Source organism: Chiloscyllium plagiosum, unplaced genomic scaffold, assembly GCF_037043375.1.
Source record: "Chiloscyllium plagiosum isolate Xiang-an unplaced genomic scaffold, Cpla_swu_hap1 HiC_scaffold_28, whole genome shotgun sequence".
Taxonomy (NCBI): domain Eukaryota; kingdom Metazoa; phylum Chordata; class Chondrichthyes; order Orectolobiformes; family Hemiscylliidae; genus Chiloscyllium; species Chiloscyllium plagiosum.
In genome coordinates this window covers 38,893,966-38,966,054 of record NW_028270166.1, presented here as the reverse complement: position 1 = coordinate 38,966,054, position 72,089 = coordinate 38,893,966, and the positions used below count along the sequence as shown (strand labels likewise).

Sequence of the window (72,089 nt, the reverse complement as noted above, 5' to 3'; positions counted from 1 at the left end):
TCTCTTCAAATATGGGGGATAAAATTGTATTCAATATTCCAGGAGTAGTCTCATTAATATCTTATGCATTTGCAGCAACATTTCTCTGCTTTTATAATGTATTTCTTTCACAATAAATGCCAAAATTCCATTTGTCTTCCTTAATATCTGCTATACCTATCACCGGAGACCCACAAACGATGTTACCTAGTAGGGTAACGAAACATCTGGAAATGAACCTTCCAGCTCAGTGAGCAAACCTACATCCAAAACCCTAACCTGAGCTACAAATCTTCTCAAAACCCGTTAATACCTGTATGCTAGTTTTGTGCACACAGACAGCTGGATCCCTCTGCATTGAAGCACTGTGGATTTTTATAGTCACCAAAGTTTCATCAAACAGGGAACACCGAGCAGGCCAATTGGTAAAAATAGGAGTGCAGAACCTTAACCCTGAAGCTTTCAATGAGTTTCAGTTGCCTTACAAGGGTGAAGTTTAACATTACCAACTCTCCAGGACTTCCCTAGAATTTGAAGATTAATGTCTAAGACAGTGTTGGAGCAACCTAGGAGAAAGATTACTGGAGCGTTAAATAAAACCCACATTCTCCTTTATTTTCTAAGCTGAGGTCTGTCTTCTTGTTGAAGACACAAGGGTCAGCAGATGGCAAAAAATATGGAGTTTGATAAATCCAAATTCATGAGCTTGAATGAAGAAAACAAACAAACTACAATACAGGAACAATATTTATAACTCAATGTTTAATTGGGATAAATACCATTAAAGCATTCAATTGCATTTTCCCATTTGACTTTATTACGTGTCTATTTTTACTTAATGATGATGATTAGCTGAGTTGGCTTGACAACTACCATATGGATCAGTTCAATTCCAACAGCACAGGATTCAATCTCTATTCTGGCTGAGATACACTGAGATTCTGGTTGCCTCTTTGTCCTTTCATTGCACTTAGCTGTGATTAGAATATCAGCAAAAAACTTCAGTGTAAAGGGTTAGTGCAAATAAGTAAATAAGATTGTCGACATGACCTGCGGTTCTCTCTAGCAGCCTCAGCAGAAAGTGAGGTGTTTGGTTAATGTTTGTATTTATCATGCTTAAATTAAAAAAAATGCTTTCTAATTTCAACAAACTATTTATCAACACCTTTCTCAGATGCAGTCACAGTAGAATAGCAGAAGTATCTTGTTGACAAGCAGAGGAATAAAGATGGTGACACCTTGCCCTGGTTATCTGAACAGGTTAGGCACCTTTGCAGAAGCTGCTACAAGCATAAATCACTGGATTACCCTTTGGGTTTCTTTACTTGTTTTTTTGTATGTTTCCAGTGGATCTGCCATCACTTTGTTCATTATTAATTTATTAGCAACTCTTTGCACAGCAGCCCTTGAAAGGCTATACTGCACCAGTTCTACAGCAAGTAGTCCCTATCATGTATAGTGGTAAAAGAAAGATTTATATTTCTACAGCAGATGGATTCCGTGTCTTGACTGGTCTTGCAGAGCTTGAAGCCTCACAGACAAACCACTGTTGCCCCAAGGAAGCATGGAACACTGCTTCTGGATAGGGTAAGGTTGGAGCAAGGCGGAACCATATGAGTGTCTCCGCCAATTGCAAAGACCTGATGTGGAGGTGCTGATGTTGGACTGGGGTGGACAAAGTTAAAAAGCACACAACACTGGGTTATAGGCCAACAGGTTTATTTGGAAGCACTAGCTTTCGGAAGGCTGCTCCTTCATCAGGTAGCTAGTGGGGCAGGATCATAGGATACAGAATTTATAATAAAAGATCAAAGTGTCATACAACTGATGCGATGTACAAACCAAACCTAAATTGACATTAAGTCTTTACACGCAAAGCCAGAGTGATTTCAGTCTGTTCAACCTGGAATTCCAATAGACACCTCCAGGTGAAGAGAACAATCAACCAAACCTGGACTGAAACTAACTTTTATATCTTGGGCAAGCACTTCATCAGCCAGCTGTCCTTCAAACTGCACTTTCCCCAGTGAAGAATCTGAATTCCTGAGACGACAAATTTTCCATCCGAGGGAGGGGAAGGTGGGTAATGACGTTGCATGGGACCCCAAGGGTAGGACACCTGATTAAAGTTTCTGTGATTAAAACCCTTGTGTTAAATTCTAACAGTGTTTAATTTAGCTAATGACATACTAATAGCATTACTGTCCTCAATATAATTGATTATGTAAATGTCACTGTTTATTGCATTCACCTTTAATTCTTGTATTATACTTAACTTTTTTATTGAATAAACGCAGAGATTCTTTTCCCCTGAAACACTGTGTCCTGCCTTCTACATTTCACATTCCCTAAATAAGTCCAATGTCAGAACCAGGGATCTGGGAGTGATTCGAACCATGTAAAAATGACTGATTGCAAACTAGAACCCGACAGCAAACTCCACGTTGGCGAAACCCCGTTTGGTTGTGGGCGGCACGGTGGCACAGTGGTTAGCACTGCTGCCTCACAGCGCCAGAGACCTGGGTTCAATTCCTGCCTCAGGCAACTGACTGTGTGGAGTTTGCACATTCTCCCCGTGTCTGCGTGGGTTTCCTCCCATAGTCCAAAGATGTGCAGGTCAGGTGAATTGGCCATGCTAAATTGCCCGTAGTGTTAGGTAAGGGGTAAATGTAGGGGTATGGGTGGGTTGCGCTTCGGTGGGTCGGTGTGGACTTGTTGGGCCGAAGGGCCTGTTTCCACAATGTAATGTAATGTTTAAGCTGCAGTATCTAATGCTGGAACTCTGCTGATAGAGATTCAGATGTGTGGAAGGACAGGTTGTGACTGGTATTGATGCACTGTTATATAATGCATAATATTTAAGTTGTGTTGGCTATAATTTGCCTGCCAATTCTTTAGAATTAGATTCCCTACAGGGAACAGGCCCTTCAGCCCAGCAAGTTCGCACTGATCCTCCAAAGAGTAACCCACCAAGACCCATTCCCCATTACTCTACATTTCCCCTAAATGATGCACCTAACCTTCACATCCATGAACACTATGGGAAATTTAGCATGGCCAATTCACCTAACCTGCACATGTTTAGACTGTGGGAGGAAACCCATGCAGACATGGGGATAATGTGTCAACTCCACACAGTCACAGAGGTTGGAATCAAACCTGGGTCTCTGGTGCTGTGAAACAGCAGTGCTAACCACTGAGCCACCTTGATGATGGTTGGGTTGATTGTGAAAATAAGGATAACTTTAACAATGTTAACGTCCTGCTCTAGGAAGCCACACTACATTGGACTGAACAAAAACAATTGCCAGTGAATGCTAGCAAAAAGCAATGATGGTCCTGAGAGTAAAAGTCTGCTCACAGCATAATCAGTCACCTCAATACCTATCTACTCCTCATAATCGATACTGTCTATTTCTGCTTTCAAGCCCTTCCCTGCACGATACACCTTGCAGCCTTCTTCTCTCCCTTGCAAATGGCCATCTCCGCCCCCACATACCAGATGCAATTTCTTACAGAAACGGTCCCTAACTGCTGCTTAAGGCTTCCCAGCTCTTGCCTGGTCAAGAAACCTCCCCAAAACTTTCTTCCTTATTTACCAATTGCTCACTTTGTTAATTCTGTCCATTCTACTTACAGGGTTGATTTTTCTCTAACTCGTCATCTCTTTTATTGAATTTTCTACTCTTTTGGGTGAATTTGCTGGCTGCCCCACGTATTTTGACCATTACATTGCACTACTTTCTATACTTTCTCCACCCCACTTTCTCTCAATTACTGATTTTTCTTCATGAGGATGGTGACAGTTGAACGTTGATGGTTGATCTGGACGTTGAGTTGGATGTTCCCCTGTGTGGGACAGTCTCAAAACAAGAGGGCGTAGGTAGAGAGTTGAGAGGAGGTCAGCTCAAAACCGAGATGCTGAGAAACCACTTCTCTCGAAGGGTGTGAATCTGTGGAACGCACTGCCCCAGACTGCAAGGGAGACAGAATCAATCAACAGATTCAAGAAATAAATACATATGTTTCCGAGGGAAAGTGGGATAAAGGGCTAAATGGTGTTGAGACCATGATCATGTTGAATAGCAGAGCCGACTGAAGGGCTAAATTGCCCACTCCCATCTGAAATTCCTATGTTCCTATATTCCTTTAGAGGGTATACACTTTGGCATCCAATGTCAACACCACCAGTTGACAGTTCTGGATTTCACAGATGCCATTACCTTGTTAATAGATGAATCACTCTTGCTCCAAGACATGACAATGAGTCTTTTCATCAGTAACGCTAAGGCTGTTAAATCATCAGCTGTAGGAAAACCAAGTTAATGAAGACTGAAGGTCATTAAGTGTATTTGAAAATGAGGTAGAAGGTTTTAATCAGTGAGGAAATCAAAGTTATAGCAAAAAGTCAGGAAAGTGGAGTTGAGGGTTATAAGATCAGCAATAGTCTCTGAATGATCAAACGGATTAGATGGGTTAAGTGGCTTACTTCTGCTCTTCAGTCTTATGGTCTAACATGACCCACGGTTTACCAGTGGGCAACAGAATACCAAGGACATTGGCCACTTCCCCAACCTTCGAAGCAACATCTCTAGCGAGGGTGTCGATGAAGGTCCGTTCAAGAATTGAGCAACATCAGTAGGCCAGTAACACCACACTATGTACAGAGCCATGCAGCTGGGACCCTACACATCGATACCAATCACAACCTATCCCAGCAATCCTTGGAAGAGCACAGCAAAGATGTCATTGCAGTTGAAACTGTTTTCCCAGTCTATGTATTTGTGTAATATACTGGGTATCACCAGAGGCAGCTCAACAACTGAAGAACTGGGCAGCGTGGTGGTTAGCACTGCTGCCTCACAGTGTCAGGGATCTGGGTTCGAATCCAGCCTCAAGCAATTATCTGTCTGGAGCGTGCCCATTCTCCCTGTGTCTGCATGGGTTTCCTCCTGCAACCTAAAGATGTGCAGGATATTTGAATTAGCCATGGTAAATTGCCCACAGAGTTCAGAGATGTATAGTTTGTGTGCATCAGTTAGGGGTAAATGTAGAGTAACAGGGTAGGGGAATGGGTCTGTATGGAATACACTTCAGAGGGTATTGTGGACTTGTTGGGTCTAATGGCCTGTATCCCCTCTACAGGGATTCAATGAAGCAGCAAAGAAAACTGGTTTCAGGTACATGCAGGGTGCTATGATGGAAAGATGACCGATGGTGGCAGGACATAGCTTTGCCTCCTCAGAGTGGAGAGTACCAGGCAGTAGAAATTGGGTGAGCCATTGACCATCTGGAAAAATACATAAATACAATACGCTTTATATGTGAGACACCACCTGTGCAGTACCAACAGAGATTGCAATGAACTGAGGCAGGTGTCAAAAATTTGCTGCCCATTTTTCCTAACCTGGGCATATGTCCTCAGTACTGTCAGTCAATGTTGGAGTTATGTCTTGTCCATTAAATTTCTCATCAAGGGTCATTCAGTAAAATCGGTTCACCCCAGGAACGATCATAAAGATAGCACTTTCCAGTACCTCAAGACATCTCAGAATGCTTCACAGCCAATGATATAGTTTTGAAACTTACAGTCTTTGTTGAAATGTGTGAAATGAACTGCCAGTTTAATCACAGCAAGGCTTCACAGACTGCAAGGCAATGCAACAATTAAAACACTATTGTTAACAAACTGCAACATAAACATTGGCCTGGACATTGGGAATAACTTCCTAGCTCTGCCATCAAAATTCCATGGAAGCTCCTATACTGACCCAAGAGGCAGATGAGGTTAAGGGTCCAAGATGGGGATGGAGTAGGGCTCCTGGACCAGAGCTTATCCCCTCTAACCGTGTTTCTTTTTCATTCTTTTCTCCCTCTCTTCTTTTTTTAATCTACTTACCTTGTCCTTGGCCTGGACAGCAACAGCAGCAGCGACAGCCTGATCTGCGGGCCTCAGGCGGGCCAGGGCATAGGTCTCAGGCAGGCTCAGGGCACAGGACTCAGAGAAGCCCAGGGCACAGACCTCAGGCGGGCCCAAGGCACAGGACTCAGAGACACCCAAAGCACAGGCCTCAGAGAGGCCCGGGGAACAGGTGTCAGGCGGGCCCAGGTCAGAGGACTCAGGCTGGCCCAGGGCACAGGACTCAGGGAGGCTCAGTCCACGGACCTCAAGCCAGGCCCAGGACACAGACCTCAGACAGACCTAGGCCTCAGACATGAGGCAGGCCCAGGGTACAGACCTTAGGCAGACCTACTGTAGATTTTAGGTGGGCCCAGGGCAGAGGACAGAGAATCCCTACTTACCTTTCTGCAGCAAGCACAGGTCCTGGAATCGACGGCTGCTACATCAGCACAGGTTACATTGGCGAGGTAGACTCAGAGGCAAAAATGGCGCCTGAGGATCAGCAACTTTATTGTCGATTGTGTCTAGTGTTGCCGGCGGCGAAGTGATGGTGCATAAGCATCACAGCGACATCAACAAGGTGGGCCCAATGGAGAGAGACACGAATCTGACATTGGTGGGTCTGGTGCAGGCAGCGGTGAGGCAATGGCAGAGGAATATCTGCCCACCGGCAACGATGGCGATTGAGGACCAACGACTATGGTGTTGGTTGGGCCTGGTGTGGACAGCAACGAAACAGCTGCGAAGGAATGGCAGAGCAGATATCGCTGACAGTGATGAGTTGGCTCAGGATTGTTGGACTCTCTTCAAGCTACATTTTTTTTCCTCATTCTTATATTATTCAACACAGCAGCGTTTCATGGCGACAAATGAAAGCTTTTCACTGTATTTTTTTTTGTATATTTACAGTCAAACACATGTAACAATAAAACCAAAATCAAAATCCAGTACATGCATGTTGCCAGAAGTGTCAGTTGTTTTTATGTGTGCAGGTTTCCAGGACTGCAGCTTGAAACCATGATGTTCTGGCGAGGGTGTGGAGGCTCATACATAAAAGGATATGTTTTCTGGATCAGAATCCAAGTGCAATTGATGGTTTCCCAGGAGGAAATAATCTGTAAAGCTTGCAAATGACGTATTGGTTCACCTCATAGTGGAGCTCCATATGGTCAGTATATCCATTTGCATGTATTATTCTTTATTTACTGTTTTAGAGTCATAGAAATGCACAGCACGGAAACAGATCCTTGGGTCCAACTCATCCATACTGACCAAATATCCCAACCTAATCTAGTCCTATTTGCCTGCACTTGGCCCATATCCGTCTAAACCCCTCCTATTCAGCCTCCACCACTTCCTCTGGCAGCTCATTCCATACATGCACCACCCTCTATACAAAAATGTTGCCCCTTAGGTCCCTTTTAAAACTTTCCCTTCACAACTATGCCCTCTAGTTTTGGACTCCCCTACCCAGAGAAAAAGACCTTGGCTATTTACCCTATCCATGCCTCTCATGATTTTATAAACTTCTATAAAGTCACCCCTCAGCCTCTGATGCTCCAGGGAAAACAGCCCCAGCCTATTCAGCCTCAAACCCTCCAATCCTGGCAACATTTTTGTAAATCTTGTCTGAGCCCTTTCAAGTTTAACCACACCTTTCCTACAGCCTTTCTTCTGGGTTGGCCAGAGCAGATATGAGCTAAGTTCAAGTGCACGTCTATAAAGGAGAAGGTTCTGACATTAGCTCTGCCCGCAGAGGCACTGTTTCAGGAAAACCTGCCTCTGAATCATTGTATCTGGTCAAGAATTCCAGTGGGAGAATGAATTCTGTTTGAATGCCAAGGCATGTTAGCATGACAGAATGTAACTCCTTTTGCAGTTCCTTAATTGGAAGCCACCCTGATTAACAGGCTTGACTCCACGTGGGTCAAGACTACAGTCTGGTAGCCAATAGCTTTCTGGAGCCTGAGGCAGAGAATGTTTGGGCTAAGCTGGGTGAACTCACGGCTTACAAAGGTTGGGATTGATCAGAGCAATTGAGGAGTGATTGAGGGAGAAATAAGGAGACAGGATTCACAAAGGAATTGGCAAGGGCTTTAGGGAGAGATTAGTCATTGGTTGGGGATGTGGGGTGGGGGGAGAATGGAAACATCCGATTGCGAAGTTGGGGTCCAATCATGATTGTGGGGAGATTCCGATGGTGGAGAGGGAAGCAGGGTATCTTGGGGGACAGGGAGGAAGTATTTCTGTTTTTCCCATTCCAAGAGCAATATTGGAAAATGGTTCCCTATTCCCATGCAGTCCTCATCTCCCTTCAGCTGCTAGAATGCCCAAGACCGAAGAAAACTAGCTGGCCAGTGATATGCCTGAAAAGGAGATAGAACCTGGAGTACGTTGCTCCAATAAAATATTTGAATAAATAGGACATCTCCTGGGAGAAACCTGGTTACCTGCCTGCAACTGGGCTTCTGCTACATACTATTCAAACCGACCTGGTTCTGGGATAAAACATATCTCGATAAAGTTTATACTGAGCAAGTGAGAGAGCGAGAAAGAGAGAGAATTCCATCTGCTGACTAATCACTGCTTGCTGTTTGACTACTTCATTAATATTTTCATAAAGAAAATGTCTATTTATGGAAACGTTTTACTTCAAGGCATGTTAATTCATTCTTTTTTAATCTACCTATTTTTATTAAAAGTGTGGCTTTTTGTAATAAACATGAGTCTCAAGTTAATCTCCAGATTCGTTAATGGTCCTTGTAATATTATGCCATCTGAGGCATGCCATAACAGCCCGTGTGATTTTCCTATTAAGGTGCCTCATTATCTCTCTGAGGACAGTATCTCTGTAGTGATGGCTTTTGGATCAATGGCAGAATTCTCACCTCTGAGTCAGAAGACTGTGGCTCCAAGCACCACTCTAGAAAGTTGAGAATTTGGCCCCAGCCTAAACATGAGTGCAGAACTGTTGGCTGAGATTGTTTCTTTTATTTGCTTGTGGGTTGTAGGTGTCAGTGGCTAGGTTAGCATTTATTACTTCGAGCATGGTTAAGATTCAACCCACATTGCTGAGGGTCTGGAATCACATGTTAGCCAAACTAAGTAAGGATGGCAAATTTCTTGTACTGAAATTACATTAGTAAACCATAGAGGTTTTCAATAATAGTTACATGACCATCATTAGGCTTTTTTTAAATTGAAAATACATTTTAACCGTCTGCCACAATCAGATTTGAACTGTGTTAGCCAGGGATTGCTATGCCAGTGACTGTACCACAGGCCAGTGACCCTACCACTAGGCCAAAGACTATACCACTAGACCAGAGACCGTAGCACTAGGCCAGAGACTGTATCACTCGGTCAGAGACTCTACCACTAGACCAGTGACCATACCACTAGGCCAAAGACTGTACCACTAGACCAGTGACCATACCACTAGGCCAGAGACTGTACCACTAGACCAGTGACCATACCACTAGGCCAGAGACTGTACCACTAAGCCAGAGACTGCACCACTAGGCCAGAGACTGTACCACTAGACCACTGCCTCCCCATGGGAGTTGTTAGGTTGAAGTCCCTCTCAGGTCAATGTAAAACACTTTTTTGTAAAAATAGAGCAGTGCTATTCCTGGACTCCTGGCCAATAGCTATCCCTCAATCAACAGGATGCATATAGATTGGTGCAGAACAACAAATAAGCATTGGAACCAATCTGTCTGGTTTTGGGGTGGTATATTGTGGTGGGTCTGAAGTTTTTAGCTGGTCCAGGGTGTGATCCAGGAATGCTATGATAGGTTAGATGCCGAGGGCATGATGTGTTACGAGAGGTCACTTTAACAGTTTCCCAGGAGTTAAAGCAGGTCTTATTTCCCCTAACTTTTCCTGAGTAACCATTAAGCTCAGTCAGTACAAACTATCTGAAGCCTCTGACTCTAGGTCAGACTTAGGGATGTTTGCAGGGAGGTCCAGGCACCAAATGATTGCCTATTTGAAGTTCTAAATTCCCTGGGCATTTTCAATGGAGTTAGCTGCACCTGAGAAGTTTATCGACATTCTCGCTCCAGTGATTGCTCCAGTATGTGAGCACATCTCCATGGAAACGGGAGATGGCCTATGACCCAGGTCCAGCAGAACACTTGACTAAAAAATATTAAAGAACTGTGGATGCTGGAAATCTGGAACAGAAACAGGAATTGCTGGAAAATCTCAGCAGGTCTGGCAGCACCTGTGGAGAGAAATCAGAGTTAACGTTGCGAGTCCAGTGACCCTTCTTCAGATCACTTCACGTCACAACTTGAACATTAACTCTGATTTCTCTCCACAGATGCTGCCAGACCTGCTAAGATTTTCCAGCAATTCCTGTTTCCATTCCAGCTGGACTTTGAGTAGCTGCCGCATATGTTAGATTAGATTCCCTACAGTATGGAAACAGGCCCTTCGGCCCAACAAGTCCACACCAACCCTACAAAGAGTAACCCACCCACACTCATTCCCCATCCTATATTTACCCCTGACAAGCGCACCTAACACGATGGGCAATTTAGCATGGCCAATTCACATGGCCTACACATCTTTGGACTGTGGGAGGAAACCAGAGCATCTGGAGGAAACCCACGCTGACATGGGGAGAACGTGCAAACTCCACACAGACAGTCGCCTGAGGAGGGAATCGAACCCGGGTCCCTGACGCTGTGAGCCAACATGCTGCCCACATATGTGTTTGGACTGAGATGCCTTAGCTTTAGCCATGGGTCCTCAACATCATTGGCAAAGTGCGAGGGGAACAAATGACCTTCACATATTTTCAGCTACCTGTAGCTTGTGCAGAAATCCCTGGCATTAAAACATACGAGCAGAACCCTGGATTTTGGACAGAACCCCGCATTTTAAATAAATGAAACTTTCACAGAACTGTGCTGGAAGGAATAAGCAAAAGCGACCTGCAGACCTGGGAACATTGTTCATCATGAGCATTCCCAATTCACATCTCCCCTCTGAAACAATTGACTGTAATCCAATAGAATTTAGCTCAGAGGTGGGTTTTACAACTCTGGCTGCACAGCTCTGACAGTGTGGGGCCTGTAGAAGATATGAAAGGCCTTGGCATGAATTGGCACCTTGTCTAACAATCAGAAAGCCAATTAACTATAAGGAGAACATCAACCCAAACAATGAGACTATAGATTTGGCAGGGAGGTAACAGGACTCATTGACAGTATAACTGTCAGCTCCAATCTCACCCAAGAGGCTTCTGAAACAAGACTCAAGAGAAGGTGAATTGAGTGGCCGAACAGAGAAGTCGAATTGAGAGGCTGAACCAAAAGCATCATTGGAACAAATGAAATCCAAGAGGGGGATGCCAACAACAGAGCAGACCTAACCAACTTTTGAACAAAGAGCTTCTGAACATGGGCCTTTCCTAACCGAGAACACCGATGGCAATAACCTCAACCAGTGACCAAAGGCCGACAATTCGAAGCAACAATCAACTCAACCAATCCCTCAAGTACTCAGGTACAACCTAGTGTGAAATCCGGGCTCCCCCAACCAGTGGAAAGTACAGAAGACCAGGTATTTATCCGACAGATCCGATATGTTCCTAACCACCTCAGCGGACACAACCCAAACTGAAAGGGTTGCGCAGTTTGAAGTCCTCAACCATGCTCTGGGTATGGCAAGCCAGTAGAGCCAGGCACACTTCAAAATCACATTCTGAGCAGTAAGCTGATACTCCCAAAGTTTCAACACAGTCAGCAGTGGGAGGTAGGTGGTATCAGTGCATTGGGAATCTGCTGGTTGGAATTCTGATTAATGTTGCTTTTAAATACTGGTGTCTTTTTTGTATAAAGGTACTTCTGGGATAATCTGGTGGTTCAGTCTGCTGCCTCACAGCACCAGGGACCCAGGTTCAATTCCAGCCTCAGGTGACTGTTTGTGTAGAGTTTGCAGATTTCCCCCATGTCTGCATGGGTTTCCTCCCACAGTCCAAAGGTAAATTGACCAAGCTGAATTGCCCATAGTGTTCAGGGATATTAGGTGCATTAGTCAGGGGAAACGTAGAGTAATAGGGGAGGAGAATGTTTCTTGATGCGTTACTCTTCGGAGAGCCAGTGTGGACTTGTTGGGCCTAATGGCCTGTTTCCACACTGTAAGGATTCTATGAAATTGGTGTTTCAGCAGTGCGATTTGGCTATAACATCGCTGAAGAATTAGGCAAGTTTATTTTGGATCACGCTTACGTCTGTTGGCAATAGCTCAAATCCCATGGGAATCGATTCACACGCATGTGTGACATCAGTGCTGGTCTTTGTGCTGTTCTGCGCATGTGTGGTGGCTCAGCAGTTAGCACTGCTACTGCTCCATGTCAGGGACCTGGGTTCAAATCTTACCTGGGGTGACTGTCTGTGTGGAGTTTGCACATTCTCCCCGTGTCTGTGTGGGCTTCCTCTGGGTGCTCCAATTGCCCATAGTGTTAAGTTTCTTAGTCTGAGGTAAGTGTAGGGAAATGCATCTGGGTGGGTTATTTTTCGGAGGACTTGTTGGGCTGAAGGGCCTGTTTCCACACTGTAGGGTATCTAATGTCAGCTGCCGACAGAGCAGCTTTCTTACATTTTTTAAATGTACTGTTACATTTACTTTTTTTATTAATAAATATGATTTCAGCCTTCATTCAGGCTGTGCGAGACTTTGTGTTAAGACTTTTAGGTGATGCTGTGGTTCTGTTCGCCGAGCTGGAAGTTTTTGTTGCAAACGTTTCGTCCCCTGGCTAGGCAACATCATCAGTGCTTGGGAGCCTCCTGCGAAGCGCTTCTTTGATGTTTCCTCCGGTGTTTATAGTGGTCTGTCCCTGCCGCTTCCGGTTGTCAGTTTCAGCTGTCCGCTGTAGTGGTTGGTATATTGGGTCCAGGTTGATGTGTTTGTTGATGGAGTTTGTGGATGAATGCCATGCCTCTAGGAATTCCCTGGCTGTTCTCTGTCTGGCTTGCCCTATGATAGTAGTGTTGTCCCAGTCGAATTCATGTTGCTTGTTGTCTGCGTGTGTGGCTACTAAGGATAGCTGGTCGTGTTGTTTCATGGCTAGTTGATGTTCATGTATGCGGATTGTTAGCTGTCTTCCTGTTTGTCCTATATAGTGTTTTGTGCAGTCCTTGCATGGTATTTTGTACACTACATTAGTTTTGCTCATGTTGGGTATCGGGTCCTTCGTTCTGGTGAGTTGTTGTCTGAGCGTGGCTGTTGGTTTGTGTGCCGTTATGAGTCCTAGGGGTCGCAGTAGTCTGGCTGTCAGCGTCCATACATCAGGAGCATCTCGGAACTGACAGCAAGACTACTGCGACCCCTAGGCCATTCGACTGGGACAACACTACTATCATAGGGCAAGCCAGACAGAAAACAGTCAGGGAATTCCTAGAGGCATGGCATTCATCCACAAACTCCATCAACAAACACATCGACCTGGACCCAATATACCAACCACTACAGCGGACAGCTGAAACTGACAACCGGAACCACAGCAACGAGCACCCGAGCTACAAATCTTCGTACAAACTTTGAACTTTTGGGTGATATTTGATCGTGAGTGATCTTTATTGCTGGTCTGCCCCAACCCCACTTTCCCCACAGGCCCATTATTTCTATTTAGTGAGTTTCTATTAAATGATGTTTCACTGTAACACAATTATGGTGTTAAAGGAGACCTACCTGTAATAGTTAACAGCTGGGACTCTATTGGTGGTAATCTAATTAATAGCATATTTTAAAGTACTACTGTTTCCTGTATTTCAATTAGAGTCATAGAGATGTATAGCACAGAAACAGACCCTTCGGTCCAACCCGTCCATGCCGACCAGATATCCCAACCCAATCTAGTCCCACCTGCCAGCGCCCGGCCCATATCCCTCCAAACCCTTCCTATTCATATACCCATCCAAATGCCTCTTAAATGTTGCAATTGTACCAGCCTCCACCACATCCTCTGGCAGCTCATTCCATACACGTACCACACTCTGTGTGAAAAAGTTGTCCCTTAGGTCTCTTTTATATCTTTCACCTCTCACACTAAACCTATGCCCTCTAGTTCTGGACTCCCCGACCCCAGGGAAAAGACTTTGTCTATCTATCATATCCATGCCCCTCAATTTTGTAAACCTATATAAGGTCACCCCTTAGCCTCCGACGCTCCAGGGAAAACAGCCCAAGCCTGTTCAGCCTCTCCCTGTAGCTCAAATCCTCCAACCCTGGCAACATCCTTGTAAATCTTTTCTGAACTCTTTCAAGTTTCACAACATCTTTCTGATAGGAAGGAGACCAGAATTGTACGCAATACTCCAACCGTGGCCTAACCAATGTCCTGTACAGCCGCAACATGACCTCCCAACTCCTGTACTCAATACTTTGACCAATAAAGGAAAGCATACCAAACACCTTCTTCACGATCCTATCTACCTGCGACTCAACTTTCAAGGAGCTATGAACCTGCACTCCAACGTCTCTTTGTTCAGAAACACTCCCTAGGACCTTACCATTAAGTGTATAGGTCCTGCTAAGATTTGCTTTCCCAAAATGCAGCACCTCGCATTTATCTGAATTAAACTCCATCTGCCAGTCCTCAGCCCATTGGCCCATCTGGTCCATATCCTGTTGTAATCTGAGGTAACCCTCTTCGCTGTCCACTACACCTCCAATTTTGGTGTCATCTGCAAACTTACTAACTGTACCTCTTATGCTTGCATCCAAATCATTTATGTAAATGACAAAAAGTAGAGGACCCAGCACCGATCCTTGTGGCACTGTACTGGTCACAGACTTCCAGTCTGAAAAACAACCTTCCACCACCACCTTCTACCTTTGAGCCAGTTCTGTATCCAAATGGCTAGTTCTCCCTGTATTCCATGAGATCTAACCTTGCTAATCAGTCTCCCATGGGGAACCTTGTCGAGTGCCTTACTGAAGTTCATATAGATCACATCTACTGCTCTGCCCTCATCAATCTTCTTTGTTACTTCTTTAAAAAACTCAATCAAGTTTGTGAGACATGATTTCCCACACAAAAAGCAATGTTGACTATCCCTAATCAGTCCTTGCCTTTCCAAATACATATACATCCTGTCTCTCAGGGTTCCCTCCAACAACTTGCCCACCACCGAAGTCAGGCTCACCGGTCTATAATTCCCTGGCTTGTCCTTACCACCCTTCTTAAACAGTGGCACCATGTTTGCCAACCTCCAAAGTTCCGGCACCTCACCTGTGACTATCGATGATACAAATATCTCAGCAAGAGGCCCAGTAATCACTTCTCTAGCTTCCCACAGAGTTCTCAGGTACACCTGATCAGGTCCTGGGGATTTATCCATCTTTAACCATTTCAAGACATCCAGCACTTCCTCCTCTGTAATCTGGACATTTTGCAAGATGTCACCATCTATTTCCCTACATTCTATATCTTCCATATCCTTTTCCACAGTAAATACTGATGCAAAATATTCATTTAGTATCTCCCCCATTTTCTGTGGCTCCACACAAAGGCCGCCTCGCTGATCTTTGAGGGGCCCTATTCTCTCCCTAGTTACCCTTTGTGTTCATTTGTTGGAATTATTGAATTACCTACTTCATGTATGGTTGTTACTTTCTTGTACACAAATAAATGCAGAGGTTCTTTTTCCCCTAAACATTACATCCTAAGTAATGAGTACAGTGTTCGATTTGAATTGCTTGAAGGTCAGAAAGATAACTGACTATAAACCAAGACCCTACATGCCCTGTCTCAAAGAGATAGGGCTGCCATCCCCCTCCCCCATTCCCCCACCTCCCACCCCAGGATTTGGAGAGGCAGACAGGAGCCCTGCTCTAGAGGACATTCCAGAGGGAACCTGCCTCTCCATTCCACCTCACACCACTATACCTCAGCTCTCTGTGTGTTCCCAAAGCCTGCAGCAGTTCAAGCCAAAGACGGTGAAGCTGCATCTGTGCTGAAGAATCACAGCAAGTCTTGACCCTTCAGACCCAAAGGTGTTACAGGAGGACACCCTAAGTCTTCAAAGTCACCAGGACATCCAACACTTCAGGTGCTCTCTCGCCCAACAGTGGATGTCGGGCCTGCACTGTGATGCAGTGGGAGAGGGTGCAAGAGAAAATCTACTCAGGGCACGTCAATAGCGTTCAATTAATTTGTAGCACCTTCCAAACCCATAAGCACTACCATCTAGATAGACAAGGGCAGCAGATACATAGGGACATCATTAACTGCTATTTCTCTTTCAAGCAACTCAGCATCCACTCTTACAAATATGTGCTCCAAAGCTGCTGGTTCAAATCCTGGAACTCTCACCCTGACGGCATTATGGGTTTACCTACATCAAATGGACTGCAGTGGTTCACAAAAGCAGCTCGCCAACACCTTCTCAAGGGCAACTAGGGCCAGGCTATAAATGCCAAGGGCCTGTGAGTGAATAATTTAAAAAAACACTTTTTAAAATGCATGTGTTATAACCTCTTCTGTAATCATATTGTATTGACGGGACTGATGTAATTTTCAGCACTGGAAAGGCTATGATGTTTTACAAGCAGCAAACATTGGTTTTTCTCTCACACTCACCTCCAGAACAGATTTCAGTATGTGTAATGCTTCTATACATTTCCCAAGGGCAAGCTCTATCCCACGCCTTCCTTTCTCAAAGGAACACTAACATTCATGTTGGTGATAGCTAACACACAACTCCCACGTGCTTGTTTATCCAATTTGCAACGTTCATTAGTGAATAGCTAATCAAATCACAGCTGAGTGCTGGCTGATTGAATCCTGCAACACTGAGATGTCCCATTGCTCCCTCTGAGCTGAACCAGGATCCATAGTTGCTCCCTAACTCCTTGTGTGAAAGCAATAGATAACAGGTGGGAAAACTGAAAGAACTGCAGATGTTGTAAATCAGAGACAAAAATAGAAAATGCTGGAAAAGCTCAGCAGCCTTGCACATCTGTGGAGAGAAATCAGAGTTAACATTTTAGGTTGAGTGACCCTTCCTCATAAACCAGCTAGGAGTCGGCTGCCCGGTAATGCTGCCCCTGTAATACCTGAGCATGGCCAATGACAAGAAAACCGTTGTTGCGAGGTTACTGTGTTGCCGTTGTCCAGTTGAATGGATGGAGAGTCTCAGGTGACCGTTGCCATTGACTGTACAGGCACCTGCTGGAGGTGTAGTGGGTCTAAGCAAAGAAAAAGAATATGGTTGGCAAAGCTGTGAACTTGCCCAGCCTTAACTCTGAGGATTGAACTCGACAGAAGCCAACTCAGTTTAGTTTTTGAGTGATTGTGGGAGAAGATAATCAAGAAGGGGAAGTGACCAGGGTGAGTTGCACAATTGGCTTCTCACCACCAGCCAGAAGTTGAGCTTTCCACCAAAGAAGGAACCAACTGAAGCTGTTGTGGCACATTAATGGTGTTCCTGCCTGTGGGTCAGGTCCAGATTCAGGTCCTGCTTGCTATGAAGGTGTATCATTGGATGTCTGAGCAGGTTGATTTAGAAAAAGGAAAATCTAACCGTGGAAACTTTGCTCAATGATGAGAATCTGCTTTGTGTACTGTTGGCCAATTAAGTCATCGTCAATCGTCATCAAATCCCCATAGTGTGGAAGCAGACCATTCAGCTCACACTGACTCTCCAAAGATCATCCTACCCAGAGCCGACCTGCTACTCTATCCCCACATTTCCCATGGCTAAACCACCTAGCCTGGACAATATGGGCAATTTAGCCTGGCCAGTCCACCCAACCTGTACATCTTTGCACTGTGGGAGGAATCCGAGGCACCTGGAGGAAACCCACACAGACACTGGGAGAATGTGCTCCTGGTGCTGTGAGGCAGCAGTACTAACCACTCAACCACCATGCCACCCTATTGTTCTCACCAATACTCTTACCCCAGGCAGGGGAAAACTTTGCCTTTTTTTTAATTTATTCACTGTTTTGAACAAGAAATCCCTCTCCTGTCTGGTATCCTTTCCTCGAAGACAAATTGTGTGGGGGGACTTGCTCTGCACCATTAGTTAGCTTCCTAATGCTTTATTTGCTGACAGGAGTTGATGGAGCAGCACTTTCCTCCTATCTCCCTACTGATAATCTTAAAATGTAGCCTACAGTTCGATGTCAGTCAGATTGCTCTGTCGTGCTCAATGCAATGTCTGGCTATCTTATAAGATTTTTTATATAATTGCAGGCATTTATAATTATAACTTCAGTTATTCTATTAGTAAAATGTGAATTTTGGAAGATGCAGCTAGGTTTGTATATGCATAACTGTATATATGTAACAGGAAGGCATAGCACTGCTGCTTTACAGCACCAGGGACCTGGTTTTGAATCCCATCTTAGGGATGACCTCTTTCCGCACCTTGTGGATTCTATGATAATCTGAACTCTGCAACAACCTAGAAAAAAACTAGGTGCTCAGTATACGATTGAATCATTTGGAATGTGATGTTTCCAGGCTCTGTTGCTGGTTCATGTTAAATTTAAGGTCGTCAGCAGAAGTGCTAAGATGAGCCTCAGAGTTAAGGATGAGATAAAATCCACCTTAGTTGTCATTTTCTTTGTCTCTTAACGTCTGGAGAAAAAGCACGGATGAAGAGGTTCAGTGAGGATAGGATCAATAGTTTGGGCTGTGTAGACAGCAATGATAAACAATCAGGAACAGGTTACCCTACCTGTTCCACATATTTGTAATGCGCCATGCATTGTAGCATTACATCTCCAGGGAAAGGTATAAATCAGCTGCCTACCATCACTGACACGTTCAAATGTGAATAGTGATCTCTTGGGTGAGATACTGGACAGGTCTTAAATTTGCTGGAATGGTAAAGGAAGAAGGACTTAGCTCCTTCAGCAGAGAAAAGAAACAAAGAAAAGGGGGAACTGTCTATTGGAAAATACCATGTTCACAATTCTTGGACATTATCACAAAATTGCCTTTACACCATCATAATTTGTGTCAGTAAAAATCTGTATTAGTACTGCAATTACAAACAAGAAACCAATATTACAAAATGCACAAGCATGAAGATTTTAAGATATTGTTGGTTCCTGAAAGTTGAGGTTAAAAGCTACTAAAAATGGGAGAGAATTCCTGTATAAGTAGCTGGCATTATAGATGTGATCTATTGTATTCAATACAGTGAAACGCTTTGCCAGCAGGACGTACAGATCATGGGGTGCTTAGACAGAGAGCATGCAGGTTACACTACACTGGAGGTGCACAAAGTAAGATCAACACTAACACGATCAACATTATTTGTGGGCGTCACGGTGGCACAGTGGTTAGCACTGCTGCCTCACAGCACCAGAGACCTGGGTTCAATTCCCGCCTCAGGCGACTGACTGTGTGGAGTTTGCACGTTCTCCCCGTGTCTGCGTGGGTTTCCTCCGGGTGCTCCGGTTTCCTCCCACAGTCCAAAGATGTGCAGGTCAGGTGAATTGGCCATGCTAAATTGCCCGTAGTGTTAGGTAAGGGGTAAATGTAGGGGTATGGGTGGGTTGCGCTTCGGCGGGGCGGTGTGGACTTGTTGGGCCGAAGGGCCTGTTTCCACACTGTATGTAATCTAATCTAATCTAATTATTTGAAGTAAGGGAGTCCATTCAGCAGTCTTATAACGGCAGGAAGAAGCTGTTCTTGAACCTGTTGGTACTTGTGTTCAAGCTTCTGTATCATCTGCCTGATGGAAGAGGCTGTAGGAGAGCATTATCAGGGTGGGAGGGGTCTTTGATGACGTTGGCAACCTTTCCACAGCAACGAGAGGTATAAGTGGCGTCCATGGATGAGAGGTTGGTTTCTGTAATGGTCTGGGCTGTGCACACCACCTTCTGTAGTTTCTGCAGCAGTTGCCATACCAGGCTATTATACACCCAGATAATACGCTTTCTATGGTGCATCTGTAAAAGTTGGTGAGGATCCTACTGGACATGCCAAATTTCCTGAGCCACCTGAGGAAGAGGAGGTGTTGTTGTGCCTTCTTGACTGTCACATCTACATGGAATGTCCAGGACAGGTTTTTGGCTATCGTCATGCCCAGAAACTTGACACTCTCGACCCTCTGCTGTGTTGATGGAGATAGGAGCATGTCCTCCTCCTTTCTTTCTGAAGCCAATGATCGTTTTTTTTCATTTTGCTGACGTTGAGAGAGAGACGTTGTTCTCATTGCACAAGCCCTTTAGCTCCTTCCTGTATTTAGACTCATCATTGTTTAATACCCATCCTACCACGGTGGTACTGCCAGCAAACTTACAATTGACGTTCAGTTTAAATTTGGCGACACAGTCGTGGGTGCATGGGGATACAAAAGAGGGCTGAGGATGCATCGTTTTCGGGAGCTCCAGTGTTGAGTGCTATCGTGGAGGAGGTGCAATTACCTACCTTCACTGATTGCCGTCTGTGGGTCAGAAGGCTGAGGATCCAGTTGCAGAGGGCAGAGCCGAGACCTAGATCTCGGAGTATTGAAATCAGTCTGGAGGGGATTATGGTGTAGAAGGTGGAGCTGTAGGTGATGAGTGGGAGTGAATGTTAACACGAGGAATGTGAAAACATGATATTCCTGAAAATACATAGGGCAGAAACTTATAAGGGTTTGAGTGATGTGGGTCATGGTGAAATATTTGACAGAATTGGGCGTAAAGTGCAGTGAGGCAAATTTTAATGCTGGGAGTAACTTACACCGTCTTTTATGCTTTGATTTTTTCTAAACAGCCTGCTCAGAGATCTTATTACACACCTGGGACTGCTAGCACAAAGTCAGAGAAGAACTATCGTTCATATTGCTCACTATCAGAATAGCAAGGTACAAGTTGACAAGGATGTTAAACACTTCATGATGGCCCAACTTGACTCATTAATATCCAGCTTCTTATCTTACTAAACTTGTCAAACAACGAGACATTGAGAAAACTCAACATGGAAAAGAGAGCGGGTATGTGAATGATTCACTCACTGATTGCTCCAAATGAGCCTCATGTTGTGTCTCATCTCATCGTCATGACTGTTTTATGTTGGCACTTCAGCCTCAGCCAAAGGCTGTCACTACTGCCACTAGGAGGCACTCTTTTGCACAGACACAGAGACAGGCTGTTTGTGTAATGCTTCTCAGTAGGGATCTATTTGGGAGGTGGTTGGGGGCATTGCTACTGCCAAGGCGCAGTGGGGAAAGACCACTATCTGAGGTCTTCCTGCTGGAGTTAATTGGTGGTCAGACCCTCCTGGTCCCTGAAATGTATGTAAGTATAGTCTTGAACAAGTAAGAGATGCCTTGATTTGTTTAGATAGAGTCAAACTCCAGTGTTTGTTTATTTCCTTGATATGCTAATGTACAAAACTGAACTACGCTTGTGACTATGTATATATGCAAAGATAGTTTTTATGAGTAAAGTATATTTTGAAAATAAATCTTGCACATCAAGTCATTAAACTAACAGACACAACATATACCAGCTATCCATGTGGCAAGCACAGTGCACATTTATGTAACCCAAAGGCCAACTCAGAAACTAATGGGGGGCCCTCTAGTCAGCAGTGGGTACTGTTTGTCAGTGAAATAACTCTACAGAGGCTGGTAGAAATGACCTGAAACGTTAATTCTGATTTCTCTCCACAGATGCTGCCAGGCCTGCAGAGCTTTTCCAGCAATTTCTGTTTCTGTTTCTGATTTACAGCACCCACAGTTTTTACTGATTTTCCCTCATATTGTATGAGGTCCACTTCATTACAATCACTCCAGTCAGGGGGCCATGGCGCCATCAGTCATGGGCTACGTGCACACACAGTTCAAGTCCACATTCATGGGACGTCTGAGTACAGTCCAGAGAGTGAGCAGTGTCAGTCCTTTAGGGTCAGCACCAGCGATCAGGGGAGTTTTTGTATCGTCATTCAAAGAGCTGGAAACACCACAGTCAGGGGTCTGGTCAGACGTATGATGTGAACATGTTCCCTGCTATCCATCTATTAATCATTCAGGGGAGTCAAGGGGAGTCTGTAGTGGCAGTGACGGGGAAATCACTGAAAGAATGAGACAGTGAAGCGAAGGTTAAGATTTGGGAGTAGCTGAGGCATTTTTAGAGATGGGGATAAGGACAGTGATGGGGTGAAACATAAGGATAATGGTGGGGCAGATATGCAGAATGGTATTCTAAATCATAACAACTAGTTGCAAAAAATCTGTCAGTCTCCAAGTTTCTCCTCAGTCCCTGTGTACTCACCTTGTTCTTTTGATAATATCTTATATCCATGTCCCCTGCTTACCAATCCATGCACCAGTAGAAACCATTTCTCCCTGTTAAATCTTCTAAAACCTTCATGATTTGAGAATCCCCATTAACACTATTTACCTGGACGAGTGCTACTGTAACAACAGTCAAGAAACACTATATCATTCAAGAACAAAACAGCTCTCTGGTTGGCTCATCATCATCTTCTCAAGGGAAATTAATAAATACTGGCCAAACCAGTCATGTCCCATTCCTTCATCTTTCACTCTTCCCACCATTAATGCTCAGTTGCTTAGTGTGTACCATCCATAAAATGTAACGCAGCAACTCAGCAAGGCTCCTCAGACAACACTTTCAGAGATTGCGATATCTGCCATTTTAATGGGCAAATGTGTGGGAACACCATCGCGAACTGAAAATTCCCCTCCAAGACATTCGCCAGCCTGATTTGGAAATATATCATTATTGCTACAATGCCTCAGCTACTCCCAACTCTTAACCTTCACTTCACTTCTCATTCTTTCAGTGATTTCCCCATCACTGCCACTACAGACTCCAAAATGTGAAATTCCCTTTCCTAGTAGCACTGTGGAAGGAGCTACAGTCCCAGAAAGCATTGTCAAGGACAATTATGGGCGCCATGTGTCTTAGCAGTTAGCACTGCTACCCTCACAGCGACAGTCACACGGTTCAATTCCAGCCTCGGGTCACTGTCTGTGTGGAGTGTGCACATTTTCCCTGTGTCTATGGGGAGTTTCCTCTGGATGTTCCATGTTCCTCCCACAGTCCAAAGATGTGCGCATCAACTGGATTGGACATGCTAAATTGCACGCAGTGTAGAAGGATGTGCAGTCTAGGTGGATTAACCATGGAGAATGCAGGGTTATCGGGTAGAGGATGGGTCTGGGTGGGATGCTGTTCGGAGGGACGGGTTGGACTTGATTGGCTAAACGTTTCCACACTGCAGGGATTCTATGAAGTAATAAATGCCGGCCCAGCCAGTGACATACACATTCTGCGGGCAACAGAAATAAAACTCCCCTTAGCTCCTCTGTTTAAGAATACTAGCATTCTTAACTTCTTCTGTCTCAGCCGGAATGATAAATGAAGGAGAGGGTCCGGATAGGAAGGTGGTGGTTAAGAAATAAGGGAAATGGGTGGGGAAAAGGCAACAATTCAGATCCTCTTGTTGCACCCTGGTCTTGATGGTTTGCTTGTCCAATTTTCCGAAGTGCATATTTTTTGACTTCGCTCATTACCTCCCACACAGTGTGTCAGCCTCATGGGTCCACGTTCTCCCTGTGGTTTTAGCGGAGGACCCTCTTCGAGTTAGAACTCTTCATTTCTGAAAAAGAATGCACTTGACAGACCTCAGAGTCTGAAACAAAGCTCAGGGCTGGGAACTGTAAACTTCTTCTCTCGTTGTTTACAGAAATGAACGCATTGAAAATGAATTTGCATCTAACCTTGACAGACAACAGGGCACAATATATATCTACATTGATGCTTAAATGCAGACATTTTGCAAAGGTTCTACAACCTGAAGCCTCTAAAGGTCTAAATTAATGGTGTTTACTGAAAGGCTGACAGTTAGATTCTTTCCAATTTGCATAGCATGCCAGCATTTAACTATGGGCAGCTTCATGTTGGCTGCTATAATAGCTGCACAGTTAACTATAATTGGCCTTTCCTTCCTTCGCCTGGCTGCCTACCACCTTCTTTTAACACATTTAATAGGACAGCAAGGTCAAAGCTAAAGTTACATGGCAGGGGTGGGGATGGTGGATAGCAAGAGGTAGAAAGGTTTATTTCAAACCAAATTTTTATTGAGTTCCTTGAAGATTCCAGTCTTTGTTTATACTATCCTGCTCACCAAATTGAGGTTAACATTGGAGAATGAAACATTTCCTCATTTCAGGCATGTCTGCATCAGACACTCCCAAGTCATGTACAGCACAACCTCGGGTATCTGAACATCAATTATCCAAACAAAATACTCCCAGCCTGTTACATTCAGATAATTAAGGTTCTACTGTATACCAGCTTAGAAACCAGAGTAACCACTTTTTAACAATGTATTCACGGGAGTGGGCATTGCTAGATCAGGATCTATTACCTCATCCCAAATTGGTCCTGGAAGAGATGGGAGTGAACAGCCTGAATTGCGGATGTCCTTTGGGCGTGCACCCACTGCGCTGGTCGAGAGGGAGTTCCAGGAATTTGCCCAGAGGCAGGGAAGGATGTTTGATACAATTCCAAGTCAGGAAATGGTTTGGCTTTAAGAGGAGATTGTTGCTGTTTGTGCCCTTGTAGGCGATAGGATTCACAGGTTTGGAAAGTGCTGTCAGAGGAGACTTTGCAAGTCTCTATAGTCTATCTTGCAGATGGTACAAACACTGTTGATACTGTGCATCAGTGATGGAGGGAGTGAATATTCAAGGTATTAGATGTGGTGCCAATCAAATGGGCGGATTTGCTCTCGATGGTGTCGAGCTTTTTGGGTGTTGTTGGGGTTGCAGACAAGTGGGGAGAATTCCATTGCACTCCTGACCTGTGGCTTGTAGATGTGGACAGGCACTGGAGAGACAGGAGGTGATGTACTTGTTGCAGAATTCCCAGCCTGTAACATGCTTCATCAGCACAATATTTGCAGGGCTGGACCAGTTCAATTTTCCAGTCAATGGTAACATTATCCAGGATGTTGATATTGAAGCATTTTGAGATGGCGATACTGTTGAATGTGAAGAGGGCATGGTTGTTTTCTCTCTTATTGGAAATAGTCATTGCTTGGCACTTATACGTTGTAAATCTGACTTGATATTTATCAGCCTAAGCCTGAATGTTGTCCAAGTCTTGCAGCATTTGGACACAGACTCATTCAGTATCTAATGAGTCACAAATGACACTTGAATATTATTCAATCATCAGTGAACATTAACATCTCCGATTTTAAGGACTAAGTATAAACTCAGCTATCAGAGAGTTTTCCTTCAATTGCCATTAGCTCCAGTTTTTCCAAGGCTTCTTAATGTCACATTCAGTTAGATAATGTTTTACTGTTAAGGGGAGTCACTCTCACCTCAAATATGGGGCTCAGTTCTATCGTTGTTCTTTGAACCGAGGCTATAATGAGGGTAGGAGCTGAGTTACCCTGACAGAACCCAAACTGAGCATCAGTGAGCAGGTTACTGTTGAGTAACTGATGCTTGATCATACTGTTGATGATACATTCCATCACTTTGCTGATAGTTGAGAGTACACTTTTGATGTGGCAATTGGGCAGGGTGGGTTTATCCTGTTTTTGTTTTGGACAGGAAATAAATAGATAATTTTTTTAAGCTGTCAGATAGATGCTAGTGCTGTAGCTATAATAGAATAGCCTAGCGAGGGGTAGGGTCAGCTGTGGAGAAGAAGTCTTCAGTTCCAATACAGAATATTGCGGGACCCATGGGCATTGTAGAATTCAGTGCCTTCAGCTATTTCTTCATATCATATGGAGTAAATTATAGTGGCTGAAGACTAGCATCTGCAATATATTCTCACTCAGAAGGAGGTCTCGATGAACCGTCCACGCCACACACCCTGCTGAAGTTTCTTATAAATACTTCAGCTTTATCTTTTGCACTGATGTGCTGAGCATATTGTCTCTTTTAGAATAAGAATGTTGTGGATCCTCATCTTCCAATGAGCATTTAAATGTCTACCACCATTCATGATGGGATGTGGTGGTCTGCAGAACTTAGATCTGCTCTGTTTGTTCTGAATTGCTTTGCTTGGTTTATCAATTGCTACTTCCACCATTAAACATACAAGCAGCCCCCTGTTTTGCCTCCACTAGATTGAACTCTTTATCAACCATGGCTGATCCCGGTGTTAATGGTGGATTGTGGGATACACTGAGACCCGTGGTTTAATACAAATTTATTTCCTTTTGGGTAGCCAGTCTTGAGTTGCTGGATCTGTTCAAAATCTATCCCAATCAGTGCCACACAATACAATGGAACATTTCCCCAGTGAAGTAGACAGGACTTCATCTTCAGAAGGACTGAGTAATAGGCTCTTAGCAAAATTGCCATAAACTTGATCTGCTATAGGCAAATTGGTGAGGCCATGTGCAAGTACATTTTTCGGTCACCAACTGCCACAGGCCCAGTCTAGCAGCTATGTCTGTTAGCCTTTGGCCAGTTCAGCCAATAGAGGTATCACTGAGCTGCTCTTGATGATGGACATTGAAGTGCCCCAACCTGAATACATGCGGTGCCCTTGCCACCCTCAATGCATCTTCCAAGTTGTGTTCAATATGGAGAACAGGTTCATCAGCTGAAGGAAGTTGATCCGTGGTGTCCAGTAGAAGGTTTCCTTGCTCATGTTTGATCTGATGCTACAACACATAGTAGCGTCTAATCCAATATTGACCTGCAGGGTAACTCCTTCTTGACTGGATACCATTGTACCATGACCTTTATTGGATCTGTACTGTCAGTGGGATAGGCCATTACCAGAGCTAGTGATCATGGACCCTGGGACATTGTCTGTAAGGTACGATTCTGTGAGAATAAATACGCCTTGCTGTTGCTTGACTGGTATGTAGGACAGTTTTCCAAGTCACTGAATGTTAGTAAGGAAGACATTGCAGGGTGAACAGGTTCCTTACCTTTGACGAGATGGTGGAGGATGGATCTATTCATTTTTATTCATTTTACCAGATATTATCAAATTTAGATACGAGAGGCTTATTCGGCCATTTCAGAGAGAACCATATTACAATACATCTGGAGTCCCATCTGTAATATCAGGTGAAGATCATGGTGTTTTTTTAACCTCATGGATATTAGTGAACCAGGAGAGGTGTTATGGTAATTGTCACAATTAGACTAGATTTTAATTCCAAATTTAAGAATTAAATTGAAACTTCACCTTCTACAAGGCGTGTATTGCAAACCAGAGCTTATGACTGGATCTTATGATTAGCAGCACATTGGCAACACTCTACTGCCTTCCATGAGTGACATTGATAATTAATAGGTAAGTTTTGTGTTGGACCTATATTCACCACAATCTGTCCTGGGACACCTGAAAACTTATATCACAGAGAATCATCCTAAATGTGGTTGATATTTACAGACTGGCCCAGGCCGTGTGTTGATATTTACAGACTGCCCCTGGGTCGGTGTAGACATTTATAGACTGTCCCTGGAAGTGTGTTGATATTGACAGACTGTCCCTGGGTGTGTGTTGATACTTACAGAGGGACACTGGGCATGTGTTGATATTTACAGACTGTTCCTGGGTGTGTGTTGATATTTACAGACTGTCCCCGGGTGTGTGTTGATATTTACTAACAGTCCCTGGGTGTGTGTTGATATTTACGCAGTGTTCCTGCGTGTGTGTTGATATTTACCGACTATCCTCGGGCCTGTGTTGATATTTACAGAGTGTCCCTGTGTGTGTGTTGATATTTACAAACTGTTCCTGGGCCTGTGTTGATATTTGCAGACTGTCCCTGAGTGTGTGTTGGTATTTACTGACTCTCCCTTGGAGTGTGTTGATATTTACAGATGGTTACTTGGTATGTGTTGATATTTACAGACTGTCCCTGAGTGTTTTGATTTTTACAGACTGTCCCTGGGTCTGTGATGATATTTACAGAGTGTCCCTGGGTGTGTGTTGATATTTACAGACTGTCCCTGAGTGTGTGTTGATATTTACAGACTGTCCCTGGGTGTGTGTTGATATTGACAGACTGTCCCTGTGTGTTTTGATAATTACAGACTGTCTCTGGGCCTGTGATGTTATTTACAGAGGGTCACTGGGTGTGTGTACATATTTACAGACTGTCCCTGGGTGTGTGTTGATATTTACTGACTCTCCCTTGGTGTGTGTTGATATTTACAGATGGTTACTTGGTATGTGTTGATATTTACAGACAGTCCCAGGGTCTGTGATGATATTTACAGAGTGTTCCTGTGTGTGTGTTGATATTTACAGACTGTCCCTGGGTGTGTGTTGATATTTACAGAGTGTTCCTGGGAATGTTTTGATATTTACAGACTGACCCTGGGTGTGTGTTGATATTTACAGACTGTCCCTGGGCCTGTGTTGATATTTACAGACTGTCCCAGAGTGTGTGTTGATATTTACAGAGTGTTCCTGGGAATGTTTTGATATTTACAGACTGACTCTGGGTGTGTGTTGATATTTACAGACTGTCCCTGGGCCTGTGTTGATATTTACAGACTGTCCCTGGGTGAGTGTTGATATTTACAGAGTGTTCCTGGGAATGTTTTGATATTTACAGACTGTCCCTGGGTGTGTGTTGATATTTACAGACTGTCTCTGGGTGTGTGTTGATATTTACAGACAGTCCCTCAGTGTGTGTTATATTTCCACAATGTTCCTGCGTGTGTGTTGATATTTACAGACTGTCCCTGTGTGTGTGTTGATATTTACAGACAATCCCTGGGCATGTGTTGATAGGTACAGAGTATTCTTAGGACTGTGCTGATATTTACAGACTGTCCCTGGGTGTGTGTAGATATTTACTGACTGTCCCTGGGTATGTGTTGATATTTACAGACTGTCCCTGGGTGTGTGTTGATATTTACAGACTGTCCCTGGGCATGTGTTGATACTTACAGACTGTCCCAGTGCATGTGTTGATATTTACAGACAGTCTCTGGTTGTGTGTTGATATTTACAGAGGGTCACTGGATATGCGTTGATATTTACAGATGGTCACTGGGTATGTGTTGATATTTACAGACTGTCCCTGGGTATGTGTTGATATTTACAGACTGACCCTGGGTGTGTGTTGATATTTACAGACTGTCCCTGGGTATATGTGTTGATATTTACAGACATTCCCTGTGCATGTGTTGATTGGTACAGAATGTTCCTGGGACTGTGTTGATATTTACAGACTGATCCTGGGTGTGTGTTGATTTTGACAAACTGTTCCTGGGGGTGTGTTGATTTTTACAGAGGGTCACTGGGTATGTGTTGATATTTACAGACGGTCACTGTGTCTGTGTAGATATTTACTGACTGTCCCTGGGCGTGTGTTGATATTTACAGCTTGTCCCTGGGTGTGTGTTGATATTTACAAACTGTCCCTGGGCCTGTGTTAATATTTACAGACTTTCCCTGGGTGTGTGTTGATTTTTACAGACTGTCTCTGGGGGTGTGTTGAAATTTACAGACTGTCCCTGGTCATGTGTTGATTTTTACAGACTGTCTCTGGGTGTGTGTTGGTATTTACAGACTGTCCCTGGGCCTGTGTTGATATTTACAGACTGTCCCTGGGTGTGTGTTGATATTTACAGACTGTCCCTGGGTGTGTGTTGATATTTACAGACTGTCCCTAGGCATGTGTTGATATTTACAGAGTGTTCCTGGGCCTGTGTTGATATTTTCAGACAGTCCCTGGGTTCGTGTTGATATTTACAGACTGTCCCTGCGTATTGTTGATATTTACAGACTGTCCCTGGGTGTGTGTTGATATTTTCAGACAGTCCCTGGGTGCGTGTTGATATTTACAGACTGTCCATGGGCATGTGTTGATATTTGCAGACTGACCCTGGGTGTGTGTTGATATTTACAGACTGTCCGCAGGCATGTGATGATATTTACAGACTGTTCCTGCGTGTGTGTTGATATTTGCAGACTGTCCCTGTGTGTGTGTTGATATTTACAGACAGTCCCTGGGCATGTGTTGATAGGTACAGAATGTTCCTGGGACTGTATTGATATGTACAGACTGTCCCTGGGTGTGTTGATATTGACAGACTGTCCCTGGGGGTGTGTTGATTTTTACAGACTGTCCCTGGGCATGTGTTGATATTTACATATGGTCACTGGATTTGTTTTGATATTTACAGACGGTCCCTGGGTCTGTGTAGATATTTACTGACTGTCCCTGGGTATGTGTTGATATTTACAGACTGTCTCTGGGCATGTGTTGTTATTTACAGACTGTCCCTGGGCATGTGTTGATATTTTCAGTCTGTTCCTGAGTGTGTGTTGGTATTTACAGACTGTCCCTGGGTCTGTGTAGATATTTACTGACTGTCCCTGGGTATGTGTTGATATTTACAGACTGTCTCTGGGCATGTGTTGTTATTTACAGACTGTCCCTGGGCATGTGTTGATATTTTCAGTCTGTTCCTGAGTGTGTGTTGGTATTTACAGACTGTCCCTGGGTCTGTGTTGGTATTTACAGACTGTCCCTGGGTCTGTGTTGATATTTACTGACTGTCCCTGGGTATGTGTTGGTATTTACAGACTGTCCCTGGGTCTGTGTTGATATTTACAGACTGTCCCTGGGCATGTGTTGATATTTTCAGTCTGTTCCTGAGTGTGTGTTGGTATTTACAGACTGTCCCTGGGTCTGTGTAGATATTTACTGACTGTCCCTGGGTATGTGTTGATATTTACAGACTGTCTCTGGGCATGTGTTGTTATTTACAGACTGTCCCTGGGCATGTGTTGATATTTTCAGTCTGTTCCTGAGTGTGTGTTGGTATTTACAGACTGTCCCTGGGTCTGTGTAGATATTTACTGACTGTCCCTGGGTATGTGTTGATATTTACAGACTGTCTCTGGGCATGTGTTGTTATTTACAGACTGTCCCTGGGCATGTGTTGATATTTTCAGTCTGTTCCTGAGTGTGTGTTGGTATTTACAGACTGTCCCTGGGTCTGTGTAGATATTTACTGACTGTCCCTGGGTATGTGTTGTTATTTACAGACTGTCCCTGGGCATGTGTTGATATTTTCAGTCTGTTCCTGAGTGTGTGTTGGTATTTACAGACTGTCCCTGGGTCTGTGTTGATATTTACAGACTGTCCCTGGGCATGTGTTGTTATTTACAGACTGTCCCTGGGTGTGTGTTGTTATTTACAGACTGTCTCTGGTCATGTGTTGTTAGTTACAGAGTGTTCCTGTGCCTGTGTTGATATTTACAGACTGTCCCTGTGCGTGTGTTGATATTTACAGACTGTCCCTGCGTATGTGTAGATATTTACAGACTCTCTCAAGGTGTGTGTTGGTATTTACAAACTGTTCCTCGGTGTGTGTTGATATTTGCAGACTGTCCCTGTGTGTGTGTTGATATTTACAGACAGTCCCTGGGCATGTGTTGATAGGTACAGAATGTTCCTGGGACTGTATTGATATGTACAGACTGTCCCTGGGTGTGTTGATATTGACAGACTGTCCCTGGGGGTGTGTTGATTTTTACAGACTGTCCCTGGGCATGTGTTGATATTTACATATGGTCACTGGATTTGTTTTGATATTTACAGACGGTCCCTGGGTCTGTGTAGATATTTACTGACTGTCCCTGGGTATGTGTTGATATTTACAGACTGTCTCTGGGCATGTGTTGTTATTTACAGACTGTCCCTGGGCATGTGTTGATATTTTCAGTCTGTTCCTGAGTGTGTGTTGGTATTTACAGACTGTCCCTGGGTCTGTGTTGATATTTACTGACTGTCCCTGGGTATGTGTTGATATTTACAGACTGTCTCTGGGCATGTGTTGTTATTTACAGACTGTCCCTGGGCATGTGTTGATATTTTCAGTCTGTTCCTGAGTGTGTGTTGGTATTTACAGACTGTCCCTGGGTCTGTGTTGATATTTACAGACTGTCCCTGGGCATGTGTTGTTATTTACAGACTGTCCCTGGGTGTGTGTTGTTATTTACAGACTGTCTCTGGTCATGTGTTGTTAGTTACAGAGTGTTCCTGTGCCTGTGTTGATATTTACAGACTGTCCCTGTGCGTGTGTTGATATTTACAGACTGTCCCTGCGTATGTGTAGATATTTACAGACTCTCTCAAGGTGTGTGTTGGTATTTACAAACTGTTCCTCGGTGTGTGTTGATATTTACATAGTGTTACTGGGTGTGGGTTGATATTTACAGACTGTCCCTGTGCATGTGTTGATAATTACAGACTGTCGCTGGGTATGTGTTGATATTTACAGACTGTCCCTGGGCATGTGTTGATACTTACAGACTGTCCCACTGCATGTGTTGATATTTACAGACAGTCCCTGGTTGTGTGTTGATATTTACAGAGGGTCACTGGGTATGCGTTGATATTTACAGATGGTCACTGGGTATGTGTTGATATTTACAGACTGTCCCTGGGTATGTGTTGATATTTACAGACTGACCCTGGGTGTGTGTTGATATTTACAGATTGTCCCTGGGTATGTGTTGATATTTACAGACTGACCCTGGGTGTGTGTTGATATTTACAGACTGTCCCTGGGCATGTGTTGATATTTACAGACTGTCCCTGGGTGTGTGTTGATATTTACAAACTGTCCCTGTGGGTGTGTTGATTTTTGCAGAGGGTCACTGTGTATGTGGTGATATTTACAGACTGTCGCTGGGCATGTGTTGATATTAACATATGGTCACTGGGTATGTGTTGATATTTACAGATGGTCACTGTGTCTGTGTAGATATTTACAGACTGTTCCTGGGTGTGTGTTGTTATTTACAGATTGTCTCTGGGCGTGTGTTGATATTTACAGGCTGTCCCTTGGCGTGTGTTGATATTTACAGACTGTCCCTGAGTGTATTTTGGTATTTACAATTTGTCCCTGGGCCTGTGTTAATATTTACAGACTTTCCCTGAGTGTGAGTTGTTATTTACAGTCTGTCCCTGGGCTTGTGTTGATATTTACAGACTGTCCCCGAGTGTGTGTTGGTATTTACAGACTGTCCCTGGGCCTGTGTTGATATTTACAGACTGTCCCCGAGTGTGTGTTGGTATTTACAGACTGTCCCTGGGCCTGTGTTGATATTTACCTAGTGTCCCTGGGTGTGTGTTGATATTTACAGAGTGTCGCTGGGTGTGTGTTGATATTTACAGACTGTCCCTGGGTGTGTGTTGATATTTACAGAGTGTTCCTGGGTGTGTGTTGATATTTACAGACTGTCTCTGGGCATGTGTTGATATTTACAGACTGTCCCTGGGTGTGTGTTGATCTTTACAGACCGTCCATGGGCATGTGTTGACATTTACAGAGTGTTCCTGGGCCTGTGTTGATATTTACAGACTGTCCCTTGATGTGTGTTGATATTTACAGACTGTCCATGGGCATGTGTTGATATTTACAGACTGACCCTGGGTGTGTGTTGGTATTTACAGACTGTCCATGGGCATGTGATGATATTTACAGACTGTCACTGGGTGTGTGTTGATATTTACACAATGTTCCTGCGTGTGTGTTAATATTTACAGCCTGTCCCTGGGTGTGTGTTGATATTTACACAATGTTCCTGCGTGTGTGTTGATATTTACAGACAGTCCCTGTGTGTGTGTTGATATTTACAGACCGTCCCTGGGTGTGTTGATATTGACAGACTGTTCCTGGGGGTGTGTTGATTTTTACAGACTGTCCCTGGGCATGTGTTGATATTTACATACTTTTTTTAGATTAGATTAGATTACAGTGTGGAAACAGGCCCTTCGGCCCAACAAGTCCACACCGACCCGCCGAAGCAAAACCCACCCATACCCCTACATTTACCCCTTGCCTAACACTACGGGCAATTTAGTATGGCCAATTCACCTAACCTGCACATCTTTGGACTGTGGGAGGAAACCGGAGCACCCGAAGGAAACCCACGCAGACACGGGGAGAACGTGCAAACTCCACACAGTCAGTCGCCTGAGTCGGGAATTGAACCCGGGTCTCTGGCGCTGCGAGGCAGCAGTGCTAACCACTGTGCCACCGTGCCGCCCACCGACATATGGTCACTGGGTTTGTTTTGATATTTACAGACGGTCCCTGGGTCTGTGTTGTTATTTACAGACTGTCTCTGGTCATGTGTTGTTAGTTACAGAGTGTTCCTGTGCCTGTGTTGATATTTACAGACTGTCCCTGTGCATGTGTTGATATTTACAGACTGTCCCTGCGTATGTGTAGATATTAACAGACTCTCTCAAGGTGTGTGTTGGTATTTACAAACTGTTCCTCGGTGTGTGTTGATATTTACATAGTGTTACTGGGTGTGGGTTGATATTTACAGACTGTCCCTGTGCATGTGTTGATAATTACAGACTGTCTCTGGGTATGTGTTGATATTTACAGACTGTCCCTGGGCATGTGTTGATACTTACAGACTGTCCCACTGCATGTGTTGATACTTACAGACAGTCCCTGGTTGTGTGTTGATATTTACAGAGGGTCACTGGGTATGCGTTGATATTTACAGATGGTCACTGGGTATGTGTTGATATTTACAGACTGTCCCTGGGTATGTGTTGATATTTACAGACTGACCCTGGGTGTGTGTTGATATTTACAGATTGTCCCTGGGTATGTGTTGATATTTACAGACTGACCCTGGGTGTGTGTTGATATTTACAGACTGTCCCTGGGCATGTGTTGATATTTACAGAGTGTTCCTGGGCCTGTGTTGATATTTACAGACTGTCCCTGGGTGTGTGTTGATATTTACAGACTGTCCCTGGGTCTGTGTTGATATTTACAGACTGTCCCTGGGCATGTGTTGTTATTTACAGACTGTCCCTGGGTGTGTGTTGTTATTTACAGACTGTCTCTGGTCATGTGTTGTTAGTTACAGAGTGTTCCTGTGCCTGTGTTGATATTTACAGACTGTCCCTGTGCGTGTGTTGATATTTACAGACTGTCCCTGCGTATGTGTAGATATTTACAGACTCTCTCAAGGTGTGTGTTGGTATTTACAAACTGTTCCTCGGTGTGTGTTGATATTTGCAGACTGTCCCTGTGTGTGTGTTGATATTTACAGACAGTCCCTGGGCATGTGTTGATAGGTACAGAATGTTCCTGGGACTGTATTGATATGTACAGACTGTCCCTGGGTGTGTTGATATTGACAGACTGTCCCTGGGGGTGTGTTGATTTTTACAGACTGTCCCTGGGCATGTGTTGATATTTACATATGGTCACTGGATTTGTTTTGATATTTACAGACGGTCCCTGGGTCTGTGTAGATATTTACTGACTGTCCCTGGGTATGTGTTGATATTTACAGACTGTCTCTGGGCATGTGTTGTTATTTACAGACTGTCCCTGGGCATGTGTTGATATTTTCAGTCTGTTCCTGAGTGTGTGTTGGTATTTACAGACTGTCCCTGGGTCTGTGTTGATATTTACAGACTGTCCCTGGGCATGTGTTGATATTTTCAGTCTGTTCCTGAGTGTGTGTTGGTATTTACAGACTGTCCCTGGGTCTGTGTAGATATTTACTGACTGTCCCTGGGTATGTGTTGATATTTACAGACTGTCTCTGGGCATGTGTTGTTATTTACAGACTGTCCCTGGGCATGTGTTGATATTTTCAGTCTGTTCCTGAGTGTGTGTTGGTATTTACAGACTGTCCCTGGGTCTGTGTTGATATTTACAGACTGTCCCTGGGCATGTGTTGTTATTTACAGACTGTCCCTGGGTGTGTGTTGTTATTTACAGACTGTCTCTGGTCATGTGTTGTTAGTTACAGAGTGTTCCTGTGCCTGTGTTGATATTTACAGACTGTCCCTGTGCGTGTGTTGATATTTACAGACTGTCCCTGCGTATGTGTAGATATTTACAGACTCTCTCAAGGTGTGTGTTGGTATTTACAAACTGTTCCTCGGTGTGTGTTGATATTTACATAGTGTTACTGGGTGTGGGTTGATATTTACAGACTGTCCCTGTGCATGTGTTGATAATTACAGACTGTCGCTGGGTATGTGTTGATATTTACAGACTGTCCCTGGGCATGTGTTGATACTTACAGACTGTCCCACTGCATGTGTTGATATTTACAGACAGTCCCTGGTTGTGTGTTGATATTTACAGAGGGTCACTGGGTATGCGTTGATATTTACAGATGGTCACTGGGTATGTGTTGATATTTACAGACTGTCCCTGGGTATGTGTTGATATTTACAGACTGACCCTGGGTGTGTGTTGATATTTACAGATTGTCCCTGGGTATGTGTTGATATTTACAGACTGACCCTGGGTGTGTGTTGATATTTACAGACTGTCCCTGGGCATGTGTTGATATTTACAGACTGTCCCTGGGTGTGTGTTGATATTTACAAACTGTCCCTGTGGGTGTGTTGATTTTTGCAGAGGGTCACTGTGTATGTGGTGATATTTACAGACTGTCGCTGGGCATGTGTTGATATTAACATATGGTCACTGGGTATGTGTTGATATTTACAGATGGTCACTGTGTCTGTGTAGATATTTACAGACTGTTCCTGGGTGTGTGTTGTTATTTACAGATTGTCTCTGGGCGTGTGTTGATATTTACAGGCTGTCCCTTGGCGTGTGTTGATATTTACAGACTGTCCCTGAGTGTATTTTGGTATTTACAATTTGTCCCTGGGCCTGTGTTAATATTTACAGACTTTCCCTGAGTGTGTGTTGTTATTTACAGTCTGTCCCTGGGCTTGTGTTGATATTTACAGACTGTCCCCGAGTGTGTGTTGGTATTTACAGACTGTCCCTGGGCCTGTGTTGATATTTACCTAGTGTCCCTGGGTGTGTGTTGATATTTACAGAGTGTCGCTGGGTGTGTGTTGATATTTACAGACTGTCCCTGGGTGTGTGTTGATATTTACAGAGTGTTCCTGGGTGTGTGTTGATATTTACAGACTGTCTCTGGGCATGTGTTGATATTTACAGACTGTCCCTTGGTGTGTGTTGATCTTTACAGACCGTCCATGGGCATGTGTTGACATTTACAGAGTGTTCCTGGGCCTGTGTTGATATTTACAGACTGTCCCTTGATGTGTGTTGATATTTACAGACTGTCCATGGGCATGTGTTGATATTTACAGACTGACCCTGGGTGTGTGTTGATCTTTACAGACCGTCCATGGGCATGTGTTGATATTTACAGACTGACCCTGGGTGTGTGTTGATCTTTACAGACCGTCCATGGGCATGTGTTGATATTTACAGACTGACCCTGGGTGTGTGTTGGTATTTACAGACTGTCCATGGGCATGTGATGATATTTACAGACTGTCACTGGGTGTGTGTTGATATTTACACAATGTTCCTGCGTGTGTGTTAATATTTACAGCCTGTCCCTGGGTGTGTGTTGATATTTACACAATGTTCCTGCGTGTGTGTTGATATTTACAGACAGTCCCTGTGTGTGTGTTGATATTTACAGACCGTCCCTGGGTGTGTTGATATTGACAGACTGTTCCTGGGGGTGTGTTGATTTTTACAGACTGTCCCTGGGCATGTGTTGATATTTACATACTTTTTTTAGATTTTTTTTTAGATTAGATTAGATTACAGTGTGGAAACAGGCCCTTCGGCCCAACAAGTCCACACCGACCCGCCGAAGCAAAACCCACCCATACCCCTACATTTACCCCTTGCCTAACACTACGGGCAATTTAGTATGGCCAATTCACCTAACCTGCACATCTTTGGACTGTGGGAGGAAACCGGAGCACCCGAAGGAAACCCACGCAGACACGGGGAGAACGTGCAAACTCCACACAGTCAGTCGCCTGAGTCGGGAATTGAACCCGGGTCTCTGGCGCTGCGAGGCAGCAGTGCTAACCACTGTGCCACCGTGCCGCCCACCGACATATGGTCACTGGGTTTGTTTTGATATTTACAGACGGTCCCTGGGTCTGTGTTGTTATTTACAGACTGTCTCTGGTCATGTGTTGTTAGTTACAGAGTGTTCCTGTGCCTGTGTTGATATTTACAGACTGTCCCTGTGCATGTGTTGATATTTACAGACTGTCCCTGCGTATGTGTAGATATTTACAGACTCTCTCAAGGTGTGTGTTGGTATTTACAAACTGTTCCTCGGTGTGTGTTGATATTTACATAGTGTTACTGGGTGTGGGTTGATATTTACAGACTGTCCCTGTGCATGTGTTGATAATTACAGACTGTCGCTGGGTATGTGTTGATATTTACAGACTGTCCCTGGGCATGTGTTGATACTTACAGACTGTCCCACTGCATGTGTTGATATTTACAGACAGTCCCTGGTTGTGTGTTGATATTTACAGAGGGTCACTGGGTATGCGTTGATATTTACAGATGGTCACTGGGTATGTGTTGATATTTACAGACTGTCCCTGGGTATGTGTTGATATTTACAGACTGACCCTGGGTGTGTGTTGATATTTACAGATTGTCCCTGGGTATGTGTTGATATTTACAGACTGACCCTGGGTGTGTGTTGATATTTACAGACTGTCCCTGGGCATGTGTTGATATTTACAGAGTGTTCCTGGGCCTGTGTTGATATTTACAGACTGTCCCTGGGTGTGTGTTGATATTTACAAACTGTCCCTGTGGGTGTGTTGATTTTTGCAGAGGGTCACTGTGTATGTGGTGATATTTACAGACTGTCGCTGGGCATGTGTTGATATTAACATATGGTCACTGGGTATGTGTTGATATTTACAGATGGTCACTGTGTCTGTGTAGATATTTACAGACTGTTCCTGGGTGTGTGTTGTTATTTACAGATTGTCTCTGGGCGTGTGTTGATATTTACAGGCTGTCCCTTGGCGTGTGTTGATTTACAGACTGTCCCTGAGTGTATTTTGGTATTTACAATTTGTCCCTGGGCCTGTGTTAATATTTACAGACTTTCCCTGAGTGTGTGTTGTTATTTACAGTCTGTCCCTGGGCTTGTGTTGATATTTACAGACTGTCCCCGAGTGTGTGTTGGTATTTACAGACTGTCCCTGGGCCTGTGTTGATATTTACCTAGTGTCCCTGGGTGTGTGTTGATATTTACAGAGTGTCGCTGGGTGTGTGTTGATATTTACAGACTGTCCCTGGGTGTGTGTTGATATTTACAGAGTGTTCCTGGGTGTGTGTTGATATTTACAGACTGTCTCTGGGCATGTGTTGATATTTACAGACTGTCCCTGGGTGTGTGTTGATATTTACAGAGTGTTCCTGGGTGTGTGTTGATATTTACAGACTGTCTCTGGGCATGTGTTGATATTTACAGACTGTCCCTGGGTGTGTGTTGATCTTTACAGACCGTCCATGGGCATGTGTTGACATTTACAGAGTGTTCCTGGGCCTGTGTTGATATTTACAGACTGTCCCTTGATGTGTGTTGATATTTACAGACTGTCCATGGGCATGTGTTGATATTTACAGACTGACCCTGGGTGTGTGTTGGTATTTACAGACTGTCCATGGGCATGTGATGATATTTACAGACTGTCACTGGGTGTGTGTTGATATTTACACAATGTTCCTGCGTGTGTGTTAATATTTACAGCCTGTCCCTGGGTGTGTGTTGATATTTACACAATGTTCCTGCGTGTGTGTTGATATTTACAGACAGTCCCTGTGTGTGTGTTGATATTTACAGACCGTCCCTGGGTGTGTTGATATTGACAGACTGTTCCTGGGGGTGTGTTGATTTTTACAGACTGTCCCTGGGCATGTGTTGATATTTACATACTTTTTTTAGATTTTTTTTTAGATTAGATTAGATTACAGTGTGGAAACAGGCCCTTCGGCCCAACAAGTCCACACCGACCCGCCGAAGCAAAACCCACCCATACCCCTACATTTACCCCTTGCCTAACACTACGGGCAATTTAGTATGGCCAATTCACCTAACCTGCACATCTTTGGACTGTGGGAGGAAACCGGAGCACCCGAAGGAAACCCACGCAGACACGGGGAGAACGTGCAAACTCCACACAGTCAGTCGCCTGAGTCGGGAATTGAACCCGGGTCTCTGGCGCTGCGAGGCAGCAGTGCTAACCACTGTGCCACCGTGCCGCCCACCGACATATGGTCACTGGGTTTGTTTTGATATTTACAGACGGTCCCTGGGTCTGTGTAGATATTTACTGACTGTCCCTGGGTATGTGTTGATATTTACAGACTGTTTCTGGGCATGTGTTGTTATTTACAGACTGTCCCTGGGCGTGTGTTGATATTTTCAGACTGTCCCTGAGTGTGTGTTGGTATTTACAGCCTGTCCCTGGGCGTGTGTTGATATTTACAGACTGTCCCTGTGTGTGTGTTGATATTTACAGACCGTCCGTGGGTGTGTTGATTTTTACAGACTGTCCCTGGGCATGTGTTGATATTTACATACTTTTTTTAGATTTTGTTTTAGATTAGATTAGATTACAGTGTGGAAACAGGCCCTTCGGCCCAACAAGTCCACACCGACCTGCCGAAGCGAAACCCACCCATACCCCTACATTTACCCCTTGCCTAACACTACAGGCAATTTAGTATGGCCAATTCACCTAACCTGCACATCTTTGGACTGTGGGAGGAAACCGGAGCACCCGGAGGAAACCCACGCAGACATGGGGAGAACGTGCAAACTCCACACAGTCAGTCGCCTGAGTCGGGAATTGAACCCGGGTCTCTGGCGCTGCGAGGCAGCAGTGCTAACCACTGTGCCACCGTGCCGCCCACCGACATATGGTCACTGGGTATGTTTTGATATTTACAGACGGTCCCTGGGTCTGTGTAGATATTTACTGACTGTCCCTGGGTATGTGTTGATATTTACAGACTTTCCCTGGGTATGTGTTGATATTTACAGACTGTCCCTGGGTGTGTGTTGATAATTACAGACTGTCCCTCAGCGTGTGTTGATATTTACAGACTGTCCCTGGGTGTGTGTTGATATTTACAGACTGTCCCTGGGTCTGTGATGATATTTACAGAGTGTTCCTGTGTGTGTGTTGATACTTACAGACTGTCCTTGGGTGTGTGTTGATATTTACAGACTGCCCCTGGGTGTGTGTTGATATTTACAGACTGTCCCTGGGTGTGTGTTAATATTTACACACTGTCCCTGGGCATGTGTTGATATTTACAGACTGACCCTTCGTCTGTGTTGATATTTACAGACTGTCCCAAGATGTGTGTTGGTATTTACAGACTGTCCCTGGGTGTGTCTTGATATTTACATAGTGTTCCTGGGTGTGTGTTGATATTTACAGACTGTCCCTGGGTATGTGTTGATATTTACAGAGGGTCACTGGGTGTGTGTTGATATTTACAGCGTGTTCCTGGGTGTGTGTTGATATTTACAGACTGTCCCTGGGTGTGTGTTGATATTTACAGCGTGTTCCTGGGTATGTGTTGATATTTACAGACTGTCCCTGGGCGTATGTTGATATTTACAGAGGGTCACTGGGTGTGTGTTGATATTTACAGACTGTCCCTGGGTTTGTGTTGATATTTACAGACATTCCCTGGGCATGTGTTGATAGGTACAGAGTGTTCCTGGGACTGTGTTGATATTTACAGACTGTCCCTGGGTGTGTGTTGATGTCTATTGCGGCTTCGTGGGGTGTGTGTTGATATTTGCAGGGGGTCACTGGGTGTGTGTTGATATTTACAGTCTGTCCCTGTGTGTGTTAATATCTACAGCAGGTTCCTGGGCATGTATTAATATTTGCAGGGGGTCTGTGGGTGTGTGTTGACATTGACAGACTGTCCCTCGGTGTGTGTTGATATCTACAGAGGGTTCCTGGGCATGTGTTAACATTTTCACCGGGATAGTGGGTGCGTGTTGGTACCTGGACAGTCTCCCTGGACATTCATTGATATTTGCAGAGTCTTTGGAATTTTGCGTTTCACATGGTAAAAAATAGAAAACTATAAATCCATCTGGATTGGGGATGAGTTACCTCAAATGGAGCAATTAAATTGAATGCAAGACTGTTCCACCATCACTAATGTTACAGGAACTGGAAAGGAAACCTGGACTGAATAATTGACTTTCCTTCTGTAAGTGTTGCCTTCCTAATCTCACTGGCCAATTATTAAGATCTGTACCGTCCACAGCTCTGCAAATGGATTTCTCTGTGACTTATATTCTTGGTTACTGCCTTGTGGTTTAATTGCAGTACAGATCAATTCATTACTGTTGAGCCTTTGCATGCATGAGGCTGTGTGAGTCTTTTGTCTTTGGACAAATACAGAAAATCTCCCTTCCCCCGCAGATAGGCGCTGATTTGAGTCCTAGCACAATAATTTTTTTTCATTTAACGCTCATGGACTGATTTGCTCTTCCTTCAACAGTGAGAACAAGCATGAAACAGGAGATGCCTTTAACGCTTGTGACAGTCCCGGGGTTGCCAGCTCAGAACGGGTGAGTGGAAATCAGGTGAAAATGCAATGCACAGCCATAGCAACCCATTCGGGGGCGTCACTGCCTTAGAAGCTAAGCGCACAATGTAATTTATCGCTCAAATAACCTTGATGCTGGAGAGCTGTAGCTTGCAACTAGGGTGCACACAGATAGTATGACAGACGAGATGGGTTGACAATCAAGGGACTCAGTGAAGTGTGTGTGCGTCACCTCATAATTCATCCTCCAGGAGCAAGGCCTGAAATTAAAACTTCAAGAAGGTGGACACTTCATTCATGCACCACAAACGTGCAGCTTTTCTTCGATATTCCCTCGGCACATTGATGGTGCAAAAATGAATTACAACCCCCAGATCAAGGAGTGGAGGCAGTGCATACCTCAGATGTGAGTCAAGCTTCAGAAAATTCTAAAGAAGGGAGCCAGATTGGTCGCACATCATTAAGCACCATTTGTGTCAAAATAAATTACTCAGAGCACTTTAGCAACATGAGGGATATTTGTGCCAGCAAGCTGTTTAAATTCACACCTCAAGATGCTCACTGCTTTACATCACCTCAATTGGTCATCATCAATTTTATTGATACCATCATTTCTAATCCATTTTTTTTCCACTCCGGCCATAAGTTGCATTGAATAGCAGAGCAGCTTTGATGGACTGAATGGTCTGCTCCTGTTCTTACCTCTGAGGATTGCACTAAACAATACCAAACCTCAGGGCCAGGGGATAATCTTTGGACCAGGGCTGCTATGGATGCGGGGGATGGTAAATTACTCGAGTTAGGGAGTAAATTATTTCTTAGATTACGGGCCTGTTATTTGTTTCATTGTTTTGACACTAGCTTTTCCTTTTCTTTTCATCTACAGACCTCCCAAACATGCAGATGTTCCTTATCTTTTCTTAATTCCCTGAATTACCTCGGACTTCTCCTGATATTTTCACTCCACCATCCACTTGCAAGTTCTTCATGTAACATCTTGTCCCTGTCTTCTTTCTTCTCCTTCAGCCCATCAGCTTTTGTCCTTCAACTGGATTACCTGCTGCTTCTCTATGGTTCATCCTCATAAAAATTCTTGGGCTCCTTTCAGTTCTGCTGAAGGGTTTCCACTCAATCTGTCCTTTCTCTTTACAGTCACTGACTCATTTGCTAAGAATTTCCAGTGTTTTTTTAATTGGTGCGGTCAAGGGGAACACTTCATAACATGCATTTTGAATTTATTCGTGGGATATGGGCATCACTAATCATTTATTTCCATTCCTGGTTAACCATGTCTTTGTGGGTCTGGAGTCACACACAGCCGGACCGGCAGATTTGCTTCCCTAAAGGACATCGGTGAACCAAATAGGTCCTGATGAAGGACTTGTAACCGAAACATCGATTCTCCTGCTCCTCGTATGCTGCCTGACCTGCTGTGCTTTTCCAGCACCACACTTTTCGACTCTGAATCTCCAGCATCTGCAGTCCTTGCTTTCTCATAAATAAGTTTGTTATGACAATTGACAGTCAGCATCAGGCTAACTTTTAATTCCAGATTATTATTTAATTCAAATTTCGTCATCTGACATGGGGGAGAATTGAACCCATGTCCCCAGTACTGGGTTTCCAGTTTGCCAATGTCATTGTGTTTCCACTGGACATGTATTTGGCAGGTTTTAGCCTCTCCCATGTGACTTATCATGCAGAGAAACATTGGTTTCATGCTGAAAGGTTTAAATGCAGAGCCAAAGTTCAATGAAATATGCTGAGGTCAACCAAGATAATTAGAGTCATAGAGTCATAGAGTCATAGAGATGTGCAACATGGAAACTGACCCTTCGGTCCAACTCTTCAATGCTGACCAGATATCCCAACCCAATCTAGTCCCATTTACCAGCACCCGGCCCATAGCCTTCTAAACCCTTCCTATTCATATACCCATCCAGATGCCTTTAAAATGTTGTAATTGTACCAGCCTCCACCACATCCTCTGGCAGCTCATTCCATACAGTACCACCCTCTGTGTGAAAAGGTTGCCTCTTAGGTCTCTTTTATATCTTTCCCCAACCCAGGGAAAAAAATCTTGTCAATTTATCCTATCCATGCCCCTCATGATTTTATAAACCTCTATAGGGTCACCCCTCAGCCTCTGATGCTCCAGGAAAAACAGCCCCAGCCTATTCAGCCTCTCCCTGTAGCTCAGATCCTCCAACCCTGGCAACATCCTTGTAAATCATTTCTGAACCCTTTCAAGTTTCACAACATCCTTCCTATAGGAGGGAGACCAGAATTGCATGCAATATTCCAACAGTGGCCTAACCAATGTCCTGTACAGCCATAACATTAACCTCCCAACTCCTGTACTCAATACTCTGACCAATAAAGGAAAGTATACCAAATGCCTTCTTCACTATCCTATCTACTTGCAGCTCTACTTTCAAGGAGCTATGAACCTACACTCCAAGATCTCTTTGTTCAGCAACACTCCCCAGGACCTTACCATTAAGTGTATACGTCCTGCTCAGATTTGCCTTAATCCAAACAATTGCACAAGTAAACTCCTGCAGACATTAGAAATCTGAAAGAAAGCAGAAAAGTCTGCTGACATCCAGCTGATCTGGACCATTGGAGAGATAAAGAAAGGGCAGAATCTTATCATCCACTCTCATTGCAAACTCACCTCATTAAATACTTACTGTGTCACTGTGGCACCCGTCTCATAGAAACATGGAAATAAGGAACAGGAGTAGGCCATTCTGTCCATCAAGCCTGATTCAGCAGTCAATACTATCAAGGCAGATCAGTGCCAAAAGTTGGGATGGCCAGCGGGACCTGGAGTGACGTGGGAGCAATGACAAGTGGGGCCCAGAGCAACGTGTGAGCAGTGGCCAGTGGGGCCCAGAGCAATGTGGGAGCAGTGGCCTGTGGGGCCCAGAGCAACATGTGAGCAGTGGCTAGTGGGCCCAGAGTGATGTGGGAGTGGTGGCCACTAGGTCCAGAGTGATGTGGGAGCAGTGACCAGTGGGGCCCAGAGCGATGTGTGAGCAGTGGCCAGTGGGCCCAGTACGATATGGGAGTGGTGGCCAGTGGGGTCCAGAGTGATGTGGGAGCGGTGGCCAGTGGGCCCAGAGCGATTTGGGAACAGTGACTAGTGGCGCCCAGAGTGATGTGGGAGTGGTGACCAGTGGTCCCAGAGCGATTTGGGAACAGTGGCCAGTGGGCCCAGAGTGATGTGGGAGCGGTGGCCAGTGGGCCCAGAATAACGTGGGAGTGGTGGCCAGTGGAACCCAGAGTGATGTGGGAGCAGTGGCCAATGGGCCCAGAGCAATGTTGGAGTGGCGACCAGTGGAGCCCAGAGCGATGTGGGAGCAGCGGCCATTGGGTCCAGAGTGATGTGGGAGCAGCGGCCATTGGAACCCAGAGCGATGTGGAAGCAGCGGCCATTGGGTCCATAGCGATGTGGGAGCAGTGGCCATTGGATCCAGGGTGATGTGGGAGCAGTGCCAGTGGGGCCCAGAGCGATGTGGGAGCAGTGGCCAGTGAACCCAGAGCGATGTGGGAGTGGTGACCAGTGGAGCACAGAGTGATGTAGGAGCAGTGGCCAGTGGACCCAGAGCGATGTATGAACAGTGGCCAGTGGAGCCCAGAGCAATGTGGGAGTGGTGGCCAGTGAAGCCCAGAGCGATGTGGGAACAGTGACCAGTGGGTCCAGAGCGATGTGGGAGTGGTGACCAGTGGGCCCAGAACGATGTAGGAACAGTGGCCAGTGGGACCCAGAGAGATGTAGAAGCAGTGGCCAGTGGGACCCAGAGCAATGTTGGAGCAGTGGCCAGTGGGGCCCAGAGTGATGTGGGAGCAGTGGCCAGTGGGACCCAGAGCGATGTGGGAGCAGTGGCCAGTGGGACCCAGAGCGATGTGGGAGCAGTGGCCAGTGGGACCCAGAGAGATGTAGAAGCAGTGGCCAGTGGGACCCAGAGCAATGTTGGAGCAGTGGCCAGTGGGGCCCAGAGCGATGTGGGAGCAGTGGTCAGTGGGACCCAGAGTGATGTGGGAGTAGTGGACAGTGGGCCCAGAGTGATGTGGGAGCGGTGGCCAGTGGAGCCCAGAGCGATGTAGGAGCTGTGGCCAGTGGGCCCAGAGTGGTATAGGAGCAGTGGCCAGTGGGCCCAGAGTGGTATAGGAGCAGTGGCCAGTGGGACCCAGAGCGATGTGGGAGCAGGTCAGGCAGCATCCAGGGAGCAGGAGAATTGACATTTCGGGCATGAGCCCTTCTTTATGAAATCCTTCAGGAAATTCATTTCCTGAAGAAGGGCTCATGCCTGAAATGTCGATTATCCTGCACCTTGGATGCTGCCTGACCTGCTGCGCTTTTCCAGCAACACATTTTCAGCTCTATACTTGTCAATAAACCTAACTCTATTTCTAAATTATCCTAATTTCTCTCCATGTTCCTTGATAAGTTAAATGTCTACAAATCTATTCATCTCTTTCTCCAATGTACACAGTGGCTCCACCTCCAAAATCTTCTACGGAAGTGAAATCAATAGGTTGATGATTGACTGAGTGAAGAAATCTTGCCTCATCTCAGTCCTAAATGGTCTACCTGTATCCTGATACTGTGTTCCCTGGCTCCAGACTCTCCAACCAAGGAGCTGTAAGTCTCATACTGTGCGGACGAACAAACATGAGGTCTGTTGGAACTCAGCATTTCAGGGTTTCTCACACGCGGCATAGGGCCCTGCGTCCATTCCCGGACGGGAAAATATTGGATACTATCAGACATGGCGGGAGTGTGGAGGTGGTCTTGGGTGGGCTCCTCAGGACCCGGGACCAGCCTGCATTTGAACGAGTTGCGGAGACACCATGATTCCTCAAAAACCCAGGCCTTTTTCTTAGTTTCCTCAGAAATTAGAAACTTTCTAAGTCTCCCTTTTCAATTAGAGTCTGTCTTAAAAATAAACAAGCTCTGAAACCAGGGTTTCCATGACAAATGTGAGCCCTGATATGGCACAGTAGATACACACTGTTTAATTGTGAGCTGAGCAAGGCCTGGGCAAACTTCACCTGGTCCTCTTTGAAAATCACTGGGACCTGCCGTGGGTTTTCTGATAGTGTGGAATACAGAATAATGCAGCATAGAGGGGAGTCAATTGGCCAATTGTCCCAGTGTTGGCTTCTTTAGTTGAGCAATCCAATTAATCCCACCCCCTGCTCCAGCCCTGTGACTCTAAACATTACTTCCCTTCAAGGTCTTGTTCAATTTAATTTTGAAAGCTCCTATTGACTCTGTCTCCACTTGTACTGTCTGTGCTCTCCTTGAAATGGATGAAAGACAGTCTTGTAACCAAGGTTGATCGACGGGAGGTCCATCCTTATTTAAATTACCCGAGTACAGACTGACAGCAGGGACTCCCCCTTACCCACCATCACACAGCAGAAAGCCTGTGCCGGATTGCACTGCTTTTCTTACATTTGGATAGCAACCTTTTTTTACCTCAACAAATCTATTGTCTGTTACACTACAGACATCACACTTTCAAATGTCAGAAATCTTAAAGAGAAGGTGGAAACAAGCTTGTCATTTTGTTGAAACGGTTTTGTCTGATTTGTAACCTGGGTCTTCTCCAAGGAGCCAACATCTACTGTTCTGTAGTTAACCTCCCACTGCGCCTCTTTAAACAATTCCACCCGCCCTCCCAGAGGAACTGGCATGGTTGTAGCCTTAAAGGGACAGGCCAGGTTAATAAATGACCATTGCAGCCAGCTAGATTTGTTGATCATTCTGCAAGATCCAAAAAAACAAATACACCATATCACAGGATATCAGTATAAAAAAAAGATAACTAATCAACTGTCACGAAACGCCAAATGAATATTTCTAACTCTGAATGTGGCTGGCGCTTCAGATCTCCTTCAGAGATACTGCAATAATGTTTTTAACGGAAATAAATGGCAAATTGCTTTTATTTCCTCTTTGACTCCATCAAGATATATTTTCTCGATTCACAGAAGCTGCAGGAAAACCTGACATTCACTTGTGAGATGAGAGCGTCACTGGCTGGTCAGCATTTATTGCCCATCCCAAGTTGCCCTTGAGAAGGTGGGGGTGAGCTGCAGACCACCTGCTGTGGGTTGACCCATAAACAGCCTTAGGGAAAGAATTCCGGATGTTGGACTCAGCGGCAGTGAAAGGATGGTGATATAATTCCAAGTCAGGATGGAGAGTGGCTTGGAGGAGAACTTGCAAATCAACAGGCTGCTTTCTCCTGGACAGCAGCAAGCTTTTTGCGTGTTGTTGGAGCTGCACTCATCTGGGCAAGTGGGGAGTACTCCATCATACTCCGAAAGAGAGTCAAAGAACTTGGAAACCGACACTTCAGTGCAGCTCATCCACGCCAACCAGACATCCCACTTCTGACCTCGTGATGGAGGGAAGGTCATTGATGAAGCTTTCAGAGGAAGCAGATGTATCTGTACCAGCTCCCGAAGGTCCTCATAATTAGCCTGACCAAATGTAGTTGTACTTATGTCTATCATGCAATGAACCTTCTTGTTATTTAAGAAAGGTCATTTTTTCTGTTGATGCTCTGCAGTGATGGATCATCTGCCACTCGTCACTACATCGACCCTAGACAAAGCAAAGGCAAGGGAGGATTGGTGATGATGAATAACGTGAAGCAGCCCTTGCCCAGCACCACAAGATGTGTAGAGGTGACAAATACCGAGGGGTACCAGGAGTAGTCCTCTGGGGAAATTAATTTTAAACTTGGGTTGGATCTGGTGACATGACAGAACTGAGGCGCTCACCATGCTAATGGTAAGATTCTTGGTTGTGTAGATGAGCAGAGAGATGTCAGTGTCCAGATACATATATCCCTGAAAGTTGCCACCTATGATGATAGGGTAATTAAGTTGGCATATGGTGTGTTAGCTTTTATTGGTAGAGGGACTGAGTTTCAGAACCACAAGATCATCCTGCAGCTGTGCAAAACTCCGGTGCAGCCACATTTGGAGTATTGCGTACAGTTCTGGTCACCAGAAAGATGTGGAAGCTTTGGAAAGGGTTCAGAGGAGATTTACTAGGATGTTGCCTGGTATGAAGGGAAGGTCTTACGAGAAAAGGACTTGAGGCTCTTTCCTTTGGAAATAAGAAGGTTTGAGAGGTGACTTAACTGAGACATATAAAATAGTCAGAGGGTTAGATAGGGTGGACAGTGAGAGCCTTTTTCCTTGGATGACAATGGCTAGCACAAGGGGACATAGCTTTAAATTGAGGGGTGATAGCTATAGGACAGATGTCAGAGGTAGTTTCTTTAGTCAGAGAGTAGTATGGGCGTGGAATGCATTGCCTGCAACAGTAGTAGACTCACTAACTTTAAGGCCATTTAAATGGTGATAGAATAGGCATATGGACGAGAATGGAATAGTGTAGGTTGGATGGGCTTTAGTTTAGTTCCACAGATTGCCACAACTTCGAGGGCGAAAGGGTCTGTACTGCTCTGTAACGTTCTATGTTCTACGTTCTATCTGATCCATTGCTGTCATATACAGTCTGAGAGACATTTTGCACGTAAGCAGCCCTTTTGATCCAACTTGTCCATGCCAACCAAATATCTTAAATAAATCTAGTCCTTCCTGTCAGCATTTGCCCCATATCCCTCCAAACCCTTCCTATTCATGTACCCATCCAGATGCCTTTTTAAATGTTGAAATTGTACCAGCCTGCACCACTTCCTCTGGCAACTCATTCCATACACCCACGACCCTCTGTGTGAAAATGTTGCCCAAGATATCCCTTTTAAATCTTTCCCCCTCATCTTAAACCTCTGCCCTCTTGCTTTGGACTTCCCTACCTGGGGAAGAAAACCTTGGCTATTCACCCTGTCCATGCCCCTTCATGATTTTATAAACCTCTGTATGGTCATCCTGCAGCCTCTGATGCTCCAGAGAAAAATAGCCACAGCCTAGTCAGCCTTTCCCTATAGCTCAAACTCTCCAACTTCCTCAATGGTGCTAGGGTTCTGAGGCTCACTGATGACTTGGTATAAATATCCTGGGCACACATTCCTCCCACATAAGGCAGCAGCATGTCCCTCAGGCACCTCAGCTGGTGTCTCTGATGGAGTATGAAAACCCAGACACTTAGTTGTTTTCCAGGTCTCACATTGCACTCACCTTGCCAGAGAGAAGATGATCATTGAACCTTCTGTTGTGTTGGACCCATTTTCTCCTCACTGAACTCTTGTTGCTGGCAGTTTCAGCTGCTCCATGTGGCTGAGTCGGGAGATGGGGCATCTCATCTTTTGGATTACAAGCCTATTGTCTGTCTTGTAACACTTCAGGTGCCAAAGTTGAAACCTCAAACGTAGGGAGAAAGAAAGCTAGTGATTTTCCTCTTCTTTCTTCCATGTGCAGGAGCATCTCAAGGACAACGTCATCGAACTGAGATACATTCTTACCCCAGTTGTTAGATGTTTGCCTCTCCTCCCTGCTGCTCTGGGTCCTGCATTTCCTTTCTCAAACACCATTTCAGTAATAACTGCTGTGCAGCATTTAAATTGGAGCCACATGTAGATGTCCTGCCTCTAAAGAGTATCATAGAATCTGGATCTAAGTTTGCTTGCTGAGCTGGATGGTTGAAAATGAATCTTTCAACTCAGTGAGCAAACCTACATCCAGAACCTCAACCTGAGCTACAAATCTTCTCAAAACTCTCGAGTGTCATTGAGTCCATACAGTGCTGAAAGAGGCCATTTGGCCCACCAACTCTGCACTAACCCTCCAAACCACATCCCACACAGGACTAGACCCCACCCTAACCCCGCATTTCCCATGGCTAACCCAGCTAGCCTGCACATCCCTCAACACTATGGACAATTTTAGCATAGCCAATCCATCCTAAACTGCACATCTTTGTGCTGTGAGAGAAAATCCACACAGACATGGGGAGAATGTGCAAACTCCACTTCGACCAAGCCTGGAATCGAACCTGCGTCCCTGGCGCTGTGAGGCAGCTGTGCTAACCACTGAGCTGTCATGCTGAAGACTTGGACTCCCAACTTGCTCTTCAGCCAATTAGTAGCTCACTTCTACAAATATTGCATGTTTAGATGATTTTGACCCAGAGGCAAGTTCTTGACATTGGAAGCAAAGTCCTACTCCTGACTTTGATCTCCCAGTGCCTCACAGCTGCCTTTTTAATCTTTTGATCTTCCTGTCCTTTCCGTTGAAACTGCTCCTGTTCATTTCCCTGATCTTTATTCTTTCTATAACGCTGTAGAAGATGGTTCTGCTAGTGGGGTTTATCGCATACTAGAGGGGCAGCACGGTGACTCAGTGGTTAGCACTGCTGCTCACAGAGCCAGGGACTCAGGTTCAATTCCACCCTCAGACGACTGTCTGTGTGGAGTTTACACATTCTCCCATGTCTGTGTTGGTTTCGTCCGGGTGCTCCGGTTTCCTCCCACTGTCCAAAGATGCACAGGTTAGATGGAGTGGCCATGGGAAAGGCATGGTTACAGGGATTGGGTAGATGGATGGGTCCAGATGGGATGCTCTTTGGAGGGTTGGTGTGGACTCAATGAGCCGAATGACCTTCTTACACACTGTAGGGATTCTATGATACCGTTCTAGAGTACATACTTGCAAAATAAAAACAAGACAATAAAGGGACACTCATTTAAACCTGAGACATGAAATTCTCCCAGAGGGAATTTTTTTTCTCCCAGAGGAAATGTTTGGCATTCTCTCCTCAGGTAGCTATGGAGTCTAGATCACTGAATTCTCTCCCCAGACAGTTTGGAGTCGAGCTCACTGAAAGTATTTAAAGAGGTGGGAAAGAGATTTTTGAAATATCAGGGATTAAGGGGAACGAGGAGCTAGGATTAAGGAGGAGTTGAGGCCTGGGGCAGAGCAGTCCTGACCTTCTTGAATGATGGGCTAGGCCTTTGGGCCTGAAATGCCAATTTCTGCTCCTATTTCTTAGATACTCACTTTCTCTGTCTTTCCCCAGTACGTCTTCCACCTTTTAATCTCTGTTGCTTGTTTGTGGTTCCTGCACCCTAATAGATTTATTTTGAAAAAGGGAGTGCTTCCAGTGTCCTGACCAATGTTCTTGCTTTAGCAATCTCGAAAAATGAAAAATGAACAACTCTTCATTCTTTATCGCTTATTTCTGGGATTTAGCAATGTGCGAATAGGTTTCCATGTAAGTTAGTGACTGCACCTCAAACATAATATTGGAACTCTTCTTAGGGCTTGATGAACTGCTAAATAAATTAATGGAAGCTTTTTCTTTTTTATCAATGTCATTGTGTCTCTGTGCCTTTTAGCTTTACAATGTCTTTGACAATCTTTGTGCTTCAGATATCAACAAATTCACTCGCATCAACGGATGCATACTGCTCTAGGGATCTCCGCAGTACGGAGTGCAGGGCCTCCTCATCGTCTGAGCATGGTCCAGTTTTTTTGTCCTGAAGCAGAATTTCCCAATCCATCCCAACAACCTTTCAGGAAAATCCATGAGAAAATTGCTGCAGTGAGTGAACTCAGCCTTGAGCCATTGTGTGATGCACAGGTAGGTACTTTAGGGCTGAGGAACAGACACAAAGTAACTGGCTACCCAGCCCAACCTATCCCATACACCTCTGATGGCTTGTGATTTCAATCCCTCCACTCCCCACTGATCCTGAAACCACATGATGTCGAAAAACCAGCTTGTCAACTGGAGCTAACTTAGCAGCAACAGTCTGGACATTGCTGTCCAACGGCCTCTTTCAAAGCTAACTAAGAAAATCCCAGGGTTCCCTGCAGTACCTGCCTTCTGTCTCTGTGGGTCAATCTCAGTCCAGCCAGGAACAGGTCTGGCTCTTAGCTGAAAGAATTCTGCGAATCAGAATCCACAACAAAATCCAATAAATTCTAAAGTCCATTATTTTCTTTTATACTATTCTCTGGCAAAAGGACTACCTCCTGATATCTAAACTATGTCCAGCTTTACACAACATTGTTAGTTGGAGCAAATTGTCAACTCGTAGAGAACCTGTTTCTTTCATCACCAGATCAGAACAGAATAGTCCCAGAGGACCACAATCTTATTAGATCGAAAACAACTAATGGTGGCTTAACACCTCAGGGTCACCACACCTCAGGCAAGAGAAGATGATGAAAAGGAGGGACCTTTCTGGTAACCTCAACCAGTCCAGAGTTTGCTGCTGGTGACACTCTGTATCACAAACCAGCCATCCAGCCAGCTGAGTTAACCAATACCTTATTGTCAGCATATAAATCACCTGTGTGTTTATATTCCTCCTCAGTTTTAAGTCCCAGCCTTTTTGGCTGAACTTGACAGATTAAACAGAACCAAGAAAAAACTTAGGAAGTAATCTATCTTATTAAGAACAAAACCTTATTTACACTGTGAATACTTCAGTGGCTTGAGTAATGCATTCTAACATTTTGGTTGTCAATGATTGGGCTCTCGGATATTAAATAAAAATATCTCCCATTATAGGTCAGGATTGGTTTCACCTATTTCCCTGACAAGTTTTCAATAAATGCAGCTTTATAAAAGTATTTATAAAACTAATTAAACTACTTCATAGACACTACATTAATCAGATCGCCAAAGGTTTTGGCTTTTAATCAGCTTTAAGATCTCTAAGAGCTGTATTATTGCATCAAATTATCTATATTTTGCTCCTCACATCATCCACTGTCCACCTTCTGTTAGATTATCAGGTCGTACCACAGCAAGCTTTACCTGTTGAAGTAACAGAGCTGAAAAATGTGTTGCTGGAAAAGCGCAGCAGGTCGGGCAGCAACCAAGGAACAGGCGAATCGACGTTTCGGGCATAAGCCCTTCTTCAGGAATGAGGAGGGTGTGCCAAGCAGGCTAAGATGAGGCCTCATCTTCCGCCTAGGAACCCTCCAACCACAAGGGATGAATGCAGATTTCTCCAGCTTCCTCATTTCCCCTCCCCCCACCTTATCTCAGTCCCAACCCTCGGACTCAGCACCGCCTTCTTGACCTGCGATCTTCTTCCCGACCACTCCGCCCCCACCCCCTCACCGGTCTATCACCCTCACCTTAACCTCCTTCCACCTATCGCATTCCCAATGCCCCTCCCCCAAGTCCCTCCTCCCTACCTTTTATCTTAGCCTGCTTGGCACACTCTCCTCATTCCTGAAGAAGGGCTTATGCCCGAAACGTCGATTCTCCTGCTCCTTTGATGCTGCCTGACCTCCTGCGCTTTTCCAGCAACACATTTTTCAGCTCTGATCTCCAGCATTTGCAGTCCTCACTTTCTCCTGTTGAAGTAACAGAAAGGTTGGATGAGGGCAGGACAGCTAATATTGTGTGTAATGATGCATTGCAAGTCAGGCTTGTTAGTAACTTCACAGCCCCTGGGATAAAAGGGGCAGCAATTGTCCTACATACAAAACTGGCCATGATAAATAACTTACTTTGTGAATGAAAGGGAGATATACAATGATATTCCCAGAGTTCAGTGCTAGGACCATGGCTATTTGCAAAATACATTAATGGCTCAGATGTGAGAGTAGAGGAAAGAGTTTTGGAATTTGCAGATGTTGTGAAACTTAGATGAGTGCTGAACAGTGATCAAGGAACAGTGAGGATAGACAATATGGAATTGCTAGAGTACAGACGAAGGCCATTTGACCCATCGTGTCTGTGCCTCATTTCCGTATCAGCAATCGACTCATTGTCAGAGGAAAGGGTGGAGTAGGTGTAGTTTTCAGTGAGATACCTATCTACTGACTAATACCTACTGAGTGCCTACCAATGAAGTGCACATCTTCCCTCCCATCCCCGCAAAAGAACACAGGCAAATGTAACAGGGTTTACAGAGCATACAGATGGGTCCTGAGTCCAACCCTTCTCACCATCACTTTCATTGAGGACAGTTTTTTTTAAACTTTGGGAATTGCTGTACTTATGTCTAATTCTCCCGTCCCCTCTTCACCATGCTATCACCTGAGTACTTCACTAACTCCATCCCACTATGTCTGTTTCTTCCTCCACTGATGTCAAGTATTTGCAACATGTTCTGTTTTATTTTCAGAATCTCAGCACCTGCAGAATATAGTTTTTGCACCAAGGCTATTTAACAGAGATCGAGAGTGTGGTTCTGGAAATGCACAGCAAGTCAGGCAGTATAGGAGGAGCCGGAGAATCAATGTTTCACTCCTGATGAAGGACTCATGCCTGAAACATCGATTCTCCAGCTCCTCGGATGCTGCCTGACCTACTGTGTTTTTCCAGCATCACATTCTCGACACTGATCTCCACCATCTGCAGGACTCCTATTTAACAGAGATGTTTGCAATCATTTTAAGAAAATGAAGAGAGACCATTTTCAATAGCCAATGAGGTCATATTCAATCAAGATGATTAACAAAGCAAAATAAAAATGCAGGAAATGTTTTTTAATGAGTGGTTAAGTCTCGGAATGCACTGTTTGGTACTGGATACAGATTCAGTAGTCACCTTCTGCACACAATTGGATAAATATTTGAAACAAGAAATCTTCAGGGATATGACAGAAGACCAGGTTAGTTAGACCAAAATCTCTTCAACAGAGCTAACATACACTTAATGGGCCAAATGATCTCGTTCTGAGCTGTACATTTGATGGCTTGAGGAGATGATGATGTGGAGGTACCGTGTTGGACTGGGGTGGACAAAGTCAGAAGTCACATGACACCAGCCGATAGTCCAACAGGTTTATTTGAAATGACAAGCTTTCGGAGCGCTGCTCCTTCATCACTGCCACTTCACCTGACAAAGGGGCTGTGCTCTGAAAGCTTATGATTTCAAATAAATCTGTTGGGCTACAACCTGATGCCATGTGACTTCTGACTTCGAGGAGATGAGGATGATAACCGTTCTCTTAAGCCAATCAGAATTTGCCTTTTTTTAATTTGGTTGAACAGTTGTGATGTCACTACACTGGCAGCTCCTATTGTTCACAAACAATGCTTTTCACTGTAATAAGGTTTATTTACCTGAATTAGTTTTGGGATAGATTATAGGGTGGCACAGTGGCTCACAGCATCAGAGACCTGGGTTCGATTCCAACCTTGGGAGACTATGTGGGGTTTGCACATACTTGCTGTGTTTGCATGGGTTCCCTCTGGATGCTCCCATTTCCTCCCACAGTCCAGGGGTGTGTGGGCTAGCCATGGGAAATGCAGTGTTACAGGGATAACATGGGGGAGGGGACTTGATGGGATGCTCTTCAGAGGATCAGTGTGAACTTGATGGGTCGAATGGCCTGTTCCACATTTAGGGATTCTATTGAATTGCAAATTATCCACAACTGTTTAAGTGTAAAGGATCTTGACAATCCCTAGGTGACTGTGATGCTGGTCAAGTTTCATTGCAATTTAATCAACTAGCCAAAGTTTGAATCTGTATTTTTGGTTGAGAACAATGAATTAAACAAAATACAACTTAAGTTCTGAACAGTGCAGAATGGGAGAGGCTGAGCAGATGTGTAACTTGCTGTTGGAGTGACTTTCTCTACCTTCATGAAAACTGGTTACAGATCAATTGGACTCTTCGTAAAAGTGATCAGTATCAGTCCACTGCATCAACAGTACTGTGGACTTCTTGTTTGCTGAGATGTACAATCAGAAGAGAAATATACAAGATGCTGGCTTTCAAGAAACAGGCTTTATCTCTAACAAGTGGCAAAAGGATGTGACATGAGATTTCATCTCTCTCAGTAGTTAATTTAAACAAAGTTGAAGTTTTTAGCCCAAGACAGATGACATTGTGAAAGACCATAACAACACAGTTCCACCCTGAGCTCACAGCTGTAAGAAAGCTTCTTGCGATGTCAAGATTACTTACAGTGTGGAAACAGGCCCTTCGGCCCAACAAGTCCACACCGACCCGCCGGAGTGCAACCCACCCGTACTCCTACATTTACCCCTCACCTAACACTATGGGCAATTTAGCACGGCCAATTCACCTAACCTGCACACCTTTGGGCTGTGGGAGGAAACCAGAGCACCCGGAGGAAACCCACGCAGACACGGGGAGAATGTGCAAACTCCACACAGTCAGTCACCTGAGGCAGGAATTGAACCCGGAGTCTCTGGCGCTGTGAGGCAGCAGTGCTAACCACTGTGCCGCCCACAAAGGAGAGGTATCCATGAATAAGAAAAAACAAAATTGCTGGAGACACTCAGGTCGAGCAGCATCTGTGAAAAGGAAGCAGAGTTTACGTTTTGACTCCAGGAAAAGGTGGAATCTATGTGGTAGACCTGCTGCGCCTTTCCAGTAAGACATTTTTCAGCTCTGATCTCCAGCATCTGCAGTCCTCCCTTTCTCCTTTGTTGGGAAAGATTGGGGGGATGGTTGGAGATATAGCCCAGCTAGAGAGAGAGAATGACAGGTAGGCAGACAAAGGGATGAATTACAATAAGCCCATGGAGAAAGAACAGCTGATTAACAGCTGATTAGGTGAAAATGGGTTGGCTGAATTGAAAGTAACCCAAGACATGACAGGGCCTACAGTGTGTGAGGTGGTAAGGATATGGCCCAAAAATTATTGAACTCAATATTGAGTACTGAGAGCAGCAGAGCTCCCCAGGTGGAAAATAATACCTTGTTCTTCCAGCTTGCATTGAGATTGACTTGGTGTGGCAGGTGGTAAGGGAACCAACAAGGTACAAAAACATACTTGACCATATTTTCACTCATCTGCCCGCTGCAGATGTATCTGTCCATGATATCATCAGTAAGAGAGATCACCACACAGTCCATGTGAAGATAAAGTCTTTGTCTTCACATTAAGGATATCCTGTTGTGTGCTTAATCACTGTTCTGAACTGGATAGACTTCGAACAGATCTGGCAATTCTAGACTGGGCATCCATGCTGTGGGCCATCAACAGCAGCAGAATGATACTCCAACAAAATCTGCAACTTCTTGTTCCAATATACAGAGGACCCTCGATTATCTGACATTCGATTATCCGAATATTGGATTATCCGGCAAGATCACCAGATCCTGATGCTCAGCTAAATTACGTTATCCAGCATTCGATTATCCAGAATGCGATTAACTGAATGAAATACTCCTCACCGCGTCCTTCAGATAATCGAGGTTCCTCTGTATCCATATCCACTGTTACCAGCAAGCCAGGAAAATAACCCTGGTTCAATGGAGAGGGCAGGACAGCATGCCGAGAGCAGTACCAGGTGTACCTGAAAAAGAAGAGTCAATCTGGTGAAGCTACCAAACAGGACTACTTGTATGCCAAGCAGCATAAGCAGCAAGTGTTAGACAGAACTAAAAAAGTACACAGCCAACTGATCAGATCTACATGTTGATTGGCTGTGGCTAATTAAACAATTAGTGCCAGTTTTCAGCTATCGCTACTCTCCACATTATATCAAGTTGGATGTACTAGAAACTGAAGACTATGGGTCCTGAGAACATTCCAACAATAGTACTGAGGATGTGTGCTTCATAATCACCCATGTCCCCAGCCAAGCTGTCCCAGTTACAGCTACAACATCTACCTGGCAGTGTGGAAAATTGGTGAGGTATGTCCTGGACACCAAAAGCAGGACAAGTTCAACCCAGCCAATTTACGCCTGATCAGTTTTTTCTAATCATCAGTAAAGGGATGGAAGGTGTCATCAACAATGCTATCAAGCAGCACTCACTCAGTATGAACCTGATCACTGCTGCTCAGTTTGCATTCTGATAGGGCCACTCAGCTCCTCACTTCATTCCAGACTTTCTTCCAACATGGATGAAAGAGTAGGAGTTCAGAGGTGACGTGAGAGAGCCTACCCTGGACATTGAGTCTGCGTGTGAGTGATGTGGCATCAAGAAGCCCCAGCAAAACTTTGCAAGTAGCAAAGGAAATCAGAGGGAAATGTTTCCCTCTGACAGAGTCATGCCCGGAAGTAGGAAAGATAGTTGTTTGAGGGATCAGTCATCTCAGCTCGAGGATAGCTTTGCAGGAGTTCCTCAGAGTAGTATCCTAGGCTCAACTACCGTCTGCATCATTGTCAATGACACTGCCTCCATCATTAGGTTAAAAGTAGGAATGTTCATCATCATTTGTGACTCCTCGGATACTGAAGCACTCCACATGCATTTGCAGCAAGATCTGAACGACATCCAAGTTTGGACTGACAAGTGACAAGAAATATTAGTGTCACAGAGGTTTCAGGCAATGACCATTTCCAAGAAGTCAGAATTCAGTCATCATTCCCCGGCATTCAATAGCATTATCATCACTGGAATCCCCCATCATCAACCTCCTGCGTGTTACCGTTGAGCAGAAACTCAACTGGATGCATGATATAAGTACAGTGGCTACAAGAGCTGGTCAGAGATTAAGAATATTGAAGCAATTAAAACACCTCCTGACTCCCCAAACCTATCCACCATCTAGGAGTCAGGATTGTGATGGATAACTCTCCACTTGTCTAGATGGGTGCAGCTTCAACTACATTCAAGAAGCTTCTTACTATCCAGCATGCTTGATTGGCACCACATTCCCAAATATTCATTCGCTTCCTCCATCACTGACATCAGCAACAGCAGTGAGTACCATCTACAAGATGCGCTACAGAAATTCACCCAAAGCTCCCTACACAGCACCTTCTAAACCCACAATCACTACCATCAAGAAGGACAAGGGCAGCAGATCCATAAGAACACCACCCCCAGCAAATTTCCCTCCAAACTACGTACCATCCTGACTTGGGAACTATATCGCCATTGCCTCAGAGTCATTCAGTCAAAATCCTCCCTCATAGCAATGTGAGTTTACCAGCAGTAATTGGACTACAGTGATTCAAGAAGATAGCTCACTAATAATACCTTTTCATTCATCCCATGAATGAATATTTAAAAAAAAAACTGTGTCCTTTCAAAGTAGGATTGCTAATTGTGTCAATTGTGTTTTGTGAGTTCACATCTAAAAAGAGTGTCACAGCTCTAGGTACAGAGATAAGATGAACACTTTAAAATAAATAATTGAGTGGAATTTAAAAGTATGGTTTAAGGAATTAAGGGGAGGAGAGATCAGACTATAATGCTGTAGTATTGATTCTGCGACATGCTTTCATTCAAGCATTGAGTGCGTGGAATGATAGCATCATGAATTTCCAGGGTAAAATTCAGGTTAATTTATTTAAAGTCTTAAAACAAACCTGTGAAATGACAACCTTTTCCTGAGAGTAGCAGATAAACCAGAAGAGTTAAGCACTTCACTCTCTCTATCGCCTTCCTCAATTACTGATTGGTGCACCAGGCACTAAATTCTCAGTGGAGGTGCTGCATGGAATGTTATGTTCATTAGACCTTGGAAGAGGAAAAAGGTGCAAGGAAGCGAAAGAGGGCATTAGCTGACAATATGCACTTGAACACTGACAATTGGTTAACTATCCGCTTGGGAACAGGAGGGATTGGAGTCAATGATTAGGATGCTCACCCCTGATGATTGGGATTGATTTAATGACATTCAACTGTTTTAACTTTGCATTTCTTCCATTAGCACTCCAATAGTGTGTATGAACTGTTCATACTGGAGGGAACCAGGTGATGTAGGTATGGAACTGACTTGATGCAAGTTCAAGTTATTCTTCGTTAACTCTGTCACAATCTTAGCTCAGCGTGGTTTTACTCTGCTATTTCTCTATTTCTTTTGGGTTTCTCTTTCCTTTGTTTATTTTACTCTGTGGTTTTGCACCCTTCTTGTTTTTCTTTCTTTATTTGACCACTATAGCTACAGGGAGAGGCTGAATAGGCTGGGGCTGTTTTCCCTGGCATGTTGGAGGCTGAAGGGTGACCTTAGAGGTTTATAAAATCATGAGGGGCATTGAGAGGGTAAATAGACAAGATCTTTCCCCCAAGGTGGGAAAGTCCAAAACTGGAGGGTATATGTTTAAGGTGAGGGGGAAAGATTTATAAGGGATCTAAAGGGTAACTTTTTCACACAGAGGTTGATGCAATGAGCTGCTAGAAGAAGTGGTGGAGGCTGGTACAATTACATTTAAAAGACATCTGGATGGGTATATGAATAGGAAGGGTTTTGAGGGATATGGACCAAGTGCTGGCAAATGGGACTAGATTTGTCTAGGCTATCTGGTGGGCATGGACTGAAGGGTCTATTTCCGTGCTGCACATCCCTATGACTATGACTTTATGACACGCTCCACCTCAGACTAGACCCTTCTCTTTCTCTTGGCCTCCTTCGCTTCTACATGCACATTCTCTAACTCCAGGCTTTAACCTCCTTGTCTGTACTCCTATTCTGTATTAACATTCTTCCATTAATGATGAAGGTTGAAAATGTTATATGTTAACCATTTTAACACCTTTCTTGAAGGCAGTATAGCTGCTACTTACAGAAAAGGCAATGATGCAGTGCAGAGGATTTGAGAAGGACTGCATTGTAAGGATTTCCTTATTCCTTCATGGACTGAGGGAGTCACTGGCTTGGCCAGCTTTGGGTGCTCATCCCGAATTGTCCTTGAGAAGATGGTGGTAAGCTGTCTTTTTGAACACTTGCTGTCCATCTAGTGTAGGACTACTCATTGTGCTGTTAGGAAGACAATTCCAGAATTTTGACTCAGTAAAAAGGAACAAATGGAGGTCTAATTGAAAGTCAGGATGGTGTGTGGCTTGGAGGGGAGGTTGCCAATGATGGTGCTGCTATTGGAAGAGGTGGTGTGTTTGCAAGGTGCAGTCAAGAGTTTCGAAGTGTTGCTGCAGTGAATCTTGAAGTTGGTATACACTGCTGTGGCTGTGCATCAGTCATGGAGGGATGAATGTGTAAGGTGGCAATTGATGTGCCCAGTGTCTGTATCCTGTCAGTTTGATACCTCCGTTTTGTTTATTACTTACTGCAATCCTCGGCTTGAAGCTGATCAGCATTGCGCAGTGGCTTCACAAATTGATCCTTTTAAAACCAATGACAGAATCAGAGAAAGAACCATGTACATAACGGGTTAGTTCTAAGCCATGACCAGGACTGGACAGCTTTGCTCAATCGAAACGGCACAGGACTGAATTGTTGGCCATTAACAACTGCCTGCCAACATCGTCCACACCAGCTTGCAGTTATTACTATTGTCAGAGAGAGGACCTTTACTTTCCAGATAAAAGCATCTTACAACATCATAGAGGTGCTGAGATACAGATAATTATGTATTTCTGAAGCAGAAGTGGTTCTTTCCCAGCACAAAACGGCATTTAAGAGTTACACACAAGCAGGAGTTAAATCCCATTTAAAATTCTGGCATTATGCAACAAGAGGCAGGTGTCTGTGGGTAACATATCTATCACAGTCATGACGAAGTCATCTTGCAACCTGTTAACTTTGTAGTGAATACGTGCACTGACATCCTGTCACTGCCACTGAATAACATGGAGATGAGTAGTTGGCGCCTTCTCTTTAACACATCTTGAATTGATCAGATCTGTCTCGTTGGCTGTTTAATGGCACTTTCAGATCTCAGGATTTTTCACAGCAGGCTTCAGTGCTTCTGAATGCTAGCCTACAAAATTAACAATGTTCCTGTTACTCTTTCGTTTGGGGAGGTCAAATGCAACATGCAACACTGTCAAAAAACAGGATTTTTGAAAAAACAAAGGACAGGAAGGAGAAAAATGCATATAACTGAGAGGGAGAGCGGGGAGACGACAAATGAAAAAAAAGATAGACAGCAGCAGAGAAAAGAAAAAAAAGGCAGAGATAAAGAAGAGGGAAAAAGGACAGAGGGAAGTATAAAAGAGATGAGAAAAAGACAGTGAAAATCTCAAACGTAAAAGAAAAACAGAGGACAAGTGAACAAGAGGAAGAGGTGGCAGGAAGTGAGAGAATTTGGCAGCAAGACAGAGTTAGATAAATCAAGACAGAGAAATTCTGCAGATGAGAGAAGGAAGAGAAGGGAAAGAGAGCATGAGGGCATGAGGGCGATCGATCATGAAAACAAAATGGATGAGGAACAGAATAAAAGACCACATGAAAGAGGGAGAGTGCAAATGACATTTAAGAGATGGGCTGCTCAGACCTATACATAGATAGAGCTGGTGATTGTGTGACTTCTCCTGCATCACTTTCTTTCTGAATTTGGTGGCACAGATGTCAGATACTCAACGACAGATGGGAACAGCAAGTAAAAGCATCGCAGAACAGCGGGGAGCTCAAGTCACAAGAGATCAACTATCTGTTCAACAGATTCCCATTACCCTAAAGCCCCAGAAGTTGGAAGGCCAACAAGAATGGCACAGCTTTTAGGGAGAGAATTTAGCAGCTGCTAGCACGCATGTATACATCTACAGACGCACAAACCTCAAAACAGGAAGGGAAAACTGGCATTCTCATGCACTGTTGGGTACCTATGGTGTCCTGTGTCTGTTTCATGTCGCCATATCCAAATTTGATTAACTCCCTCATGTAGAGGCTACTGTGGCCTGAAGTCACCTTTTATTTTGACCTGATTTTAATTCAAGCCCGACCTCCACATGAGAGATTTGCTTGAGCTCACGCTGTTAAGTAGGAAAATAAAAATCAGTCAGCGTTCTTCATTAAGGTAACAACTCTCCCATTCCACCATCCCACTCCTCAGCTGGTAAATGTAAAATTAAAAACAAAATAAAAACAAGGTGTTGGAAACACACAGCAGGTGAGGTGACAATCTGTGGAGAAAGGAAATAGTTTATGGTTAATGTTTCAGGCCTATGACTCTTTATTGCCAGGGAAAGAATCCTTAAACTGAGACATTAACCTAAATATTTATTCCCTCTTCAAAGATGCTGCCTGAGGTGCTGAATGCTTCCAGCATTTCCTGTTTTAATTTCACATTTTTTTTAGCATCTACAGTATTTTGATTTTCAAGTAGTATAGATGTTGAGATTTATAAATATAAACTGTAGTATTTGTTTGTAGAGCCTGTTTGGATAAGGAAGTTGGGGACTAGAGAATTGTTATGATCTATGGGCTGGTAACTGAGTAAGGATCGTTACCCACACTTTCAGAAACCTTCACTTATGTCCTCTAAGCTTCACTATTCCAAAGTACTGCTGGTGGGTCTCCCAATTAATTGAATTGTATCCAAACTCTGGTACCTCCACGTCTTAATTAAGAGGAAGGAATGGACTGGTGGTTTCTATTGTTGGACTGTTAGGACCATGAGTCCCATGTGATGTGGTTCAAATCCAACCACAGCAGATGGTGGAATTTGAATTGAATTTGACAAAACTCTGAAATTGGGAGTCTAGTGATGACAGTGAATCCTTTGTCAACTGTTCGGAAAAACCCATCTGGTTGACTGCTGTCCTTTAGGGATGGAAACTGTTGTCCTTACCTGGTCTGGACTTCAAACCTGCAGCAATGTCATTGACTTTTAGCTACCCTCTTGGCAATTAGGGATGGGCAATAAAAGTTGGCCTGGCCAATGATACCCTCATCCTTAATAAAAGCAAGTTGACAGTGAGTCTAATTTACCCATCAGACCTATGTTTACTGATGATAATGGTCCTGATCATGTAATGCCTTGGCTTTAATATTCTCATCCTTGTTCTCATAGAATTATAGAATCCCTATGGTGTGGAAACAGGCCATTTGGCTCAACAAGTCCATACTGACCCTCTGAAGAGTCCACCCAGACTCATTATCACACCCTATTTGTCTACATTTCTCCCTGACTAATGCACATAACTTGCATTTCCCTGAACACTATGGGCAGTTTAACTTGGTCAATTCACCTGATTCAAATGTCTCATGGGCCCCACCCCTTCCAATTCCTGTAATGTCCTTCAGCCCCCAACTCTCCGAGGCATCTGCACTCCTCTAGCTCTGGCCTCATGACAATCCTACTCATGAGCCATGGGACTTTACTCACTGGAGTTTCGAAGAATAAAAGTTGATCTCATTGAAACATATAGGATTCTTAAGGGACTTAACAGGGTAAATGCTGTGAGGATATTTCCCCTCATGAGAGAGCCTAGGACTAGTGGGCATAGTCTCAGAACAAAAAGGCACCAATTTAAGACCGAGATGATGAGGAATTTCTTCTCTCAGAGGGTTGTGAGTCTTTGGATTGCCACAGAGAGCTGTGGAGACAGAATTCTTGGCTGTAGTTAAAGATGAGAGGCTAGATTCTCAATTTATTGGGGAATCAAAGGTTATGAGGAAAATGTAGGAAAGTGGACATGAGGGATGTCAGATCATACATGATTCCAATGAATGGTGGAGGAGGCTTGAGGGGCTAAATGACTTACTCCCTTTCCTTGTTTTTAGTCTCATCACCAATTGTAATTGCTCCAATTATTGGTAGCTGTGCTTTGAGTTGCCTAGATCTCAAGTTTTGTAACACTGTCTCAATCTTCTCCATTTCAGTAACTCACTTCCCTCAATGAGGGCACTCTTTAAAACTGACCACTTTGATAATGGTTTTGACCATCAGACATAATAGATCCTTTCGTAGGTTAGTGCCATTTATTATTTATATTGTTACTGAACAGTACCTTAGGGCATTTTATTAGTTTATAGGTGCTCTGAAAAATCATGTTGCTGTTATTATTGAGTGGAAAAAGTGAGGACTGCAGATGTTGGAGATCAGAGCTGAAAATGTGTTGCTGGAAAAGCGCAGCAGGTCAGGCAGCATCCAAGGAACAGGAGAATCAACGTTTCGGGCATGAGCCCTTCTTCAGGAAATGAATTTCCTGAAGGACTTCATGAAGAAGGGCTCATGCCCGAAACGTCGATCCTCTTGCTCCTTGGATGCTGCCTGACCTGCTGCGCTTTTCCAGCAACACATTTTCAACAGTTATTATTGAGTGACCAATTTGTGAAAAGAATAACTTAATTAACTCATTTAATATTTACTTAGCAATAAGCCATTTGGCCCAAGTAACCTACTTTACTATTCTCATAGATCATGGCATCTTAATTCCAAATGACCAAAGTTTTACCATTTTATTCCCAACCTTGAGAGCTCAAATTGTCATGACACCTATAACCATTTTTGGGGAGAGAATTCCAGGTATTTCCAACACTTGTCTGGGAAGAAATGAGCTGTCGGTCCTGACTGAACCATATCTAATTTTAAGATAATGTACTTCTCTTTGGGTATCCCTTCTCATAAATTAGTTTCTCCATGGATGACTAATCAGTTTTAGCCACCTTGATTTTCCACACTCAAAGGAAGATAAGTTTACATAACTTTCGCTTACAATTAAACCCTTTAGTCTTTTGTGAATCTGAGTTGCACATTCCCCCTACAGACAGTATGTCGTCCTGAAGGTATAGCACTCAAAGCTAAATGCAGGATCTGCTCAGGATCCGATAAATGTTCTGTAAAATAGAACACTGCTTCTTCCAGTCTGCATTTCAGCTGCCATGCAATAAAGACTAAAATTCTATTATAATTTTTAATTGCTTTTTCTATCCAACTGCCAGCTTTTAATGTTCTGTCTGCTTCGATTCCCAAATCTCTTGTTCTTTCATAGTTCCTGGTTTCTTGTTGTATGGAAAATGCTCTGATCATTCTCTCTTAGATCCAGAATACAAGACCTCTTACTTACCTATACTGAATCCCATTTTGCCCATTCACAATCTATTTCCCAGTCTAACCTTCACCTGCTATCTTCACCCACTGAGTCTCCTAAGTTAGTGACACCTGGAATTTATATTTGCAGCTTTCTAATCCTTCATCCAAGAGGTGAGCCTATTGAAATATGCAAAATCTTGAGGGAATGTGACAGGGTGGATGCTGAAACGATGCTTCCCGTTGCTGGAGAGACTAGAGTGAGGAGATCTAGTGGAAAAGTAAGGGGTCTTCCATTTAAGGTGGAGATGAGGTGAATTAGTTTCCCTCTGAGGGTCATGGGTCTAAGGGATTCCCTTCCCCAGACACCAGGGGAAGTAGTGTCATCAAATATATTTGAGGTAGAGGTAGATAGATTCTCGACTAACAAGAACCAAAATGGGACTCGAAACGTTAACTTTGATTTCTCTCCACAGATGCTACCAGACCTGCTGAGCTTTCCCAACAATTTGATTTGTGCTTCGACTGACAAGGGAATTTCAGCTCAAGTTTGATCGAAAGGCAGATTCAAGGGGTCAAATAGTCTAATCTTGATCCTCTTTGGTATAGTGTATATGAATGAACGTGGTGAAAAGTGAAATCACAGAAAGGGGGGGGCCATCCTTTAGTACATTCTACAATGAAAATATGTGCCCTTTACCACCAATCTCTCTCTCTCTCTCTCTCTCTCTCCAACACGTCCAAATCTGGTCAAAAGATTGCATTCAATATAGGCACTCCCAGCCTTTCCTGTGTGGAACCTTTCAAATAGCTTCTGAGAATTCTTTTTGATGTTGTCTGTAAATGCTTCCATCTTTACCTTATTACTGTCCACTTTAAAGAATTCAATGGGATTAGTTATCCCCTTATCCCCTAATGAAGCCAAATTGACTCTTTCTGATCAATTCAAGAGCTCTGTTATTATCTGTAATGTGCTATTTTATTAGCCTACCTACAAGTGACTTTAAAATGACAAGCCTGTAGTTTCCTAGTTTCTCTCTCTTGTCAATGTTAAATAATGGAGTGACATTAGTAATTTTCCAGTCGAATGACAATCCCAGAAACAAGAAGGCTTTGAAAGATTATGACTAATGCCTCTGTAATTTCCTCACCTATTAATTTTAATACTCTGGGATGGAAACCATGAGGTCCTGGAAATGTGAAAATTCTATGTTTCAAAAGTGGCAGGAATCCCAGTCTTTACAGAAATGCAATAAAAATACTTTGGCTCAGAGACATTTCTGTTCAATGATTTCATAACTGGTAACTATAAGTGGATGATTCTCAATGGATATGATCTGTTTGGGAAGATCATTTACAATGCATAACTTTGCAGATTTGAGAACACAAGCTGGTTTTGTTATGCTTGTGAAATATATGTAGGTGTGAAGCAGACTCCATTTTTGGAGCTGTATTGCTTCTATCATTAAAAAAAAAATTCTCAGTATGTTGCTGATGATCCCAGAAAATCTTCAGTTTAGGGCTTTCCTGATTCTCTGAAGAATAAATGTCCAACTGGGATAGATTCTGTTAAATAGAGACTTGTAAAAGAACTCCCGTCAGTTTTATTTTAATTTTTCTCTTGCTTCATACATTTTTCTCACTCATTCGCTTTCTTTCTTTCTCATGTACTACCTGTCATTCCGACCTTGTGTCTCACTCTCCTGTTCCCCTATTTATCTCTCACTGCAATGCCTTCCTCATTTGTCTCTTCTCTGATTCAAATATGAATAGCACTTCGTGCCCTCTCCCCTTCGCTTTCTCCCTGCTCAATATTTTACTCATTCACCCATAACACTTTCTCGCTCTGTGGCAATCTTCTTCATTTGTGAGATATGGGCCTTGCTGGCTGGCCAGCATTTATTGCTCATGCATTGAGAAAGTGGTGGTGAGCTGCCATCCATGTGTTGTGGGTTTATACACACTACCATTAGGGAGGGAATTCCATGATTTTGACCCAACAACAATGAAGGAACGGCGATATATTTTCAAGTCAGGATGGTGAGTGACTTGGAGGGGAACTTGAAGGCAGTGGTGGTCCTATGTATCTGTTGCCCTTGTCCTTCTAGGTGGAAGTGGTCATAGGTTTGGAAGGTGCTGTCTGAGGATCTTTGGTGAATTTCTGCAGTACATCTTGTCAATAGTACACACCACCACTACCAAGCGTCAGTGATGGAGGGAGTGGATGCCTATGGATTTAGTGCCAATAAAGCGGGCTGCTTTGTCCTGGATGGTGTCAAGCTTCTTGAGTGTTGTTGGAGCTGTACCCATCCAAGGAAATGGAGAGTATTCCTTTACACTCCTGACTTGTGCTTTGTAGATGGTGGACAGGCTTTGGCAAGTCAGGAGGTGAGTTATTCCTCGCCTCTGAATCACTCTTGTAGATGTCATGTTTATGTGGCAAGTCCAGTTGAGTTACTGGTCAATGGTAACCCCCAGGATGTTGATGGTGGAGGATTTAATGATGGTAACACCATTGGATGTCAAGGGGCAATGGTTTGATTGTCTCTTATTGGTCTTATTATCTCAGACCCTTTCTCATACCCCCTCTCTCTGTTGTTTTCTTTCATTTAAATGATTTCCTTCGTAGCAATGCCTTGTACTCTCCTTTCCATATGTTCTCAAGCACTCAAAAATTCACATACGCATCAACAATTACCTGTTAATAAGTGTGCAAAGGTAAGTCTGTCTGTATCTGTACAAACAGGATGGCAATTTCCCCATTCTGAAAACTTAAGTACAAAAGTTTAGGTTGGTACTTTAATATTGTACTAAAAGAGTGCTGCATTGTGTGGGATATACCTTTTTCAGTTAAGCTGAGGACACTCTGCTTTTGCTAGGTAGACATAGAAGATCCCATGACACACTGTAAAAAGAAGGCACAGAGGAGTTATTGTCAATGCCCTGGGGTCAGCGCGATGGCTCAGTGGTTAGCACTGCTGCCTCACAGCGCCAGGGACTTGGGTTCAATTACACTCTCGGGCGACTGTCTGTATGGAGTTTGCACATTCTCCCAGTGTCTGTGTGGACGTCCTTCAGGGTGCCCTGGTTTCTTCCCACAATCCAAAGGTGTGCAGATTAGGTGCACTGGCAATGTTAAATTGTCCATAGTGTCCAGGGATGTGTAGGCTAGGTGGATTAGCCATGGGAAATGCAGGGTTACAGGAATGGGGTAGAGGGTTGGGTCTGTGTGGGATGCTCTTCATTTGGTTGGTGTGGGCTGAATAGCCTGCTTCTAACAGGACCAGACAGCATAGGTACATGGAAGATGTTCCCGATGGGGGGGGATGTGTCCAGAACCAGTGGTGACAATCTGAGGATTTGATCATTTAGGAAGGAGATGAGGAGACATTTTTTCAGCCACAGCGTGGTGAACCTGTGGAATTCATCGCCGCAGTAGTTGATGGCAAAACATTGAATGTATTCAAGATGCAGCTAGATATGGCACTTGGGGCAAATGGGATCAAAGGTTATGTGGAGAAAGCAGGATTAGGTCACTGAGTTGGATGATCAGCCATGATCGTGATGAATGGTGAAGCAGGCTCGATGGGCTGAATAGCCTCTTCCTACTCCTTTTTTCTCTGTTCCCACATTGTAGTTTTCGGCAAAGATTTGTCCCTCATATCTGTATCCCTTTACAAAACACCATATATTATGATCATTATCACATTGTTATTTCTGTGAGTTGGCAGAAGAACAAATTGGTCATGTTTTTTTCACCATCACAATGACTAGATGTTGTTATTTTTAAATGATTTGGGTTTGTGCAAAAGACTATCTAATAATGACTTGTTTTTCTTCACTTAAACCATGTATGCCAGACCTGATCAATGATTGCGAAGTCACATGTGAGGCAGAAGGTTACTGCTTTGAGTTAACTCCAGGCTAACTCAAGTGTGGTAGAGATTCCTTAACCAAAACAATTTTCAGAGAAAGTTTTAAACCAACTCCCTGTTGTCTGCACAACAATAGGCTTTTAATGAGCTGATTTGAGTCTTCTTACTCTGCTATTCTCCTACGATTGATTAACATTGCAGGAGTCTTTTGATGCCAGTGAAAATTAGTTTGTATTTCAGCATGTTAAATACTAACTATATACAGGACAAGACTACACCTGTATGAGGGTGCTGCTGGAGAGAACCATCTCTGAGTAATCATATGCTCTTACATCAATTCCCAATTTTGACAAAAAAAATGACAGAATTATGGCAATCTTATGCCCATTGATCCACCAAGGCACAATTTTTTTCAAGTGGGACTCTAAATTGACAGTAATTGCTCCTACTCAAAGTAGTTATAGCTTTGCTACAATATTTAAATCAGGGTTCTCTGCAGGATCCTGATGTGATGATCAGATACTGATTGGCAGAATGTACTCTGCCCATTGGAACTGAGTGACAGCAGCTTCAGCATCTGATAGGGAAGCTCTGGTAACATATTTCAGATCAAATCCTAAAAGGATTCAGATGTTGCTCCATCAACAAGATTCCCAGAGACACCTCGCCCCACCCACAATAGCAGTCCTTGAAATGGCATTGGACATTTGTATGTTCCTTGAGTAGTTGTTTATGGGCTGTTGCTGTTACAACTCGATGCGAATAAGTGTAAAAGAATGAATTAGAAGAAATCTCAAGTGCCATCAAAACCATGTTTAGCTTCACAGTTTTCAGAAATGTGAGCTCCTGCAGGTAAGGGATATCATCCCGAGAAATGGAACTTTTCCCATTTTGGGCACTTCAGTGTTAGTATCAAATCAGACCAACATCAGGTGAAGCATAGGCACTTCATGTGCCTAGTTTTCTAGCAAATCCATATTTAGAGAAGGAAATAAAGAGCTTTAGACATAATACCTCAGAGAAAGGATAATTTGATCCTGACAAACATAAGTTTAAAAATCAAAATCATAGATAAGTATAAGCAGAAAATGTATTTGGTTTAACAATAAGAAAGAAGGAACTGATTTTTATAATTTACTCAGGAGATGTGGGTGTCTCTGGCTGGGCCAGCATTTTTTGCTCATCACTAACTGCCCTTATGAAAGTGGTGGTGAGCTGCAGTCTATTTAGTGTAACTAGTCTCATAGTACCATTGGGAGGGAGTTCCAGGACTTTGACCCTGTGACTTTGAAGCTATTGCAACACATTTCTGAGTCTGGATGGTAAGTGGTTCTCGCAAATGGTGGTCTTCTCATGTATCTGCTGCTCTTGTCCTCCCAGGTGGGCATAGTTGTGTGTTTGGATGGTGCTGTCTGAGGACATTTGATT

The 72,089-nt window shown here is 44.1% G+C and overlaps 1 long non-coding RNA gene across 1 annotated transcript; it reads left to right on the top strand.

Moving 5' to 3' along the window:
- The first annotated feature begins 41,784 nt into the window (after positions 1-41,784).
- On the top strand, positions 41,785-46,844 carry LOC148142529 (uncharacterized). Its single transcript, XR_015751923.1, has 3 exons — positions 41,785-41,895; positions 42,190-42,259; positions 46,740-46,844. It is a non-coding gene; the product is annotated as an uncharacterized LOC148142529 (long non-coding RNA).
- The last annotated feature ends 25,245 nt before the right edge of the window (positions 46,845-72,089 follow it).